Source organism: Cyrtonyx montezumae, unplaced genomic scaffold (genome assembly GCF_038088225.1).
Source record: "Cyrtonyx montezumae isolate F1298 unplaced genomic scaffold, pur_monq_1.0 scaffold_59, whole genome shotgun sequence".
Taxonomy (NCBI): Eukaryota; Metazoa; Chordata; class Aves; order Galliformes; family Odontophoridae; genus Cyrtonyx; species Cyrtonyx montezumae.
In genome coordinates this window covers 70199-140850 of record NW_027072066.1, presented here as the reverse complement: position 1 = coordinate 140850, position 70652 = coordinate 70199, and the positions used below count along the sequence as shown (strand labels likewise).

Here is a 70652-nt window from a genome sequence, read left to right as displayed (position 1 = left end):
GTGGAGCTGGCTTTCCTCAGAGAAAATAGACAGCAGCTCCTCTCAGAAATGAAGCAGAGCCAGCAGGAGGTGAGCATGGCCCAAGCCTTCCCACTAGGCTCCTGTGCCAAGCGTGCGTGTCTCTCATCACCCTTCTGTGCCACTGGCAGATCCGCTCCCTCCAGGAGAGGGTGCAACAGCTGAGCAGCCAAGCTGAGCACTGGGAGCAGTTGCAGTTTGACACACTGGAATCTCAGGCTGCACAAGAAAAGGAGCTGGCTTTGCTCAGACAAGATAAACAGCAGCTCCGCTCAGAAATGGAGCAGGGCCGGCAGGAGGTGAGCATGGCTCAAGCCTTTCCACTAGGCTCCTGTGCTAAGTGTGCCTGTCTCTCATCGCCTATCTATTCCACTCGCAGATCCAATCCCTCCAGAAGAGGGTGCAACAGCTGAGCAGCCAAGCTGAGCACTGGGAGCAGTTGCAGTTTGTCACACTGGAATCTCAGGCTGCACAAGAAAAGGAGCTGGCTTTGCTCAGACAAGATAAACAGCAGCTCCTCTCAGAAATGGAGCAGGGCCGGCAGGAGGTGAGCATGGCCCAAGCCTTCCCGCTAGGCTCCTGTGCTAAGTGTGCCTGTCTCTCATCGCCCCTCTATTCCACTCGCAGATCCAATCCCTCCAGGAGAGGGTGCAACAGCTGAGCAGCCAAGCTGAGCACTGGGAGCAGTTGCAGTCTGACCCACTGGAATCTCAGACTGCACAAGAAAAGGAGCTGGCTTTGCTCAGACAAGATAAACAGCAGCTCCGCTCAGAAATGGAGCAGGGCCGGCAGGAGGTGAGCATGGCCCAAGCCTTCCCACTAGGCTCCTGTGCTAAGTGTGCCTGTCTCTCATCGCCCCTCTATTCCACTCGCAGATCCACTCCCTCCAGGAGGAGCTGCTACAGCTGCGAGCCATGCTCAGCAGTGGCAGCAGTAGCACCGGGAGAGTGAGCAAACCATGGTTGCGTGTGAAGGGGAGCTGTCTGTTTTCACGGTGGAGCTGTCTTTCTTCATGCAAGTGCTCGGGAAGGTCAGCGAGCAGCAGCAGGACGCAAACAGAACGAGAACCAAAGACAGCCCAAGGGTAGAAGGAGCACAACCTGAGCCGCAGGCACCGCTGGAGGAGGTGATCTGACTGCCTGAAACTCACCTAGAGGATGAGAAGAGTGACAGAACACAGGAAGTGTTAAAGGCACTTGCAACTTTCCTTATAATAAAATCAAATTAAAAAAAAAAAACTAATAAAAATATTTAAAAATAAATAGAAATAAATAATAAAAGGAGCTTTTCTCATATCATTTCTCACCACTGCCACCCCAGTGCTCCTTCCCAATTTCTGAGACCCAGCTCTCCCGCTGTGGCTCTCCCCGTTCCCTATTCCCGGTGCTATCCTCTCTCACTCCAGATTCCTCCTTCTTCCTCTTTGCTGCCTCCCATCGCTCCTCTTCCCCACCCCATCCTCAGTTGCCCCCTCTCCCACCACAAACCTCCCCTCTTTCCATCCCGGCTCTCTCCATTCCCTACTCCCTGAGCTTGTTTCTGCCACATCCCGCTTTTCCCCTCTCCTCCACCCCATATCTCCTCTCTGTCTGTCCCAGACCTCTTTCTTTCTGCCTTCCCGACTCCTATTTATTGCTAAAGAAACTATCATGTGCATAAGGAGCACAACAGCACTATTTCACAAAGATCAGCAACAAAATGGAATGGAATACGATTGGGAAGGTTCACTGTTTACTGCCACACCACCGCCATCTGCTTTTGGAGCTGTGGGCCGACATCACAGAGTAGGAGGCATTACTTTCAGAGCAGCCCTCAAAATTTTAGCTGATGTTTCTTGTGTGAAAGATGATAGTAAACCAACCATTTGGACACAACCGAGCAAAGAATTAAATCAAATCCAGAAAGAAAAGCTTTTCTGTTATTTATTTTCTTATTTATTTATTTATTTAGGGAAGGTTTCTTTGTTTTGGTTTTTTTTTTTTATCGCAAAGGAGTGAAACAGATCAAGTCAAAATGGAGGAAGTGAAGATGCTTTGGTACAGCACTTCTGGCACTCTCCCACAGATCTCTGCATGCAGGAGAGTTTAACTCAGCTGGAAATAAGCCGGAGCATCACTCCCGCATTTTCCCACCTCTGCCCTTAACCCCCCACCTTCCCTGCACGTTCCCTCCTTCCCCTTTGCCCCGGATCCCGCATCGCAACGGCAGCGGCAACGATCCGAGGAGGAGAACTCACTTCTGAAATAAGACACCGAATGCCAAAGAATACGGTATAACACCATTTAATTGGAATCGAAGCCAATGAATCAAACACGAAGAGGGAGAGTGTGGGAGCTGGTGGACTCTTGAAGGAAGGAACCTTAAAGCCCGCCCAGCTACTACCTGGTTTTCTGTGGAACTGAGGCATCCACGCAGCCCGGGCCCTAGCACACAGGTCACGCACAGATACAGAATGAAGAGCAGAGCTCTTCCACGGAGCTGAAGCTGGAGAAACGTCCAGTGTTTCCCCCTATTAGGAACAGTCTTTGGTGAAACTCGCGTCCAAAGGGGGTTCCAGAACCTTCTGTGTGCCTCCACGTCGGCTTCGTGCCGCATCACAGTGGCATCTAGAGACTTCTCCGAGCTTTGAACTTCTCTGAGCCTCGACGAGATCCGAATCTCACAGGTCCAGCAGGGCATCCACCAGGGCACACTGGGAATCCCACGGCCAGGGTGGGGGAAAGGCAATGTGACATCACAGGGCAGGGCGTGACATCATAAAGCACAGGGCAGCTTCCCCCAGCACAGACGCTTGGGGCAGCCGCTCCATCGGGTGCTCACTGCTGGAGCTCTGCTCTGGGTGACAGCCACTCGCGTGTTGACAATCTTGGCAAGAGAACAGGGCGAAGATACACCTGCCTCTCTTAGAGCTCACCATCGTGGGCATATTTCTGTTTTCTCTAGAGGCCCCTGACTCAGTCAGGATGGATCTGGAGATGGTAATCAGAATCCTCCTCGAGGTCCTTATGTGCTGTGTCCTTTCCTCCCTGCTGAGGCCTGGTTGCATCCGCCTCTACGGAAGAGTATGCCGACTATGGGGTCAGGTGAGCGAGTGAGATGCATCGCGCAGGGAGCGTAGTGCAGGGTAGGGTGTGGAGCAGGCAACCACAAAGGCCTTGTCCGTAAAGTGTTGCAAGGCAAGCAGACTCGCAGAGCTCCATTAGCTCTCCCCAGGGAGGGGAGGAGAAGGCAGTGGAGGGGAGAAGACGGGAGAGGAGGATAGGGGAGGGGAGAGGAGGGAAGGTGAGGAGAGGGGATGGGAAGGATAGGGGAGGGGAGGGGATGGGAATGGAGGGGAGGATAGTGGAGGGGAGGGGAATGGTGGGGAGGATAGGGGAAGGCAGGGGAGGAGATGGGAGGGGAGGAGAGGGAAGGGGAGGGGAGGGGAGGGAAGGGGATGGGATGGGAGGGTAGGGGAGGGGAGGAGAGGGGAGGGGAGGGGACGGAAGGGGACGGGAGGGGAGGGGACGGGAAGGGAGAGGTGAGGGGATGGGAAAGGAGGGGAGGGGAGGGGATGGGAAAGGAGGGGAGGGGATGGGAAAGGAGGGGAGGGGAGGGGAGGGGAGGGCATCCAGCTCTGCTGCAGCAGTGCAGCTGCCACCGTTGTTCACAGCTGCTGCAACTGGCACCAGCACGCTGTGGAGCTGGGCAGCAGGAGTGCCTGAGACCCCCAGGAGGTGTCTGAGCACACGCCCGGGGAGAGCTTTGCACCCAGCAGTCCCGTGCTGCTTGCTGATCAGAACCTGGACCAGCAGCACGTCTGTCCAGCCCCAGGCTCTGTCAGGGGCTGCAGGGCGGGATGACACCGGGTACCACTCACAGACACGAGACAGACATGGCTGCTCAGTGCAGTGGGCACAGGCTTCACTGTGTGAGTTCAATGCCTGCAGCCACATGTGCCCTGCCCAGCCACTCCTGCTCACAGACCCCACTTTCTTCATGCAGGAGGAGAAGAGTGAATCCTATGAGGAAAAGCAGAAGGAGCTGTACAGGGCCCAGGAGCCGAGCCAGCAGGAGGTGAGCATGGCCCTAGCCTTCCCTCTAGGTATCTGTGCTAAGCATGCGTGTCTCTCATAACCCCTCTGTGTCACTGGCAGATCCGCTCCCTCCAGGAGAGGGTGCAACAGCTGATCAGCCAAGCTGAGCACTGGGAGCAGTTCCAGTTTGTCACACTGGAATCTCAGGCTGCACAAGAAAAGGAGCTGGCTTTGCTCAGACAAGATAAACAGCAGCTCCGCTCAGAAATGGAGCAGGGCCGGCAGGAGGTGAGCATGGCCCAAGCCTTCCCACTAGGCTCCTGTGCTAAGTGTGCCTGTCTCTCATCGCCCCTCTATTCCACTCGCAGATCCAATCCCTCCAGGAGAGGGTGCAACAGCTGAGCAGCCAAACTGAGCACTGGGAGCAGTTGCAGCAGGAGAGTGAGCAAACTCTGGCTACGTGCAGGCAGGAGCTGGATGTTTGCAATGTGGAGCTGGCTTTCCTCAGAGAAAATAGACAGCAGCTCCTCTCAGAAATGAAGCAGAGCCAGCAGGAGGTGAGCATGGCCCAAGCCTTCCCACTAGGCTCCTGTGCTAAGTGTGCCTGTCTCTCATCGCCTATCTATTCCACTCGCAGATCCAATCCCTCCAGAAGAGGGTGCAACAGCTGAGCAGCCAAGCTGAGCACTGGGAGCAGTTGCAGTTTGTCACACTGGAATCTCAGGCTGCACAAGAAAAGGAGCTGGCTTTGCTCAGACAAGATAAACAGCAGCTCCGCTCAGAAATGGAGCAGGGCCGGCAGGAGGTGAGCATGGCCCAAGCCTTCCCGCTAGGCTCCTGTGCTAAGTGTGCCTGTCTCTCATCGCCCCTCTATTCCACTCGCAGATCCAATCCCTCCAGGAGAGGGTGCAACAGCTGAGCAGCCAAGCTGAGCACTGGGAGCAGTTGCAGTCTGACCCACTGGAATCTCAGACTGCACAAGAAAAGGAGCTGGCTTTGCTCAGACAAGATAAACAGCAGCTCCGCTCAGAAATGGAGCAGGGCCGGCAGGAGGTGAGCATGGCCCAAGCCTTCCCACTAGGCTCCTGTGCTAAGTGTGCCTGTCTCTCATCGCCCCTCTATTCCACTCGCAGATCCACTCCCTCCAGGAGGAGCTGCTACAGCTGCGAGCCATGCTCAGCAGTGGCAGCAGTAGCACCGGGAGAGTGAGCAAACCATGGTTGCGTGTGAAGGGGAGCTGTCTGTTTTCACGGTGGAGCTGTCTTTCTTCATGCAAGTGCTCGGGAAGGTCAGCGAGCAGCAGCAGGACGCAAACAGAACGAGAACCAAAGACAGCCCAAGGGTAGAAGGAGCACAACCTGAGCCGCAGGCACCGCTGGAGGAGGTGATCTGACTGCCTGAAACTCACCTAGAGGATGAGAAGAGTGACAGAACACAGGAAGTGTTAAAGGCACTTGCAACTTTCCTTATAATAAAATCAAATTAAAAAAAAAAAACTAATAAAAATATTTAAAAATAAATAGAAATAAATAATAAAAGGAGCTTTTCTCATATCATTTCTCACCACTGCCACCCCAGTGCTCCTTCCCAATTTCTGAGACCCAGCTCTCCCGCTGTGGCTCTCCCCGTTCCCTATTCCCGGTGCTATCCTCTCTCACTCCAGATTCCTCCTTCTTCCTCTTTGCTGCCTCCCATCGCTCCTCTTCCCCACCCCATCCTCAGTTGCCCCCTCTCCCACCACAAACCTCCCCTCTTTCCATCCCGGCTCTCTCCATTCCCTACTCCCTGAGCTTGTTTCTGCCACATCCCGCTTTTCCCCTCTCCTCCACCCCATATTTCCTCTCTGTCTGTCCCAGACCTCTTTCTTTCTGCCTTCCCGACTCCTATTTATTGCTAAAGAAACTATCATGTGCATAAGGAGCACAACAGCACTATTCCACAAAGATCAGCAACAAAATGGAAAGGAATACGATTGGGAAGGTTCACTGTTTACTGCCACACCACCGCCATCTGCTTTTGGAGCTGTGGGCCGACATAATAGCAACAGCTGAGCAGCCAACCACAGCACTGGGAGAAATTGCACCAGGACAGTGAGCAAACTCTGACTATGTGGAGACAGGAGCTGGATTTTTGCAATGTGGAGCTGGCTTTGCTCATAGAATACATGGAACTTCCTCACATGGAAGTTGTTCTGTCACAGGACACATCTAACTTAACACATGGTCTAAAGAGCATGTGAGTTGATTCAATCGTAAGAAGTATGCTATCGAATTAAAAGAGCAGAACTTCATTACTTAAGATATAACTTATTTCCTTAAATATTTAATACTTAGACCTTCATTAACATGAGTACGGAATCTTAGAGTCATGGAGTCATAGAAGCAGAGAACCATAGAATCCTATAATCATTGAATCATAGAATGGCCTAGCTGTAAAAGGACCGTCATGATCATCTAATTTCAACCTCCCTGCCATGTGCAGGGCTGTCAACCACTAGGTCAAGGTTCCCAGCACCACATCCAGCCTGGCCTTGAATACCTCCAGGGATGAGGCACACACGACCTCCCTGTGCAACCTGTGAAAAACTTCCTCCTAATATCTAACCTAAATCTTCCATGTCTCAGTTTAAAACCATTCCCCCTCATCCTATCACTATCTGCCCTCGTAAACAGGCATTCCTCCTCCTGTTTATACACACCTTTCAAATACTGGAAGACCACAATGAGCTCTCCCCAGAACCTTCTCTTCTCCAAGCTGAACAAGCCTGGTTCCCTCAACCTTTCCTCACAGGAGAGGTGCTCCAGCCCTCTGATCATCTTCGTGGCCCTCCTCTGGACTCACTCCAAGAGCTCCACGTCCTTCCTGTGCTGGGGCCCCCAGGCCTGGATGCAGTACTGCAGATGGGGGCCTCACAAGAGCTGAGTAGAGGGGGACAATCCCCTCCCTATCCCTGCTGGCCACCCGTTTTTTAATGCAGCCCAGAACACAGTTGGCCTTCCGGGCTGCAGGCGCGCACTGCCGGCTCATGTCCAGCTTCTCGTCATCCAGGACCCCCAAGTCTTTCTCCTCCGGGCTGCTCTCCAGGAGATCTTCCCCCACTTTGTAGAAATACCTGGGGTTGCACCCTGCACTCGGCCTTATTGAACCTCATTAGGACCTACATAGTCCTGCTCCCTGCAGACCATAGAGGGAGATAAGGTGCCTGTGGTGCAAGTAAGGAGCATGTTGGGAAAAGTGGTTTGGGTCCTTCCGAACTCTGAAAAGGGCAAAGCCCTCCGTGGAACCATTTTTGCACAGGGACCTGGATCCACCTGGTGGGTGATGGAGGAAAATGAGGACATCCAGTGTGTACACCACAAGGGAATTTGATGCTGAGGGAGTGCAGTCTCAGATTCCATGTATATATATATATATATATATATATGTTTGTATGTAATGCATGTTAATTACTGTTATGTTTCTATGTAGATAGAAGTTACCGTTCCTCCTCAGATCGTGCCATTGCTTTTTGCAGACCCATCTATTACCTCTGTCTCATCCTCCCCCCACCCCCCATCCCAGAGCACACAGCCATGGATGGTGCAGTTTTTTTTCCTCCCTCTCTCCCTTCTCTGTTTTCCCTTGTTTCCTTGTCACGTATAACACCATGACACAAACAAAGGCTAACTAGTTGCTTTTACACCTATCTCAAGCACTCACGTAAGAGAAGTGATACAGGTTTTAATAACATAGCCTTTATTGAGGATGCTGGAAAGATGTTACAAAGCAATTGGTTTTCCAGAACAGCAAAGGAAAGTTTACTTGCTATGATGTAATTACATAAAATTGTCTAACTCTCTACTAGGAAATAAAGATTTGCATACTCGGTAACACGGTACCACACAGAATTCCTAAGGAACTGTATTTTTTGGTACAAAAGGGAAAAATACAACCAATTTTCATGGACAGAAGTCAATAGGATAAAACAATCCCAAGCACAACTGCAGTGAATTCTGACCATTTGAGAGCACAGTTCTTGAAGACACCTAAAGATATAGATCCTAGTAGGATCACATTGCATTTATTTAAACTCTGTGCAGTACTCTGGAGCAGTGTCATCTAAACAAATCAGAATTTGATGGATGGAAGTATTTTCATTCCCCTTCAAGTCTTTACTAGATTGATACCCATGCTTCAAATTCAGATGTACCTTGCCATTTCCTTGTTTCTTTCTCATCACTGGATTACCATCTCTTAAGATTCTTAGCTGTTGCTTCACAGTCTTCATGTGAAATACAGGAAACAAGCAGGAGTTCTCATCAGTTCTCCACACGCAGACACAAGTCCAAGTTTGTTAAGCCCTTCAGACTCACAAGCCTGGCCACGCATGCAAGACTTCCACATATGTTTGAAGAACTTTACACATCAGCAAGTAAGCTCCCAATTCTTATTTACGTACAGGTGCTTTATTACACTACTGACACTTCCTCTGCCTACATTTATGGCACAGCTTTCACCTTTTCAGAAAACAAGCACCTTGCCCTTTTTAGTTAAGAGTCCCACAGAGCAGATTCGGAAAGGGAGATGGAAGGTCGTTGGCCAAAAGAAAGATGACCGTTTTACCACTCTCAGTAATATCAGTGTCTGTTGGTTCTAGTCATACTAGCAACACCAGCTCCCCATTACCCACGTCACAAAGCTGAATTATTACTGTGGTCACTGGAAACACATTTGAAGCCTATGTATTTTTGAGCCATCCACCGGAAAAACAGTCACAGTTATAGAATGCGAGAACAGACAGAGTTACCAGCCGTGCTAAGAAGGAACAAGTTCTAACCTGCATACCCAACTACATCCTACCCTACCGCCCTTGAAATTCACATCTCAGGTCAGGATCAGGTCAGCATTTTTATAGTGGTATACTCATGTCCTTACACCAAATACACTACACTTCAGAGTTTGCATCTTGGAGATGCTAAGACTGTTAAACCATCTGGTTCAAAGACACTACGCCTTGATACAGAACAGCTTGTCTAAAAGAAGAAAAAAATAACCAACCAACCCCGAAAATGCCAAACACCGTGCACAAAAACCCAAAACACAAGCCTCTTGTGTTAATGTTATTTAACATTAATGTTACTTAACATTAATGTTACTTAACATTAATGTTATCATGCATTTCCATCGCTCCAAGTAACGTTTCTTTTAGGCACAGAACAGAGATTACAAGTTGGAATTTACCTTCAACCTGAAAGCAGCAGGATTCCCAGGGAAGAGCCTGGCAGCCTTCTCAACCCAGAACTTTGCTCTTCCATCAGTGATGTCCTTATGGCACAGTAACTCTGCAATCTTCAGTACAAGATCTTTCTGCATTGGATTCAGCTCCACGGAACGCTAGTTTTCCCCATGCACACACAGGAAGAAAAAAAGGTTACTAGAAACTTGATCTTGCAACCCATACATAACAGGAAAGAAAACGTGCCCCCCATTAAACAGACCCAGCAATATCAAATTAGAACTATCAGTACGTATTCCTGACTACTTTAAGAAAAGCCTCCCTTTGGAAAGGCTACCGTTACTTCATAGCACCCAGACAACTGCTGGAATTCCACAGGGGTAAGGGGACCCATGGGCAAAGGGGGAAAGGGAAAAGGGAGATGGGCCTAAAAATAAAACAGCGGCAACGATCTGAGGAGGAAAGCTAATTTGCTAAATAAGATACAGGAATGCAAGTTAACACAATACAATACAATCAGAACTGAGGCTAATCAATCAAATAAAAGGAGAGAGAGAGAAAGTCCAACAAAGGCCTTACACTGACACCGAAGGCAAGATGGTGAGGGTGCACCCGCTGCTGGGATGAGCCGAAAGGGAAAAGAGAGCGACCTCGTGACTTGCCAACAGTTTTATCATTCCCTCGGAACGGAAATTGGAAAAACGCAAAGTAACGCAGAGTCCTCCGCGGTGCGCAGCTCTGCTCTTCGGATACCCGCAACTCTCAGCCATCCACGGACTGCAGCATCAACTCTTTAACTCCCAACGCACTACGTGACGTTACGATGTGCAACACCGATAACAAAAATCATAAAACCATGACACAGGGTAAGAGAAATAACACCACAACCAGCTCCTCTGCCTCTACCACTGCCTACAGCTCTGCTCAGGCAGCTGCACTACCAGCATCTCCACTTTAACTTCACATGGAGACTTGTGAAAAATAGAATTAAGTCACAGAGAATGACAGAACTCAACTGTGCTGGCAACAAGACTTTCATGCACATCCTCTCCCTCCCCGAGGCCTGAATAACGAAACGCTGACTGTGAACTTCACATTTCTAGGCTTGCCTAATCAGAACTGTGTTTGCCTGGTTCCCCCTTCCTTCAAAGGAAGCACAGCTGCATACAATCAACTGAATCCATGGCACAGTCCAAAATCCCAACAGTGTTTCTATGCTTGGTATGTGTAGGGTGAATACCCTGAAAGAATAGAAACCCACACAAAATAATGAAGGTGGACAGTATAATTTTGTATGACTTATCTAGGTGGTATAAAGACAACCAGAAAATTAGGAAAGGCTCACGTCACTGACAACACTTGTTGAACAATTCCTGCAACAGCAAGGCAGACATGAGCTGCTTCAGCTGAGCAATCCAAGCTGCTACAACATCTATGGGAAACTTCTGTGATTATGTTGTTCAGCCTGCCTTCAGCAAAGAAGGCCTCACAGACTGCTGACAATTAACTATAGGTATTTTTAGAATAAGCTGTCCTTGGTAGTCTAGTCTGTTCAGCTAGCAGGTGTTCTTCCCTTTGGGCTCTGTGTTATGCACTGGCCACGCTGATACGGTGCTCAGGGGAAAGTACACTGTGTGAACCTTGAGAAAAGTAAAAGCAGGAGATGGTCTGTGGCAAGTGGAAGAGGAAAAAGTGCACTTTGACGCCCTGCCAGCACTGCCTTTCACATCCGCCGCTGACGCAATCCTGCTTGGGTTTTTTTTAGGATTAGGATGATATCAAGAGTTACCTCCCTCAGGATGGTTTCTCACTGCTGTTAATTGTTGGGAACTGCTTGAAGTTGTCTTTCTCTGAGGCTCTCAGCCAATGATTGTGTGCTATTCTCTGTACGCCCCTGTCTTGAACACTATAAGAATAAGGCTGTCCAGGTAATAAAGTGGAGCATGATTTAACCACATTAACCACAACCCAAGCCCATAGCATTGCATGGGGTTATTGTGGCCAAAGTGCAGGACCTGGCACTTGGCCTTATTGAACCTCATCCCACTGACCTCAGCCCAGCTATTCAGCCTATCCAGATCCCTCTGAAGGGCCTCCCTACCCTCAGGCAGTTTGACACATCCTCCCAACTTGGTGTCATCTGCAAACTTACTGAGGGTACACTCAATCCCCTCATCTAGGTCATCAATAAAGATATCAAACAAGATAGGCCCCAATACCGACCCTTGGGGAACATCACTCGTAACAGGACGCCAGCAGGACTCAACTCCATTCACCACTACCCTCTGGGCACGGCCCTCCAGCCAGTTCTCCACGCAGAGAAGAGTGAACCTGTCCATGCCACGGGCTGCCAATTTCCTCAGGAGAATACTGTGGGAGACCGTGTCAAAGGCCTTGCTGAAGTCCAGGTAGACTACATCAACAGCCTTTCCCTCATCTACCTGTCTGGTCACCCAGTCATAGAAGGAGATGAGGTTGGACAAGCACAACCTGCCCTTTGTGAACCCGTGCTGGCTGGGCCTGATCTCCTGGTTGCCATGCACGTGCCGTGTGATCTCCCTCAAGATCATCTGCTCCATAACTTTCCCTGATACCGAGGTCAGGCCGACAGGCCTGTAGTTCCCCGGGTCTTCCTTATGGCCTTTCTTGTAGATGGGAGTCACATTGGCAAGCCTCCAATCTTGTGGGACCTCTCCAGATAACCAGGAATGCTGACAGATGGTAGAAAGCGGCTTGGCAATCACCTCTGCCAGCTCCTTCAGCACCCTTGGGTGGATCCCATCTGGTCCCATGGACCTGTGGCAGTTCAGATGGAGAAGCAGGTCTCTGATCGTCTCTGCTTGGATCACAGGGGGTGCATTATGTCTGCAGTGCGGTCTGAAATAAAAAGATAACCAATGCTCAGAAACGCACGCCATTCTCCAGGCAGATTGCACTGTGTTCACTCCTTCACAACCATAACAGAGGCACACAGAACCAAACTGCATCCCCTGCCTCCATCGTGACAGTTGTAAGCGCAAGTGGGAGTCGGACTTCGTCCTAACTGCCTTCTGGGAGAGACAATGGCAGTTGTGCTCATTTTCCTACAACCTACTTCCTGCAGCTTTCCTGAGAAAACAGGAAAGCCACAGACTATCCCCCCTGGACTGAGGCATCTCCTGCTCTGAATGAAGCTGTGCAGATTCTCATGCAGCAAAGCACACAAAGGCCCAACAAATGCTGACATTTTGCACAGGGCAACAGGAAACACTGACCTGCACAGACTTGAATGTGGTAATGAAGGGCAACATGATGTGGTATCCTGGTCCACTGGGACTAGTTAACAACGCACCACCCCTAGAGAGAGAGATGAAGAAAACATTCAGGCAAATGGAAAATACTACATGCTGGCTTTGAGAAAGTACATTAGTAGTAGTTGGTTAGGGATAGTGATAGGAGGATGGTTGGACTAGATGATCTTGTAGGTCCTTTCCAACCTTATGAACCTATGAACCTATGAACATTCAAAATGCCAGAAGGCACAGCTGTCTTAGCATGAATTACACAGTTCACCTGCTCCAAATTTGCTGCATCAAAGAGTCACTTCACGTCTGTAACCTTATACAGTACAGTGCCAAGGAGCAATCTACCTGGTGAATGAAAACTGCATTGCCTCAATAGCTCAATTTCCCTATAAGATGGCTGGTCCTAAGTAAGACACTTGCCTGTTGCAACTTGACAGTACTGAGAAATTAACTTTCAGAGATGGAAGACATTGCTAAATTCTTCCATCGCGGCAACACTGCACAGTGCCTACAGAACACAGATTTTTCTCCTCTAAGCTGCTGACTAGCAGTCATGGAAAAAACCAACAGCTGGTGATTCTGCCAGTTTGGGATTCCATAGAGCATTCAGCACAGCCCTTACCTGAAGGACAATGATCTGCAGTCCCTTGTGTGGACAGACAGCTGGTTATAAGTTAGAGACAGAATAGCTCTGAGCACTCAGTGCTCAGCATCCTGAAAAGGCCCACGCTGTTCAACACGCTCGTAATTACAGGAAAAAGCAGCATAAAGGAATTGGCCCACAATGGGAAATGTGAAGGATGCTAAATGGCAGAAGTGACCTAAAGATTCAGAAAGGCTGGCAGAAAAAAAGCTTAGAAATACTGAATTTCTTCATTCCTTTACTAAAATTTGAAGAGGCATCCAGCAACCACCCCCTCTCTTTCTATAGGGGGTGTCCAAGGCAGCTGCAAACTCTGGATGCCACTGCGCCAGGCTGGTCTGAGAAAGGGCAACAGCACCCAGCACCTGCTGTCGTCAGGTCCAAGGGTATGGGCTTTGTGCTTTTAGATCCCAACCACAAGCAGAAGAGCTACCCTGTATAGAGGTAGGAAAAGCAGCTGAGAGATTAGAGAAAGATTAGAGAAAAACTGAGGACTGCAATGGCTCTGTGCAGAACTGTGCCGTATAGGTACAGGACAACAGAAATAACTCAGCCTGCCCACCACAGGGCAAAACCCTGAGGAAAAAGCAGCAGAGAGCAATCCCCTCCCAGGGAGCACTGTGAATTTCAGCAGAGAGAGAAAAGCCTGCTGAGGCCTTCCAGTAGGAACGCTACCTGTAGTACACGGCCACGTGCCCCTCCTCAACTCTGTGGATGGAGGCATAGAGGAAGAAGACGAGGATTCCCGTGGCAGCCGCCGCCACCACTGCAGTCTGGGCCGCGGCCATTCTCGCAGCACCTGTGACACAAACCGCTGAGAGAGGGCGGGAGGAGGCACCCTTCCCAAGGGGAGGGAAACCCCAGGCCTTGCACTGCAGCCCTTACGCATCCCAGCTCGGCGCCTCACAGGCCTGACCCGCCCACACCTCACGAGCCCCTCCTTCAGACAGAGAACCGCACTTCGGGACCCGCGCATCCCCACACCTGCTCTCACCTGGCGAGCCGGCCTCGGGAGACCCACGCCCGCCTCACCAGGCTCCGGACCGCCCGGCACAGCTCAGACACGCCGCGCCGCCCCGGCCACCCAGGCCCAACGGCCGCGACGCCCCACCCCTCCCGCCGCAGAGGCCCAGTGCGGGGCGGGGGTAGAGCCAGCGCCGCGCGGCGCACAACGATGGCGTCACAGACCACCGCCCGGCTGCCGGTTGACCGCGATAAGCAGGGCCGCAGCAGCCTTACGAACGGCGTTCATTAACAATAAACTCTGCTTAAAACACACGCGCGCACCCGTCTATACATTACAAGCCGCCTGCCGGGCCCAGCGCCCCGCCCGCCCCTTGCTCTCTGCTGCGTGGCCCGGTGGGGCCTCACAAAGCCCACACCCCCCCCACGCGGCTGTAGGCCCGGCCTCGGGGCAAGGTGCTGCCCTTGAGGGTGGCTGCTTCCTCAGAGCACTGCAGTGCGTGCCAAGTCCCTGCCGTGCAGAATGCTCGCTGTGTTGAAGGTACAAGGAGGCCACAGTCTGTAAAACACCACTGCTGCAAGTTCCACGTATCCACTGCTGGCCCTACAAGCCTGGGCAACCCATGTCCAAACCGCAAGGCAATGGGGCACACCGTATGGGGATGCAGGCAGCTGTCAGCACACATGCAGGAAGCAGCACAGCTCCTGGCCCTACTTCAGCCAGCTCCAGTCGAAGTTCTGAAAGAGGAAGCAAGGAAGAAACACTGACAAAATATTTATCCATCCAGAATCTCTCTATCCTCCACGTAATCGTTCTATCACAGCTGGAAAAACCCTCAGTGTTTCATGACATGGTTCCACCATGTACTCCCCACACCTACTACAGCACTTGGGCATGGCACAGGTTGTCTTGCTCTGAGAATGATACTGTGTCCATACACAACCTACTGCTACTAGCCCTAGTGATTGTACAGGCAGTACAAGAATACAAACAAAAGAAAAAAAGGCTCCCAGTCCTATTTACGCAAAATCAGAGAACAAAGATCTCACTGATTTCTTTATCTTGACTTCCTCTGAGTGACCTGAAGAGGACAAACCTCATTTTTCTGCTGCTTTCCTGTTTGCTAACTTCTGTGTCATGATACAAGGAGAATGGGAAAGGAAACAAGCATAACCAAATCAAGCATTGACTGGCAGAGCATGACTCCACAAGAAAGAACAATATTTCTGGGTTACAGTATGCCAGTCAGATGCTGCACCATGGGATGAGATGTGGGTGGTGACAGAGACTAACAGAGAGTCAGTAAGAATAACAGGTAGAATAACAGTAGTTACATTAAGAATAACAGGTAGGAAGCCAGTCAGAGGACTTCCTCCTCCTCAGCAATAGCAACTCCTGCTAATGAGTTTTCATTCACGAGTAAGTTTTCACTGAATTCATCCTGAGTAACTCAGCCACTCCAGTAAACTCTTAGTTCACTGTTTCCTGTGATTCATAAACAGCAGAACATTAAAACTAGGAATTAAAACGGTAAAAAGAAATTAAGAGCTCCACTTCATCAATCACCTTCATTCCTCCAACCCTTTTTTCCTTATTTCTGTATCTGTAACAGATAAATGGTTGTAACTTTTTATCCCATAAGGATGGATGCTAACCCTCAGGAGATACTGTAATTAGCTTCTGAAAATCCAAGTTAGAGCACATCAGTGGACATCACTTCCTCACAGATCCCTGACTTCCTTACAGGACTGCAATAACATGCACAACAAACTGAGGTATTCTCAAGCTGATAGAAGCTGTATTGACTTTCCCCCTTTAAAACGAAGGGGTCAGTCTGCTTGCCTAATTCTATCTGTATTGGTGTTTCTATGAAACAGACCTAAAATCATCTGAGAACCTTCTCTAGAAACCTTGTGTTCTGTGGCGCTCTTCATCCTGCTGGTGACCGGGCCCATTTGAGCAGAAACTTACCAGCCTCAATCAGTCGCTCAGGAGCTTAGTTTTAAGATTGCATCAACATTTCTGGGTGAGTATCATCTACTTCTGTCGCGTCTTGCTGTTTCAAAAAATAATTTCTCCAAAAAGCTTTCCTAGGACTCTCTAAAGCCACACTTTCACCATAATGAGAACTTAATTTAATAACCAGAAAAGGGCTTCATGCAGGCTGCTTTCCATGAGGGCCAGCATGTTAGCCGAGTCCAGGGGGCTGACAGACATCATATGCCAGTGACAGCAATTCACATAACCCCAAATAATAAGGGAGTGGTTAAGGAGTACTCCATACCCACAAAGAACCCTGTTGTGGCTGTGACAGTTGGGTCCTCAGAAACACACCAACAAACTTACCGTCAGGCTGTTCTGCTCTTCTCTCGCCTCCTGCAACATACTGCTAAAGCGATTAAGATAACTCAGGTTCTCCTCTATCACATCAACAAAGTTTTCTCTGTAGGGAAGGCATAACAAGACAGATTTAAAACAAGTTAGCGCTGACATCAGTAGGTTCCCCACTGAAGAAAAAAGAAAAAAAGCAAAACATGAACAGAACTAAGTTTTCTGCAATTATAGCAGGCGCCCTGTAGGATACAAAACATGCCTGGAGGCAGCATCCTGCAGATCCTCACCCTATATGCCTGGATTTGTTCTCCTTCCCTACTGAGGAAGTGCACAAACCACTCTGAAATTCAGCCTTATCAGAACACCGAGGATGAGCTGAGTACAAGGGGCCTGAAATCACTGCCCATTCACAACATGTCTAGCATCTTTCAGCTCTTTGTACAGTGAAGCCAGATTTCAAAGAGGTTCTGTGAAGACACACAAAAGCACCTCACTCAGGAAAGTGCCCATTAAAAGGTGATCACTCCATATCACCTGGAGGTGGAATACGCCTGTCAGCAGCAGAGAAAAGAGGAAGCAGGAAGCATTGCTTAAGGTTTCAGAAAACTGACACCCAGCAAAATCATGCTTATAAAACGTGTATCTTCAAAACTTACAATATTTCAGGCCCCAAAAGAAAGAGCCATTGGACAAACGGTTTGATAAATGAAATGTTTGTGCTTGTTAACCCTGGTATAGCCTCTACAATAACTGCACTGTGGCACACTGAGTGTTGAGCAGTCTCTGATGGGCGCCCTCCTTCTGTTAGGCTGACTGGAATTAAAGCTACAACTGAGAAAAGGTAGAAAAAACCAACCAAACAAACACCAAAACCCTCAGCTCCTGCCAACTCTCGTCTCAGCTAGGCTGAGATATGCAAGACATTAAGTGCACAGTGCTAACTGATGGAGATCACCAGCTTTACCTGAGAGGTATATGAAACTTGCTCAGGATTGGAGCATGGAGGTCTGTGAAAAAAGAGTTAACTAAACTCCTGAGGTTTTGGAGCGTTAGTAACATACAAGGTACTTAAACTGTTTTGGAAAGATGAAATAAAACAGACAGATTGTTTACTAATGACTCCAATTTCAGACCTACTTTTCAATTAGCACTTTTGAAACTGCTGCAAGAAGCACCAAACATGGCCTGATTTATCTGGCACCTGTGCCAGAACTTGGGCATGAAAAGAAACTGCATTTTGGCTCCAAGTCTGCCTTTTGGGGAACTGCTTTAACTCTAAGAAAGAAGTTATTGAAAACACCAGCCAAGAACTGAACAACATTCAGCTGTTCATACAGTTTAGTATTGCAAAATGCTCTCTCCTAACATATCCAAAACCCACCACGTGGGACGTAGTAAAGATGTGTAAATAGGTCAGGGCTCCTGAGCTCTGGAGACATCATCAGCAGAGGACAGGATTTCAGACTGTACGTGTACATAGTGGTTACAATGACCCGTCTCTGCAGCAGCATCCTTTCCTTGCGTCTCTTACCCATCTTCAGGTGTTGCCATAGATGAAAGAGGGTGAGGTGCATATTCTGAGGAGCTCTGGGGGGCCCACGTGGATGCTGGAGTTGAGGCTGTCCCTTCTAGGCTGGAGCTTACCAGTGATCGAGAAGAGCTCTGAGTCTAGATAAAAGAAATTCACTTCCTGTGATACATTTCCTGAACTGAACTTAAATGTTGGCATGTGGCAAACAGCAGATAGTTTTGGCTGCACAGTGACTAGAAATGATGCATAAAAATCAAGTGTATTCTTCAACCTACTTACACTATTTAAGAAAGCAACCATTTCACTTTTGCAGAAATGCCAACATACTATAGGTTTAAGAGAGCAGACTGAAATTTATCTATGCCAGTATACACACTCCAATACTGACGAACACTCAGGGAGCATAAGAACAAAGCTCATGTCATGCCATGTTACATGAACCATATTCCAGCCTCCAGCATTTTGGCATTTGATGGCTCCCTAGAACCAAGAACACCTTTGCTGGACTTCTCTTCCATGTATTTGTCTACTGCCTTTCTAAATCTCTGTTAACTTTCAGCATCTCAAACTTACCTTCTCTACAGTAAAGTAACTACTGTGTGGAAGCATCTCTTTTTTGTTTTGTTTCTTCACATCTTCATTTGATGTCCCCTGGTTCTTGTAGTGGAAGGAAGAGCAAACAACTCAACCAGAAGCTACTTACACAAGCAATTTTCAGCAAATGCCATATCTCCCTTTGTCTTTTGCCCTGCATCTGCATCACCGAGTTATCTGCTTCCTTGATGTTATTTAGAGCCACTTCAATCTCTGGAAGCAAGTCAATAATTTTCTGCTTACAGCCCAAGAGCTTGCTATAATAAAAACAAACACATAGTTAATTCCAGCTTGCGTGGCAATGAGCTTTTGGCAAGACTGAAGCGGCCTCATCTTGAGATTCAAGGAAAATTCAGCCAGAACACCCCTTCTCTGAGTACCACGCCATAGCAGCTGCACGTACAAAACCTGCAAGGCTGGGGGGACCCTGGATTTTTCTCTGTCCAGTTAAGACTCAAGACTACTACTTATACAGACAATATAAGCTCTTAATCTGAGGTATAAAAATTGATCCTGATGATGACAGACAGCTTAGAAACTCAACCATGGTATTTTAATTAGTCTGTGCAAGTCTCTGTAGACTAATGTACCTAAGATGGCAACATCCTCTGTGGGATCTATTAGCCATAAGCTACAGAAAGTAAGGATAGATAACATTCTGCTGACTACTGAGGCCTATGCAGTACTTTTTTATTTGTTTGAGCTGTTATTTTCTCAGCTGTTACACTGTTGTTTTTCTTTTTAAAGACTCAAATTCCAACTTAAGCACTAGCAGAACTGACTAATTTTAAGGCAAACTCTTGGCTGGTAATAGCACAAGCTACTGCATTTTCCTCTCACTTGCTACTAGCTTATGCATTAGCTATATGCCTTAGAAGAAAAAAGTGGAAATTTAACACAGACACAAAGAGAAGAATTAATACTGCTATGAGAAGTGCTTATCTGTGAACGGAACGTTTAGGTTCTGACCTAAAGATACAAATGCTGAAAGTTGGCTTTGTTTTTTTGAATAGTGTACCTGAGATGGCCAAAGAGCTCCTTTAGAACTCGGTCTTGGCTCTGAACTGTCTGCACAATAATCTTCACCATGTCTGTGCTGTCACTGTAGGCATGACCTGGAAGGAACATCAGTAAAATGCTCAGTGAGGAACCACTCGCTTCCCCTCACTCATACCCAGAGATAAGGAAAGTCACTTAAAAAGAGCAGGCAAACAAACTGAAACAGTTCAGAAAATCTTAAGTCAGCTATAATCTCTCATTAGGCACAGCTTTTCTTAACCATCTCTTCTTTCCACAGACATAGGCTTCAGTAAGGACCGTAGCTAGTTGCATAACGCACAAGGAACTAACTCTTCCTTGCTTACTAGGCTGCATGTTCAGAACATGTAATGCCCAAACATGAGGCTCCATCAAGAATAATTAGGATATTAAAAGAAAAAGGATTGCCTTTGGCTGGAGTGATGAGACAGGAACTGCAGTTCTTCCTGAGTCTGGGGGAGTAAAGGAGTAGTACTTAGAGAAAGAAACTGTTAGGAAATGTCAGGAGGCATACAGACTTGTTTACGGCAGATGTTCAAGTCTGAAAATCATAGGACAAACCCATAACTGAGTAACAGTACTACAGGAATTTGGGAGAAGTCCTGGCTCAGCAGAACAAGATAAAATTGGCTTGAGGTATGTTCTTGACAATGACTTGACTTCTCCGAAACAGTATTTTCAGGGTTGATGGAACTGAGTTGAGAAAAATTAGTGAAAGCTGGTTGTTGGGAACAAATCTAGAGCAGTCTTTGGACAACCTGCTTCCGTACCTGGAGGTCTTGTTTTTAATTGCTTGTACAGGTCTATGGCTCTCTGTTCCCTTCAAAAAGAAAGAAAAAAAAATAATCATACGCCTTCACATGGCTCAGCTGTGTTTTCCTTCTGCAGTATCCTTAACTGCAAAACCTCATTTTTGTGACTAAAGGTGCTTCTGCACAGCTGCCTCAAATTACTGTTCCCCTTCTGCTTATGTTGCCCAGTCAATTTAGAGACATTCTGCAAATGAAAAGAAACATCCACAGCACAAACAATAGGACAGTGTTTCTTTTCCTCCTGTTAAGTACACACCCTTTCTTTCAAATACTCCAAAAAGCAGCAGTTCAGACAGGTCTTTGGCCCACAACAGACTTCTTCCTTTAGCTGTCCCTAGATCACCCCTATACGATTTCAAGAAATCATGCAAGTTTCTCCTCCTTATGTATGTAAGCATTTCTAGCATACTTCATAGTTATCTGTCTCCAGAGTCCTGCATCAGCCTATGACAGGGTAGAAGTGCTCTCTTCTCCTGCAGCACATGGAAAAAGAAAGCATTAGCATCCAGTGCACATCCCATCTGGCACGCCACACAGGACCCACCTGTGTCTTGAGGCTGCATACATCAGATCTGAAGCAGCACACTTTGCTACAGCCTGAAAAACTGAAAAAAACAGGAGACTGTTCCCCACTCCTTGTTAAGAGCAACAGCGCAGAATTTTGTCTTTGTAGCACTCAACTATCCTGTATACTTTAAGCACCTCGAAAAATGCTGATGCAGCCTTGTGTTCTCAGTAGTGAAAGTGCTACAAACAATGTTTTACAAGGCAATTTCATCAGTAGTTTAAGCTGATGTGAATGTGGACCGCTGCTGCAAAAGGTAGTTTCTCTCCTTCATCACTTCCTTCCCCGGTCCCAGTCGTGCTTTATCAGTGACTATACGTGGACAAAAAGTAACTTAGTTGACTAGTAACTAGCTTTGAAGAGAGGGAAGAGTATACCAGGAAGACCTATGCTTCCTCTCAGAATACTCAAAGTTAGTCAGAATTCTGAGCTCTTACTATCAAGAAATTTAATCTTGTGGCTATTTTGTCCTTCCCAGCTACTTTCCCCTTGTTTCCACAGGTCCAGCCATCATGAGGCTGCAGGTTGGTTAGGTAAACTAGGTGAGCTTGCTCCTTTGACTGAAAAAGTTGTCAAAATCTGCTTTACAATGCTGCCAAATGATCACTTGATCTCCAAGAGGAATACACAGCCACAGAAGGTGGGACCTTCCTTCCTAACAGCAGAATAATCTTGAACTGATTGCAGGACTGCTCTGTACACTCAGCTTGCAAAAAAAAGTCAGAAACTCATTTTGAAAACACAGGCAGACAGAAGAGCCATTACAACAGATAAAACATCACTCGACACAAAATCCGTTAATGCACAATAAAAACAGTAAGTAAAGAACATACAAGCTTTCCATGACTTCTCCTTGGCGCCTTGCGTACGGACTCTTCTGAAGCTCCACAATCTCCGTGTGCAGAGCCATGATTTGTTCATCTAGATATCCAATATCTTCAGCCTACAGGGAAAAGTAGCTACAAATCAAACTGAAGGAGGACAGCAAGAATAAAGACAGAAATTTACAGAACACTTCTCTGGACAATGGACTGACTCCATGCAAACTTTAGGAGATAAAAGACTCTTCAACATGGCTGCTGTTATAACTAAGGTTACTCAGTGATATCACTCACATTCGCAACATGGGTGAGAAAAATCAGCTTCCTCATTCACAGCTCTTTAAAATGCACGTTGCACATACAGACTCTGGGTCTACAAACGTCACAGCAGTGGAGATGTTTCCTCCCGTTCTTATAGCATGAATAGGAGCTGCTCTCACATTTTACATTCCCATATGCATTCTGGCCTAACATTCCTCTAGTATTTCATATCCTCAAAGCAATACAGAAATACCAGCCTCACACCAATTGATGACGCAATGAACAATAAGCTTCCCAAGCACAAGGAGAAGCCAAGAGGTACCCGATATACACTGGAGATCTCTGGCATGGTTGAGAAAAAACAGATAACATCTTGGAACCATTGCCTGTGGATACTGATCTGGCACAACACAAACAAGCGGTGAAGAAACTGCCATTCTGGGATATTTCAGCTTTTCCCTTCTGACCTGGGTCTGAAGGATCTGCACATGGGATGTTTTCTGGAACACACCTGTTGCTGAAACTGCAGAAGTACTTGGTGTGAAGGCATGTAAAAGGAATGTGACACCAGAAAGGGATGACTGTAGATCTTGCAAGTAAAGATCAAAACAAGAAGTGAGAAGTCACGCAATCAAAAGAGAGAAGAAAAACGTGAGGTAAACCCTGCTGCTGGTGTCTCTACTTAGAGCACAGTAACTCACAGTAAGGACTGTAACTGTGTCTCACCGAAGTTATGCTGCCTGCTACATAATCCAAGATATCACTGTGTATAACAGAGCAGAGCATTTTACATTTCTGATAAATGTTCGTGGTGTGACTACAATCTGAACTGCAAAGGTTCAAGACAGATCACAGTTCTCAGGCTCTGCAAAGCTTGCTCGTACTCCGGATTTCCTAGAAGCAGCTGTTGACAGCTTTGAATCATTCTTCTAGAAGCAGCCACTATTATACTTCTTGTTTACTAAGAGGTGCCTACTGTGTTCATATGGCAAGGTTTTGGTAGCAGGGCTGCAGGGGTAGTCTCTGTGTGAAGAGACGAAGAACTTCACCATGTTCAAGATGACCCAGCACTCCACTGAAAGGACTGGGAAGATGGTTACTGGTGAGCCATCTCCCTGTATGTATTCTAACCAGGAAGCTTTTTTTTATTATATTAACTCACTCTGTCCTGCTGAGGACCAGAAGCGAGAGAAAAGTTTGATAGCTTTCAACAGATGAGACATAATAGAGACTACTTTCTGAGATATTTTAAAGACCTCTACTCGGAAAAATACATTACAAATGCTCTGCTTTCTCTTTGTGGCCCTTCTCAAAGGCTTCTGTCTCCCAGGCTTTGTTCAGTATACCCATGAGAAAGGAAGAAGAAACAGCTTTTGACAATAAACTTTTGTGATCGTTCTACTTCTTTTTCACAGCTTTTAAGCTTCCCTTTTCCCCTGTAGAGAGAAATCTGGACAGAACAACAGGCAGAACTGCTCCACATCACAAAGGCCTCCATCTCCTTATTACTTTTAGTGGAAGTAAAATTGAAATACTCCCAGTACTCATGAATCTAAGAAGTGGGTGTATTTCAGCTAGTCTTTTTCAAAGGACAAAGCCTTTGACACTGTCTCCCACAGCATTCTCCTGTAGAAGCTGGCTACCTGTGGCTCACACAGATACTCTCTTTGCTGGGTAAAGAACTGGCTGGAGGGCTGGACCGAGTGGTGGTGAATGGAGCTGAACGTAGCTGGTGACCGGTCGTGAGTGGTGTTCCCGAGGGGTTGGTATTGGGGCCTGTCCTGCTCAGTGTATCTACTGATGACCCAGACAAGTAGATTGAGTGCACCCTCAGTAAGTTTGCAGATGACACCAAGCTGGGAGGAAGCACTGATCTGCCTGGGGGTAGGAAGCCTCTACAGATGGATAAGGACAGGCTGGATTGCAGAGCTGAAGCCAGCAGGATGAGGTTCAACAAGACCTAGTGCTGGGTCCTGAACTTCGGCCACAACAGCCTCAGGCAACGTTACAGGCTTGGGGCAGAGGACAACCCTCAGTAAGAACTGGTTCTAGCTCCGTTCTGAATTTCTTAAGAATGACTCCAATTTCTTCTACCAAAACTTAATATGCCTGCTTACTTGCAAGAAATTTATGTCTGTATTCCTAAGTTAAGTACAATTTTCAGATCAGTGGCTAGTAAGTGATTAGTATTATTTTCAGTTTTAGTAGTACACATTTTTGTGTGCAAAAAAACAATGTACAAGACTCTTGGCTACAGCAACACCTACAGTGTATTCTCCTACACAGACAAACAGTCTAGTCTAGTCTTCTGCACTGGCTTTTTTCAAACCACTACATTCGAACAACTTGGTGCCTACCTGGGCACACTGAGAGGCCTTCTCTTCCATCTCTTTCCATGCTTTCAGCATCTTTTCTGAAGCTTAAGAGAAAAGATTTGTTACTTTATAAAAAGCTACAGATGGCAAAAATAAAGCGTGACACAAGCTTGTATGCATCAGTTGAATATAAAGACAAACAGAATTAGGTTGAATCTTCAAGCAGGAGCCATGACCCAAGCATGCTTAGGGGGAACAGTTGAGCTGTTAGCTACTGTGTCTGCAGTTATGGAGACATCTTATTAACCTCCTGCCTTTGCTTGTGCGAAACTCCTCTCCTTTCCCCAGAAAAACAAAACAAAACAAAACCACAAAAACAAATCAACAACATAAAAATGCTGAGAAAAACACCAGCAGCTCGTGCATGCACTTTCTTAAGTAAGTTTCCATCCACAGTGGTTCATAGTCAACCCAATCCTTTACAAGATCAGACAAGACACCCAGGAAAGTATTACACAAATATGTACATATGCCATAAGCCATCTGGTCACTGTATCTCTCCAGGTCAAGGCGAATGCTCTGGTGAAAGAATTCCAACTTTGCTTTCAGCTGCTGAGACGCTGATACCATATTGTTTTTCATTTTTATTAGGTTGGCGTTATACCGAAGGAGGCTCAGCCTAACAAATAAAAGAACATCACGTTAGCTGAAAAGCACATGTAGACTAACGTGGTCCATAACCAAAGAAGCTGACACATTGCCTGAAGGAAAAATGGACAGATGCGGTAACGAAAAAAACAGTCTGAGATGTGCAGAATAGGGAGTGTCAGTGGGGTCACAGACCGCATCTCACCCTCAGAAGCTGGAGGTCCTCAGCAAGCAAAAGAGAACTTACTTTCTCATTTCTTTTTTTTTTCCTCTTTGTGTGTGTGTGCATGCACAACAGGGACTATTTTTAGCACGTGGCCCCTGGTGAACGCTGTCATCATTTTACTGCCTGAGACATGTAATACTGCCCATTCTCTGCCACTTGGTCACACAGGATAAAACCCTATAAACACAGCAGTTTCTCTGACTGTGCCACCCATGAAACAAGTGCCCTGGGCTGTACTGCCAGTAGCTTGAGTGGATCGATCCCCTCAGATCAGCAGTGTTGAGGCCACTCCTGGAGGACACAATTCAGTTTTGGGCTTTCCAGTGCAAGAGAGACGTGGACATACTGAAGGGAGTCCAACAAAGGGCAACAAAGATGACTAAGGTTCTGGAAAAAATCTCTCATAGGAGGGTGAGCGAGTAGAGGAAGCTGAATGGGCATCACTATGTGAAAATATTTGAAGGGAAGTGTGAAGACAAAGGAGGCAGGCTATTTCAGTGGTTCTCAGTGACATGACAACAGGCAACGGGCCAAAACTGAAATGTTCAGATGAAACCTTGCACATCAGGAAATACTCTTTTTTTAAAATAACTGTTCAATGAGCAAAGGTACAGGCTGCCCAGAGAGGTCACAGAGTCTTCATCCTCCGACCCTCTGAGATATTCCAGAGACATCTGGACATGGTTCTGACAAGCTGTGTGAGAAGGGATTAAACCAGATGACCTCCAGAGGTTTCTGACAACTGACTCATCTGCAAGCCTGTGACTGCATTCAAGGTTTTTCAATTGCTATCAACATAAGGCACTATGAAATAGAATTAATGGAGTGATTTAAGTTCCCAGTCCAAATATACTTCATAATGTAGAAGTAAAAAAGAGCAGAGGGCTGTAAAACTTTTAGTAATCAGAAGTCCCCTGGTCTGGTCAGTCTCCATGTTTGCATAATACTGAATCTTCTGAACTAAAAGTAACAACTTACATGGCAGCTCTCTGGCCCTGGAAAAGTCTGCTGTAATCTTCTTTTAGCCCAATGACATAGTGAACTGCTTCTGCCCATACCTTGCGGAGCTGAGGAACTGGCAGTTGGATTTTACTATCCTGTACTGAATACAAGAAAAACAACTGTATCTAAATGGAAGAACAACTCTAGAAAAGGAGTCCAGTGTTTACAACATTCCATATTTCTGCTTTAGGTACCTAAACTAAGAGACAGAGACACATAAGAACTGCTCATTTGTTGCACCATCCTCTGATTCCTTTAAGCATTTCGGCTACTGGTGTTAAAAGATACAGTATAACACTGCGTGAAAGGTGAGAGCAGGCAGGACTTGTGGTTTGTTTTATCCATTAACTTCGCACCTAAAGAACTTGCTCAAGCTACCAAAGCCCTGCAGAAGAGTTCAAAAACAGCAGGCAATGGGCGGAAAAGAGAGAGAGAGAGCACTGCAGATAAAATTTTTCTTAAACAGTCACCTTTGAGTTAGAGGCTGCCCTTCAAGACACTCACATAAATTAGTAAGACAGACCTACTACCGTATTAGACAAGAAGCAATGCTTTCAGCTCCAAGGTGTCCTCCAGCATACTTACCAATGTAATTTACACACTCAGACAGACTCCGAGAAGCAAAGGGTCCATCATAGACAGTTTTGCTTTTATCGAACAAATAGACCATATAGCTATCCCAGCCCCTCTGCACAAACAAGAGAAAATCTGATTACAAAATAAACTCATCACTGTCATCAGAAACTCTTTTTATCTGACGCCTTAGAAAATTGATTTTGATAGATTCTACAGAAGCACAGGGCCCTCTGCTAGCAAGTTGCTTTAAAGATTTAGTTGGAATACAGCCACAGGAACCTATCTAAGTTACCCAAGAAAATAATGCTCCATAGAGTAAATTGTCTCAAGTGGGAGGAGAACAAGCCAATTAACTTTCCCTTCCCCTTCCTAGGGAATTTTCAAATTCCTTAAGAGTGCGAAAAACATTAAATGAACAGAATCATTCTTACTACGCCATCAATAACACATTGAGAAGCAGGTTTCCGAGGGTCCAGGCAAATTCCTGTTTCCAAGAGCAGTTCCTGATTTCCAGTGCTTATTCCAGTTTCAAACTCAATTCGAATCTGAAGGGAATGAAGACTTTCCTCAGGATGCAAGAGAAACGAAACAATCTTGGCAGAGGTCATATTTAGGATGTGTACTATCTGTAAAATAGAGTGCAAATTAATTAGAATTATATCGTAAGGTCTGGACCTGTAACTCTTAACTATGACCAAACTCACCAACAGCTCCAGAAGCCAGGCTGCAGCTTAATTACACCAGAAGAATGCCAACAAGCTAGCACAAAGGCCATCTCAAGACTGTCAGCTCTGAAGTAGCCAGCATTATTTAAGAATCACAGAATCACAAAATTGTAGGGGTTGGAAGAGACCTCTAGAAGTCTAGTCCAACCCCCATGCCAAGCCAGCTCCCAGCCCAGGTTGCACAGCTCGGTGTCCAGGTGGGTCCTGAACACCTCCACAGAAGGAGATCCCACCACCTCTGTGTGCACCGTCACTGTACTGGGAAGAAGTTCCCACACACATTGGTGCAGAACTTGCTATGCTTCAGTTTGTGGCCATTTTCCCTCATCCTATCGCCACACACTGCTGAGAAGAGCCCGGCCTCATCCCTTTGCCTCCTGCTCCTTAAATATTTATAGACGAGGATCAGATCCCCCAAATCTTCTTCTTTCAAGGCTGAACAGCCCCAGGTCTCTCAGCCTTTCCTCATAAGAGAGGTGTTCCACGCCTTTTATCATCTCTGTAGCCCTCTGCTGGACTCTTTCAAGGAGATCCCTGTCTTTTTTGTACCAGGAGCCCAGAACTGGACACAGTACTCCAAGTGAGGCCTCATCAGGGCAGAGCAGAGGGGAAGGATCAACTCCCACGACCTGCTGGCCACGCTCTTCTGAATGCACCCCACAGGTTACCACTGGCCTTCTTGGCCACCAGGGCACACTGCTGGCTCATGGCCAACCTGTCATCCACGACACCCAGGTCCCTCTCTACAGAGCTCCTCTCCAGCAGGTCACCCCCCAACCTGTATGGGTGCATGCAGCTATTCCTCCCTAGGTGCAAGACTCTACACTTGCTCATGTTGAACCTCATCTGGTTCCTTTCTGCCCAGCTCTCAGCCTGTCCAGATCTTGCTGAACAGCAGCACAGCCTTCCAGTGTGTCAGCCATTCCTTCCAGCTTTGTATCATCAGCAAACTTGCTGAGAGTGGACTCTTCCCTCATCAAGGTCATTGATGAAGATGCTGAACAGGACCAGACCCAGCACTGATCCCTGAGGAACACCATTAAGTACAGGCCTCCAGCTAGACTCTGCTCCATCAATCACAACCCTCTGAGCTCTGCCAGTCAGCCAGTTCTCAACCCACCTCACCATCCACTCATCTATTCCACACTTCCTCAACTTTGTTATAAGGATGCTGTGGGGGACAGTGTCAAAAGCCTTGCTGAAATCAAGGCAGACTGCAACCACTGCTCTCCCCATCCACCAAGCCAGTAATGACATCACAGAAGGCCACCAGATCGGTCGAGCACGACCTCCCCCTGGTGAACTCCTGATGACTCTCTTTTCTTCCAACTGCATGGAAACAACATCTGGAACAAACTGTTCCTACACCTTTCCAAGGACACAGGTGAAGCTGACTGGCCTGTGGTTACCCAGGTCTTCTTTTCTTACCCTTTCTGAAGGCCAGAGTGACACTGGCTATCCTCCAGTCTTCAGGCGCCTCTCCCATTTTTCAGGACTTCTCGAAGGTGATAGAGAGCAGTTCAGCAATCACCTCTGCCAAATCCCTCAGCACACATGGATGCATTCCATCAGGGCCCATGGATGTACACTCATGTTGCCTAGACACTCTTGGACCATCTCCTCCATCACCAAAGGGGAGCCTTCCTTTCCCCAGTCCTTCACACTTACCCCCACAGTCCAGGAGTCCTGAGGGGGAGTTCCCACAGTGAAGCCAGAAGCAAAGAAGGCGTTCAGTATCTCTGCCTTCTCTGCATCCTCCATTATCAGAACACCCCCCTCATTTAGTAGGGGACCCACGTTTTCCCTAGTCTTCCTTCTACTGTTGACATACTTAAGAAAAGAAGTCTTATTTTCATTCCTCCTTATTAAAAAAACAAACCAACCAACTGTGACATACCTCCGCCTGTCTTCTCACTGCTTTCATAGCTCTGATTTTACTGTACCTGGGAAACTATAGGTCTCAAACCACATCACAATATAGATTATGGTAAGTCCCAATTATTGCCACAACGTTTTGTGTTTCTGTCTCTGATTCCTTTGGAATTCTTTCAGATTATCCTCTGGCTTCCATGCACTTTTGCCTCAGCTAATCTCACTCCAGCAGAGCTCCAATACATTACTTGAAGGGGAGCAACCAAGAGAATACAATCTCTGCTCTACTACTAGTACGCAAACCTGGAGTCATAGTATCAGCAACAGAATTCAAAATTAATAGTCTCTACCAAATATTAAACAGCCTACTGAGCTCGCTGAGTCCTCACTAAGATGACAGGCAGGAATATAGAATCATTCTTCTGTTACAAGAAGAAAGCTAGAGAAAATAATATAGCATATGATATTCTATCTTCGGATATGTACCAGATAGGCCATATACACACCAACAAAGAGATTCCTCAAAATCCAGAATCTAGATGATACCAGGAATCTACCTTTGATGAGTTTCGTTCTGAGCACAATTCCTGTTCTCTGAAATGTTTCTACTGAGCCCAGTAAAACTACACTTACCTTCAAATTCAGTAAGTGATCCATCATTAGGAAGCACTTCGGACTATTGGTTTCAGGATCTAAATCTCCACCTCTCTGTTCTGGATCCCAATTCAGCATCAGCTGCAACCAACTTTCCATCGGTTCTACAATTAAACTAAACAAAAATAATAATGAATTTCCTAACAGAATAGCCATGAGAAAGCAAAGGCAGATGTTCTAATACACTAAGCCCACTTAGGAAACCAGAGTCTTATAAAGCAAAGTTCTGTCTTCAGAACAACTATCCTCACACTGCAGAGCTGCTTGGAAGAATCACAGAACTGTAGGGGTTGGAAGGGATCTTGGTCACCAGAGATCATGATGTGCAACATCCACGCCCGCAAAGCAGGCTCCCTACAGCAGGCTGCACAGGTAGGCATCCAGACAGGTCTTGAGTATCTCCACAGAAGGAGTCTTACAACCCCTCTGGGCAGCCTGTTCCAGTGCTCCATCACTCACACCGGAAAGAAATTCCTTCACATATTGGTGACGAACTTCCTATGCTCCAGTTTATGGCTATTTCCCCCTGTCCTGTCCCCACAGACCATTGAAAAGAGATTGGCCATGTCCCTTTGTCTTCCACAAGGCTCTCTTCCATGTTCGTCTACGTAAGAAGCACAAAAGTTTATTGTCTGTAACATGGTAAAAAGAAGTACAAAGTGCAAGACGCTCAAAGCACTGGCCCTAAACTAGTCATACTTGATTCTCAACTTTATTTGAAGGCCTCCAGTGCCAATGAGTTATGCTGCACCTGCTGGGCACATTTACTACTTGTGTCTTTAGGTAAGTGAAAGATGATCACTCTCATTTCTGACATAGTATAGACCAGAGACATTCCTGGAGGCCTCATAGTCTGAGCTCTTTCTCCCAACAGGTCCAACGCCACGGATCCAGTAGGCTGCTCAGAATCACCTCCAGGCAGTCCCTGAGGACTGAGAATCCCCACTGAGGGATGCATCACTTGCTTCAAGGAAGTTTTTTTTTTTTTTTTACCTATCTGCAAATATCATTTCCTTTCAAGCACCTGTGCTGTGACCCCTGGTCCTTTCACTCTGCCTCTCTGTGAAGAGTCTGGATCTGTTGTCTCTGTAGCACCCTACTAGACAGTGGGAGACAAAAATCTGATGCTTCCAGTTTGAGGAACTTCTTGTATGCCCTATTCAACAGGCTCTGACCATATCTGAGGCCTTGCCTGTACTTGCTGCAGTTTTTTCCAACACAATTGCTAGATGACGTTGCTTTCGTGAAGCAGCTAATTTAAGCTCCCATGGCTAAAGTTTATAAGAAGAGTTTAAGACTTGGTTTATGAGATTTGGTACCATCAATTTTTCAGGCAGATATCAATGAAGTCATCTCTCTCACTTGGGAGCCGAAAGTTTCCATGAAGAGCCACGTGACTACAAGCTATTCTATTAAAGCAAATAATAGCTTGCTTACAGGTTGAGACATCATTAGGAGAAAGAAGGACACCTCCACTTAAAAGATGAGCCAAAAATTATCATATGTAATCACACTGTCACACTTACCTACAGAGGCTGTGAGGCTGTGGCAAATGAGTACTAAAGCGAACCTCCCCATTCATCTCTTCAGAAGCAAATATGTGCTTTGGATCTTTCTTCTTGATTTTCTCATGCCTAGAAAATAAAACCCTTTGTTGATACAATGACAATATTTCTTTTGTAAAGGGCTAGCAAATCTGTCATCAGCAAAGTGCCAGCTTTAGGAAACTTTTTCAGAATGAAGAAGGTATTTCTAAACAATTCACCTAGCACAGCTATATCCAATTGGAAGAAGGAAGTCCTTGCAATTAACTCTGTCTCTGGAAACATTTTCACATCTGCTTGCAAGGACATCTGGAGAGCATCAAACAAAAGGATCACAGGCAACTATCATTTGTGGACCACAGAACAATCCTGCCCAATAAAATCAGTTTCCACACAGCTGTGAGACAGTTTGAACTTGAAGGAGTCAATTGGCAAAGCCACTGCACTTACCTTAACCCCAGAGAAGCATTTAAGATAGAAGCATTGGAAACACTGCATATTACTGGAGCCAGCACTAGGAAAACCACCACTGGCAACTCTGTTTCCTCATCCTAGCTCACTTAGCACTGGTTTGCATCCTGCCTAGAACTCAGCTGCTTGCACAGCAGCAGGATTTCCCAGTGCAAGTCCCACGCAAGCATGGCCTGTGCCTTAGCCATCAGCCAGGGGTAAGGCAAATGAACACCTCTTGCCCCTGGAGACCAGCTTGCTCATTTAACCAGCCCCCATTGGAACTGAAGCTGCGTGCAGGGGGCTCACACTGTTCTCTTCCCGTTTTTATGGGTACAGATGCTTGGAAGAGTTGTTTCTCTCCTTCAGTCATTCGTTTTTCAGTACATTTTTATTAAGAAACCAAGTTTCTCCAATGTTGGAAAAAATGAGACAAACATTTGAACTACTATAATAAAATCTCAAGAGTTAGGCGTTTAAGGAGAAACTATTGCACTATATTTTTACATTTGTTGTTGTTGTTGTTAAAGCAATTTAATTTTCAAATTTACTTCCTCCCCCTCCCATTATTTTAATGCTATCGGAAGAGCAAGTTTCGTACTTCTTCTGTTGCAGAATCACTCTTTAAAAAAACCTATCTTTACATGTGCAGTCCACATATCACAAGCTAAGGAGTGGAAATATATCAATCAGCATTTCTGCTCTTTGTTCTAGCCCTTACAGAGCACAGAGAAATTTCCACATGCAAGTTGAAGTCCTTCAGTTTTTGTAGTTATTTGGAAGCACATCCCACTTGTCTACACTGCAACAGAAGGTCTGTCGTGCTGTGTGTTATTTGTTGCTAAAAAAAATAAGTAACCTCACAGCCTGGGTGGACAAAGGACTGTATCACTCCTTTCCATGCATTAAATCGTTCTGACATTATTTCCTTGTTTAACAGCGTGATTTATAATAAAGTTTTTTGATTTAAACTTCAGATTTTTGCATTAACTCCTATGCTCAATAGCTGTCACATAACGTAATCACCACCCATGATAATACATATAAATTGACAATCAAGGTGTCATTAATGCAATGAAAGTACCACTAGCTTCTTCAAGACTTAACAGACCAAGAAGTCTCATCATCCAACACCACTAAATTTGACATTGCAGTTCACACTGTCACTTCACTGTATGCGAAAGCTGTCAGTACTTTTGCTGAACATCTTACCAGGTAAACGGCTGGAGATTGTGTAGGAAAGGTCGAAATCCTGCAATGCATTCGAACACCATTGTTCCAAAGCTCCAGTAATCAACAGTGACAGAGTAGGATTTATTCTCAAAGAGTTCAGGAGCCTGAAAAGAACCGTACAAGGACACTTTGAAAGTGGCAATTCAAACAATCCAGCATCTCTGCAGGGACAAATCTGTGTCTAGGAGTGGCTCATGGCTCCAGAGGTGATACCAGCAGGAGGATGACAAGGGACTTGTGTAGGTTCTGACACACACTTCTACAATGGTATAAAACATGGTAATACCACATCACTTGTACACATAATAGAAGTCTTACCAAGTATTGCAATGTTCCAACAAATGAAGTGCACAAACTTCCTTGATCCAAATCTTTTGCATAACCCAGGTCTATTATTTTGTGAATGATCTGTAAACAGTTCAAACAGATCAGAAGAGCACATTCAGAGGAAAAAAAAAACAAACAACAGCCAAACAAAACCAAACCTACGCAGTGATATGCATCCAAGAAGGGGAAAGCCAGAACAGGAATTCTGAAAAAAGTCCATGGTGAAGCTTTGAAGTGTGACAACGCACTGAAATTTGCTGTTTCACCACATAGGCTGGCCTCATCCACCTACCCCATCTTAGACACAACTTCCTTTAAAGCAACTCATCAGTTCTAGATCGGCATTCTATGTTATCTTGGAATTTTGAGCTATTTGTTCGATAAGTAACAATAAAGAAAACCATTTTATTTGGTTTTATGTTCAAACAAGCTTAATTGTATACACAACACTCACAGCCACAAACATAAGGTTACCATACACTACAATTTTGTATCATTCCTACTTGTTTGTATGTAAGGTTCTTGAATAGAAGCAAAAGTTGTTTGCTTCTAATGACAAAGTAGTAGAATCTGTTCCCCTAAGAAGACATCAACAGTTCATAAATTCATAGTTGACTTATCAGTCTAGTTCAATGATAGAAGCTACCCTTTCATTCCCTCTCAGGTAAAGCTGCTGACAACTTGCAGAAATGTGACTTACCTTCCCACCTTCATCCTGAAGAACAATATTTTCAGGTTTTAAATCTCTGTGAATAATTCTGTTTTCATGCAAATACTGGATACCAGACCCTGAAAGACAATTGTGATTTAATAGAAAAAAAACACACTTATTAGAGACATAGCTGAAAAACAACTCTGATTTATCTGATTTTGAATGCAGAATGTTTCCATTTAGAAAAACTGCTAAGAACTTGACTTAAAATATTTGTTGGGTTTGTACACATGACTTCAGGACTGAACAAGTTCCTTCTCTGCTCAGAACAGGGAGGCTGCTGCGAGCTCAGACCAGGTGGCACAACTGCTGATCAGAACTCTTGCCTTTAAGGTGAGAGAGAAGGGAGCTGATTCCCTGATCCAGCTGGGAACTAAACAGGAAAAAAAAAAAAAAAGAAAAAAAATCAACCAGGTTTTAGCCAGGCTGGTTTCCAGAACTTAACCCTAACAAGGTGGTGGAAGCAGCTGAAGGGAACAGAGCATGGAAGAAAAAGCAAAGGGCAGGACTTTGCCATCCAGTAAGTAGCCCTGTGAAGCCACTAACAACAACAGGAGAAAAACTGCCTGTGGAAAGGGGGGAAATCACTACTCCACCCAGATAACACCACACGTTGCTAAATAAAAGGTTATTTTGCAACTATGTGCTACATGTCACTGCCACACACAGAACAGCAAAAGCAATTTTCAAACTGTGAACTTCTTTAAGCGATGATTTTTCAACCTTAGAAACATGGTATCTCTCACCAGAGAGAAGTCAGCACCTTCACTGATCTGTCACTCATTTATACACTCCACAGCTTCCAACTTGCATTTCTCCATGGAACTTCCAAATCTTTACCAAAGACATCACAGGAGGAGATTGCATTACCAGCAACATACAAATGCTTTATGCAGTAAGGCACTTCTTGTTTCACGTAAAGCTGTCAAGACACAAGACTGGCAAACAGCCTGCGTGGAAGAATACAGAGCATGGCCTGAAGAGGCAATCAGCCCATGAGGAAGGGCTCACATTAGCTTGTGAACACAAGTCAACTGCCTCTAGCTTCTGGATACAGTTGGAATAAACTTGTTTGTAAGAAACTGCCCTGTAGCTATAACTCAGTCTCCTCACTTTCTTGGAGTGACCTTGCTTATCCTGATATGCAGTATTTTATTGTCTCCTGCTGTTCTATATACGGTCATGGTACTAAGGGATTGTACGGATATCCTGACAGTTATCTGGGGATTCCTCACCTAATTAATCCTCAGTTGAAAGCAAATCACTACCCAGAAGACTGCTGGACAAGCCATGGCATGGTTAGCTTGTATGTTCTCTTCTGCTATGCTCTTTCCCTGTCTTGCTCTCTGCTCTGGTTTACTGGCTCTCCTGTTCTGTCATCCTGAACAAAATTTTCCTGCTACTAAGCACAACCTACAGAGAGAAGCCACACAGAAACTTGGGCACACTCCTTCAGACTGGCATGCTGTTTGGCATCTCCAGACCACTGAACAGAACAGTTAACTTGTGACCTTAATGCCACAGTTAACCAAAGCTGATGGCTACCTAGCTTCTTCAGTCCCTTTCTGTGGACATGTCATTACTGCAAGCTTCTTGTCTCTGTGACCACCAAGGACATAAGATCCCTGCACAGGAACAGAAGCCCCATTTGTTTTTTCACCTTGTTTTTGTTAGTTCCCTTCTCAGGGTGAGCTGAAAGAGGAAAATGCCATTACACATAAATATAAATATACATGAAACAGACAATGAAGTCCACTGACTACATACCAATGTCACTAAGCAGAGAAAGTATCTGGCTTTCCTTAAGTCCACAGCAGTTTTCTGGTTTGTTGAGCAGCTAAAAGAAAAAAAAAAAGTGTTTATACTTGCAACGCATCAATTAGTAGTCAGGAACAATATCTTCCATCCCCTGCCAACACCACATAGAAAATGGCACAGCACACATGTAACTCTTGTTGAATAGAGTGAAATAAAAAGGGGAGGGAAAGAAAGAAAACAAAAATTCACAGCACCAAGACAAAGTTGAAGAGATCTGGACTGCTAGAATAAAACCACCGAAACCTGAAAGCCATAGGAAAGCAAGTGGGCGAGAGACTTGGGCAGGGCCAGATGGCTGGAAGCAGCAGGGATCTCCAGGCTCCCAGAACCTTGTGTTCCCCACCTTCTGAGGAAATTGCCCTGAGAGTACAAGCATAATATATGTGCACGGCCCACAGATACAGATGCTTTTCCAGACTTTATAAAAGATTACAGATGTGGAATGGGAAACGGACAGCACTGAAAAGCAACGTCCCAACAACTGTAAGAGAAAGACTCTATAAGAACAGTGGGATCAGAAAATGTCATGGTTTTGTGTTTTTTGTTGTGCTGTTGATATTCCACATCATGACATCATGTGGTGTGTTGAGAGTTGAAGAGGGTCTCCTGCATGGCAGGCGAGAATTCTGCCACTGAACCAGAAACAGTCTTTTTTATTTTTTAAAGAACAAAGCATTACATGCAATTTTTATGGTTCTAAGATTTTTGTTGTATTATTGATATTTCACGTAAAACCGTAACAGCAATCAAGTGAAATAAAGGACAGTATTTCTCAGGCTGCTCTAGCATCTGTGCATTAAATGCTAAATAATCAAATACTGCACTGAATGTAGAGCTAATATAACCCCAAATTTCTTGGCTGAGGTCTCAAATTTGCCTTTAAGTGTTCTCAAAACTCTTACTGCATAAATACAACACCCAAGCATCACAAGGTATGTGGACAGCTATGTTTCTTTGCAGTATGCTACTTCCACATATAGCCCCTTCCTTTAATTGACAACCTTTCAGCCTCTTAATATTGTCCCAATTGTTTTAAACAGTACTAAAACATAAGATAAGGCCAAATGAGTTACACATTAACTGTTCTCACAGATATGCATTATGGCACTTAACGTCTGCTCAGATTTCTCTAGTCTTGTTTGCTGCATATCAATGATAAGAAAAAAATAACAAAATCTGAGCAGAAAAAAAGTTTCCTGATCACTTTGATAACATGATTTCTAAGCAGAACTTAAGTGGAAGAAAATTACTTCTCCACCCCTAAACAAGTGACTGCTTCCTGCATACAGCTACAATGGAGCAGAGGATGAGGTCCAATCTGACCATGCTGCCAGTTTCCCTTTCTTGTGAATGCTGCAGCTTTGCACAGAAGCAGTTCTCAGCCTGATAAGAGTGAGCCAGCTGAAGTCTGTGACGCTCCAGCAACACTGGACCACATGGGAATTAATGACATCAGGCTCTAAACCCTGACACACAGAGTGCCTGCAATCCAGGCTTAGGTTGGAAGGAACCTTAAAGCCCTTTCAGTTCTATCCCTTGCCGTGGGCTGGGCACTCCCCTCAGATCAGACTGCTCAGGGCTCCATCCAGCCTGGCCTTGAGCACCTTCAGAAACTGGGCACCCACAGCTTCTCTGGGCAGTCTACACCAGAGCCTCACTGCCCTCTGAGTAAAGAATTTCTTTCCAGCATTGAAATGAAACTCCCCTCTTTATTTTAAAGCCATTTTCCTTACCTATATCACTATGACCATGTAAAAAGTTAGTTTCCCTGCTTACAAGCTCTTGAAGCAGTCACTGCCTATTTCCTTCCCTGTAAGATACTAGGAAAAAAAAAAAAAAAGCAGCCCCAGCAGAACACATACGCTTCATAGATGACCACAGCTACAGACATGGCATCACATCCCCCTGTTTTGCTGTGCTGTGCAAAGCAGACATTACCTTCCGAAGGTCACCCCCTGCGCAATACTCCATTGCCAGAAGAGGAACATCGTTCACAAGGAAGTTCATTTCCTCAGGAACTTCACAGGCTCTCACTACGTTGGGATGGTTCAACCTAGGTAGATTGAAAGCCTGTGAAAACAGTCTACTCCCTCATAGAGCAGGAGGAAGGATGGTTGGCCACCAATGTTTAACAACTTGGGTCTGAGCTACGCTCCCCAGGTGCACCCTTGCTGAGAAGCGCACCCTATCAGCACCCAGCATGGGAACATCAAAACCAAGGACGCAAAGAGACACCTCAGAGCCCAGACGCAGTACTTCGATGGAGAGCTGGGCTCCCGGCTCACGCTCTGGGTGACGACATTTCACGTGTGTCTCTTATTCTCGAGTGCAGGGAAACCTTCCTTCTGGCCCAGAGATTTGTTAAGCCGTAACGCGCTGCTCCTGAGACTGCAAGGCGCATCCAGGAGGCCCTGACGACAAGCCGCACACCCTCAAACCCCGCGCAAACCACCGCAGCTGACAACGCGCCCCAGCGCTGCGGGTGAGGACGTGAGCAAGGTGGCGCGCAGCCCGCGCTACGCCGCCGCCCCGCGGGACCGCTGCCGCCCGTGAGGGCGGCCCACGGGAGCCCGGCGACCGCGCACAGGCGGCGCAGAGGGCCCCGCGTGGACGGGCCCTCCGGATGGGCACGGCAGGACGAGATCCCACAGTGCCAGGACAGCCCCCGTCCGCGCAGGGGCCAAATAGGGAAGCGGCGGAGCCCGTTCCCTGGCTGAAGGCCCGAGGCCGGCACTCACTTCTTCATAATGTCGATCTCGTGGCACCAGCGGTCCTTGTTCTTGACGCTCAGCTCCAGCCGGCACGACTTGACGGCCACCCGGGCGCCCGTGTCCTGTGGCACACGGCCCCGTCACGGCAGGCCCACTCCCCCCGCCGCCGCCGCCCACCCCGCCGCCGCCCCACCTGGTGCTGGTACAGGCAGACGTTACCGAAGCCGCCGGTGCCCAGGCGGTCGCGCATCTCCCAGGGCCCGCAGCTGCCCGCCGGCTGTCCCCGCAGCGCCACGCCGCTGGGGACAGGGGGCGGCCCACGCTCCACAGCCCGATCCATGGCGCCGGACACAGCTCCGCGACCGTAGCTCCGCCTTTATTGCCGCGTTTATCGCCGCGTCAGCGCACCGCCCACCCCGAAGTCAGTCCCGCAAAGCGAAGTCGAAGGGCTGGAAGTCGCGGCGGAAGGCGCTGGCCTGCGCCGCCTCCTCGGGCCGGGCCGCCGTGCAGCTGCGCCAATCGGAGCGCTGAGGGAGAGCCAGCAAGGCATCGCTGGCCAGCACTGCCCTGCCGGACAGACGGTATCAGCACCCGGCACAGCGCCTTGTGCCGAGAACATCTGGGAGAAGGGAGGAAAAGGGGGGGGAAGGAGGGAGGAAGAGGGGAAAAGTGAAGCACCTACCTGCCAAACTGCAGCGGGAAGCTGCCCCGGATGCGATGGAAGAGCTTCTCACCTGTGTCAAGCTCCACGTAGAAGTACGGCGTGCCTGGCCGCACCACCTGTGTAGGAAGGAGGGAAGCTGAGGCCTGTTGGTGCCAAAGGGAGGCAGGTTTCCCCCAGGCGTTTTCCCAGGACCTGAACGCTGCAAGGGTGCCATGCATGCACGTCCTGCCCGCATCAGGAAGCCACACAAGCGGGCTTTAGATTCACACCAGGCTTTTTCACTAATGAAACACTGAAAGAGGCTTCTCACTCTCCTACCCATCTGAAGGCCACTCAGAGTGAGAGAGGTTCCAGCTGCATTTATTTGGATGGGAAACTCAGCAAAACAAGCCAACCCAGACTGCAGCACAGATTCCAAACCACGTACGTGGTACGTCTCATAATCTCCAAAGGATGAGGAAGTGATGGATTGCTTTCTGCTGGAACAGTGTGCGTTCACGATGCAAGGCAGCAGACAGTTCACTGCTTTAATATTTTTTCTCATTTAACTCTGCAGATTGCGCTACAGGAACAGTAAATAACAAAGCCTGGATCAGAACTGCCTGGGCTAATATGGTATATTGTAGAGGAAAAAGAGTAAAACAATGTGAAGAGAGTCCATCTGCACTTCTCAGATTAGAGAACTCTTATCTGCAGGAAATTAAAACTACCTGATGCACAGTGATGCTGGAAGGGGGCTGGTGTTTGGCAGGAGTGAGTTTAGCAGGCTTTACACAAGGCTAGAGTAAAGTGACCAGGGTTATTTCTTACACCCCTGCCATTCAAGTCACACACAAAGATGATGCACAAACCTTAGTTATATTCTGAATTTCAACACTAGGCAGAGGAAACCAGGGGACATCTTAGCAATCTGCATTGCGACGGAAGTGCTGAACAAACCTAGCAGCACATACTTCCATCAAATGAAAAGAAGATATATGCTTGAGGCCCACTGAGGGCAGTTAACAAATGCTACAGACAAAGGACTTGTTAAACTTCAGATAAGCAACATGTCTTATGACATTGTCAGGAACTTCATGAAGAGCTGAACACAACTGGCATGTGGGCTCCAAATCAAGTCTACCACAGTCTGCTTCCAAACAGCTTAATCTTACCCCACGAGGGTGTAAGAGCAGAGGGAAAGAGCAGCCCCGATGGGACAGAGGTGAAGGAAGATTGAAGTATCTCGTACTTGCGTGATATCCGAGTGCTCTGGGATTTCTAACAGTTCAATCTGTTGCTCCTGTGCCTGTGTAATAAAGCACTCCTTAATGTCTTCAGAAGTATAGTCCAATGGGACAGGAATCACCTGGAGAGACAAATGTTTCTGAAGAAGTATAGATGAGGGAAACCACTGCCTTGCAGAAAGCAATCACAGTCCATCACTGAAGCTGGTATGCTCCTCAGTTCTGTTCAATGTCATCAAACAGGATGGGTGAGCACCTGCCTGTACAGATTTAAACTTATGAGAACTTTCCTGTAGGAGTTGAATAAAAAGCTGAGAACTAAGAGCCTGAAAAAGTTCTCAGCACAGCCTCCCTCCTTTCTGATCTCTGTGGTAGTTCCAGGCCGCTCTGATACCATTACAGATCTGCCAAACAAAGAAACCACCACAATAAACCACTAACTGACCCATGCACAAGGAAAAAAAAAATCAAACTAAGGGCTGATATTGGTAAATAATGACTAGCATTTTGCACATATCCTTACATTTTCAGCCTACTCCAATTGCAAGGTGAGCACACAGCAGCTTGTGTGCCCATGGGAGCAGATTAGAGTAAGAAACCAGTTCTAAAACCTTGCCTGGAATCCCTGTGGGGTTTTTAAATCATATTTATGCAGGGAGGAGTTTCCCTTGCCCACTCAACACAGTTGATGCTGTGCTGCTATAATATGAATAATTTAAGGATTGTGGCAGAACCATCACACACATCGGTTTTGGTTTTGTTCTGCCTCTGTCTGTGGGCAAAATGCTTCCGCATACTCTGACAAAGCTGAAAGTGAGCTTTCTCTTTCAGTTCAGTCATGGAGAAGAGCACAGTTGCATCCTCGTAGGAGTACAATGAAACCATACCTGTAACTGCAGATGCTGACTCTTATAGTTCCTTTCAAATAAGACATATCTCTTTCCCTTGCTTCTGAAAAATTCTTTCAGGGCAGATTTGTACTTGGCCACTTCTTCCATCACCTCTGAAGATAAGTCAATCACCGACTGATAGTGCCCAATAGGCAAAATCAACACATGATCAGGTAATAAGCCACCCTTGGCCAGGGCAAGGTAGCACTAGAGTGAAACAATACACATAGTTATTCACTATAAGCAACATTTACCATATTGTGGAAATTCACTTGTGCTCTGGCTGCACTCTTAACTATTCCCCAGTCTAGCAATTCTGCCTCAGAAACAGTAGTTTTCTCCTCTGCATCACTTATTATGAACTACTTATTAGCTAGTCATTAATTACTAGAGGATTGAGAGAGTGAAAAAGGTTAAAAATAACTTCTAACAACTTTTTTTTCAAGTGCCAGAGAATGTCTGGCCTGCAGGAAGGCACCTGAGTGAACTCAGTGAAACTGAGTGAATTCCATTGCTGCCAGAATTTCTTACATTGACGAGAAAAATCCCTATCTACCTACTTTCAAACTGAAAACAGATACAGTTGCCACTGCAGCATCTTCAAGTAGAATATGCCATACAAAGGCAAGGACAAAGCAAAGGTACCAGTGATTTAATTAACCTCTAAGATGTACTTTGAGATCTTGATGTAAAAGCTGCCTTCTCTTCTGTTTAATCTGCATGTGAAAAAAACAGAACTAGTCATTCCAGATGCTTTTGCTGTAACTCCAGCCAGTGCATCCTATTGCAGGCACAGAAATCTCAGTTTACACTGAGTTCTGGCAGATTATAAGGTTGCCACACCAAAAAGTCTTCTGTCTCTGTAATTCATCTGCTCAAGCAAAACAGAGTCATGCTTTATTTTTCAAAAGATTTGTGACTATCTATTTATGTCTTTTGTATGGGTGAATGCAAAGAAACTGAAAAGAAAACCGAGTCAGCTGCAAATAAAGACTGTTTGCTTTTTTTTCATTTTTTAAATAAATATTGCTACATCTTAGCATGATTTTGCTGGCATGTAGGAAAGAATGTACTTACGTGTGTGCCAATGCTAACAACCAAGTGCTTCTCCACTTCTGGGCTAGCAAGACAAAACCAGCAGGGCCCTGTGGGCTGTGCTTTATGGGATAGGAAAGAGAAACAAGTGTTTGCATAAAGCTTGCTGGTTAGAACAAGGAATGGAACAAGACCTGGAAGAGATGCGTTTTCCAGCTCCCCTTTCCAGCTGATGCAGAGCTGAAGGGCAGAGCTCTGGGAAGCAAGACCTGACCAAAGAACTGATGCCCCCTAGGAAGTTCCTTTAAGAGAGAAGCAGGTGGCAGTCTCACAGACTTGCTGATTGACACTGTCACTGAGTGCTCCAATTTACTGGAAGAACATTGTTTTCAGGAACATAGTGCTTACAGCTCAGTAGTAAAAAAGCACCAGTTAATTTAAACAAACACATCAGCATGAGGTGAAACTACCACGTATGTATAAACAAGGACTGATGCTGTCAAATACACATGCTAGTTCTGGCCTATTTATCACATTGAAAACATGTGATTCCACACCTAAATTGCAATACCTGATCTGACCCTTAATATAAACTGACGGCATTGATAAGCTAGGCCTTTTATTAGGGTCAAACACCACATTCACAGCTGCAGGCTTTGCACAAGAACAGAAAAGCAGCTTTACAAATGCAGTATGAGATAAGGCTCTGCCAAGGACCACAGGAAACCAAAGGTCCAAGTCTGGGGTTTGTATCTGAGCAAAACAGTGTGAGGACAGGACAGGAAAGGATGAGAAGGAATGGCCACAAGTTGCGCCGGGGAAGATTGAGATTAGACCTGAGGAAACATTTTTTTTCTGAAAGAGTGGTCAGGCACTGGGATGGCCTGCCTAGGGAGGTGGGTGAGGCACCATCCCTAGCGCTGTTCAAGAAGTGTTTAGATGAGGTGCTGAGGGATTTGATTTAGTAGTTCAGTGGGTAGGGATGGTGATAGGAGGATGGTTGAACTAGATGATCTCATAGGTCCTTTCCAACCCAATGTATCTTTGAGTCTAAGAGTCTCCCATAGTCTTCTGAAGTTTCTTACCAACAGAAGGAAATCATACTAGTGTATTCAAGAGTACACGTTAGTCCGCAGAACTACCCATTGTCAAGTTTAGAGGCCAGCCTGCTTCACAAGGTAAACAGCACTAGCTCAACCTCCTCAGATCTAGTTTATAAACTGTAACTTTGACTTTTAATTAACTACTTACTGTCAAGTCTCTAGGAAACGTGCCTGTTCATTCCTCTGCATTCCCACACCACCTAGCACATTTTGAACGTGACATGAAGAGCTCAACAGCCTGAGATAAAATGGGATGGACCTCTAGTAAAGCTCTTTGGGTAAAAAAGCCTCCACATACTTACGAGGTTTTTTGGCTTGCTTAGGCTGGGAGCTCCCTTTATCCTTCCCATCTGAGGGACGTTTCTTCCCTTGATGCTTGTTCAAATCAAAGAAAAACTGACGTGCTGTTTCTTCCTTGTTAGAAAACAAAAGCCAAAACCTTTTGTACCTGCATCCCAGAGAGTCACAGAGCATACCCATGCAGCAGACTGCAGCAGTACCTCCGCACACCCAAGTACTTTAGTCTTCTGTGCCCCCTTCTGCAACTTTTGGTATGGATTTTCAGTAACATCCTGGGGCTGTTTTACCAGCTCTGTAGGGTCCATCAAGCTCATGGGAACAATGCTGAATGCATAGAGATACTGGAAGGAAAACAGATGGCTCAAACACAGAAAGCTTTTGCAATGACTGCAGCTCTGAAGAAATCAGCTGTAAACTACCAACATTCTTTTCAGCAGTGTGTGGAGACAGGACAAGGGGGAACGGACAGAAACTGCAGCGCAGGAGGTTCCACACGAATGTGCGCAAGAACTTCTTTACGGTGAGGGTGAGGAGCACTGGCACAGGCTGCACAGGGGGGATGTAGGGTCTCCTTCTCTGGAGATATTCAAGACCCACCTGGACGCCTACCAGTGTGACCTGGTGTAGGGAACTGCTTTGGCAGGGGGGTTGGACTCGATGATCTCCAGAGGTCCCTTCCAACCCCTATGATTCTATGATTCCATGAACATCCTTCTGTATCAATACTCTCTAACTTTTTTTAAAGGTTAAAAAAATAAGCAACCTACGCCACCCCAAAAGTTATGTTAAGTGATTTGTGAGAGTTCCCCTGTCAACTGTTTCCTTCCTAAAGGAAGCCATGGGAAGAGAAAATTATCTAAAGCAGCTGAAGAAGAGGGAAGGATGGCAGCTTTCTGGCCATTTTCCTTTGCAGCTGTCTTCCAGCTAAATGCCATTAGACCTGTACCCATCTGACATGATGGGCAAATGTTACTCAGCAGAGTCAGATCCCTCCACTTTGGCACGATCCATACTGACTAGCTAAATCTGGGCTTACTGCCACGTTATTTGTACTTAAGGAAAGAAGATTCAAGTGTATAAATACCTTTTTCTTGCTTGTATTGCCGACTTCGGCAAGAGCAATAAACCTGGTCACATGCTGTGGGGTCTCCTGCAGCACTGAGTGATTTCTGTATGGAAGCAAAACTTGACTGTACTGGCGTATACTTGAAGGATAGTGGAAAAAGCACATGACTTCCACAAAGGAACTCAAGACACTACATCAGTTACATGTAGACTTTCATCAGAACAATAAGGTGGAACAAAAAGACTTCAGAGATCTACCAACCAATAACCACGCAGACCAAAATGAGATCTCACAGCAAGCCAAACACACAGCTGAGAGGATATTTAACTAGACTGAAAACAACTTCCATTTTAATGTGTTTTTGCTATGATAAGAGTAATAATCTTTGGCAGCATTCACAGGACAGCCTTAGTTCTCTTCAAAGGTTGTTCTGACACCTACATCATGTCAACAGTCACATTTTGTATACAAAGTTTTAACTGAAGACACAAAATTCTTCACTGTACAAGAGCTTTTCCACAATACACGTTCAGAGGTATCCCTGAAATTAGGCTGAACACTTCTGAAATGGAACTCTGAACAAGTGATTTGCCATCAGCTTCACTTGGACATTCTAGGGTAAGTGTTATCAGGGACTGCACAGTTTTTGAGGCAGCAGGAATTGTGATCAGAAGCGACATCTGAGAAACAATCTCAACTCTATTGGAAAAAGAGAGATTTAAAGGGGCCAGAAGACTTCATAAAATTACATTGAAGTTTTCCTCCTGCGTTCTCTAAAAATTGAACTCGTTGTTTCAAAATAAATGAGATTTCACAATGTCTTACAAACCTGTAAGGAAGTCTTTCATAATAGGCCTTCTCCAGCGCAGCAAAGTGATACCTTGGCTTGACACTTGAAGCTAAATCAGATATTAATGCGGAACCACATTTCATGGTATCTATTTCTCTCTACAAAACATAAAACAAGTTTTATTTTGAAAACTCTGTCAGATTACAGTGAAAAAAATTTGCTTATACTGACCTGCTTGCTGGAAAAGTAGAGTTTATAACTATGGCTGTTGCCATTCCTCAAAGTACGTTAGTGAATACGGTTTGATTTCTTACCTCCAACCTAAGTCTACTCATTTGCATCATTTTCAGTACTCAAGGTTTGCATCCACTCATTTCACCAATACAAATTTGCCCTATTTTCCTTTTCTTGATCTTGTGAAGCTAGTACAGCATAAAGTGAGTTCTGGCAAAAAGCAATATAAGTCAAAATAATTAAGACACATTTTAACCTCATTCCCATATTGCCAGAGCTTTAGTGGGTGAGTCAAGTGAACAGGAAAACACTAAAGTTTACCAGGCAAGCAAAATGTTTTCTCCCATCCGTGAGAAATCAAAGCAAAATAAGACACAACCAAAAAGCAGGCTTAAAACTACTTTTATGCTGTCTGTTCCCCATTAGCCTTAGACTGAGAAGTAAAGTAAGGACAGAAAAGAAGAGGGGAAAAGAGATGTTCAGAAACTGACAATACCTGTTACCTACAAAGTATTACTTTTGGTAATTTTTTAAAATAACTACTTCCAGGCACAAGAAAGAATAGAAAATCATTGTGAATAGTCAGCATCACTTTACCAAAGAGAAGTCAGGCCTGACCAATCTGATGAGCTTCTGTAATGAAACAACCAGCCTGCTGAATAAGTAGGGAGCCATGGGTATTGCCTTTGACAGCGTCCCCTAGCAGATCCTCATAGAGAAACTGCTGAGGTATAGGCTGGATGTGCAGTGAACTGGGATGAAAACTACCTGAACAGTAGGACCCAGAGGGCAGAAGTCCACGGTGCAAATTTTCATTAGAGACCAGTACCCCAGGAGACACTACTGGGTCCAGTCCTTTTTAACATCTTCAATAACGACCTGGATGATAGAGTAGGGTACAGCTTCAATAAATTCACAGATGACATAAACATGGGGTGAGTGGCTGACTCATCAAAGGGCTGTGTAGCCATCCACATGGACCTGGAGAGGCTGGAGAAATGGGCTGACAGGAACCTCACGGAGTTCAACAAGAAATGTAATTGTACAGGCATCTACCTACTCCCAAGAAAGCAGATTTCCTCTCTGTACTTCTTTCTGCTGCCCCTGCAGTTGGCATAGCAGAGGATAACAGCAGGACCTTTGCTGAAGTCTTGCCGGTTCCAGTCCCACTGAAAATGGTCAGAGCTAAGAACCATCTCGGGAAAAGGTAACTCACAAACTTCTCCAAGGTGTTCATTCTCATTCACACAATTTAGCTTCTCACACCATTTTTACTGAACAAGAAGCTTCAGGTAGGAAAAAGCAGAACTTACTGTTCAATCCTTAAATTTGCTGTTATTGGACTGATGGGATTTCAGTGTCTTAGCATACAAAGGAATCTGAGACTTGATACTGAAATCTTCAGGTTCTGAAGCACACATTTCAGCAAGATGGCTATTTGTGTATTATATTTACTAATATTTTCATCTGTCAATCCAAACAGCACATCTGCAGATAAGCAAGCTGAGGGAAACCAAGAGTGGAACAATATGCTACTACAGAGCATCTCAACACGAAGATCTAGACACAATTTATCTCTTTTCAATGGATTAAGAAGTAGCTGGCTGGTTGCAGTCAAAGGGTTGTGATCAACGACTCTATGTCTGGGCAGAGGCCGGTCACAAGTGGTGCCCCACAAGGGTCGGTCTTGGAACCGGTGCTCTTCAACATCTTTATCAATGACAGACAGTGGAATCGAGTGCACCCTCAGCAACTTTACAGACAATACTAAGCTGAGTGGTGCAGTCGATATACTGGATGGAAGGGAAGCCATCCAGAGGGACTTGGACAGGCTGGAGAAATGGGCCCATGGGAACCTAATGAGGTTCAACAAGGTCAAATGCAAGGTACTGCACTGGGCCGGGGCAATGCCACTTATTTATACAGACCAGAGTAAGAACTCCATGAGGGCAGCCCTTCAGAGAAGGACTCGTCCTGGTGAACAAGAAGCTGGACATGAGCCAGCAGTGCATGCTTGGAGCCCAGAAGGCCAACTATATGCTTTCAGAGACAGGACCCTGTATTTTTTTTTAGGAGTCAAAAGACATGAAGGAAGCGAAAACTGTTACACATAGCATTTCACTCCATTTTAGCAAGCTCTTGGAGGTGCCCCAGTGAATGGGATTCAACTTTGATGTAAATGACATCACTCACATTTACTCTGGTAAAGCTGAAGTTCGCAAGTATCAGAAAGGCTGGTTAGAGGGATCAAGAAATACTGAAGAAACACCTGTGGCACTCTCACAGCAACATCAACTCAAGGTGGAAGTTGGATCAGAAGACCGCAGAGCTCCTTTAAAACCAACACTTCTACATCTCTGGACTCTTCCAGTGCCAAAGTGAAAGCTGTTCTTGAGGGACCTGAGATGTAATTTTTCCTTTTTCCTTTCACATGCCATATAAAGGCACAAACTAGCATCCATGCCTGATGTAAATTTTAAGTAGTAGCCTGTGTTTGGCAAGGGTATCTGGCAAGAGGCACTGGCATGTAAGTACTGAGAAAGTCTGACACAAGTTTCCACTACTGATTAAACAACTGAAGAGAAAAAAAGGCTAAAAAAATCTGAGTGATCATTTTGACCACCTTCTAAGTTTGGACTGAAGTAAGCTGTGAAAGCAGAGAAAGCAGTCAGTGCTGCTGAAGAAATCACTAAGGAAGTCTCCTTTAGTATACTGCTCTGAGGTCAAGGTGGTCACGTAGATCAGACTAAAACTGCTGAGAGACCAGAACAGTGCCACAATGAAGATATTACAGAAAACAATATTTGTAACAAGAAAAAAACTTTTCAAAATTTAAAGGAATAAAAACCTAATATTTCTATAACCTCCTTCAATCAAACAAGCTAGTGAAGAAAGAAACCCATTTAAATCTAAGGCAAAGCACAACCAGTTGAAGAATGATCAAGGAATCCTCGAGTACAGAGGCAAAAAGGCATTCTAGAATTAGGATGAATTGTACCTCTGATGAAACAACATGAGCATCCTGGCAGCACGAAGACTTGCAGAAAAGTAAGGAGACAACTGCAGCCTCATGCTTCTTATGCATCATAACTGTGCAACTGTTTTTGCCTTTGCAGAGTCAGAATCCTCTTTATGCTCTTTCATATCTTCATCAATGACATTCACAGTGGGATTGAGCACATCTTCAGGAAGCTTGCAGGGGATACCAAGTGGTGTGTTGCAATTAACCTGCTTGAGGGAGGGGATGCCATCCAGTGAGACCTTGAGCAGTGGGCCCAGGTGAACACACAGGTTCAAAAAAGCAAGGCTGTACCAAGCCCCACTGTCAATACAAGCTAGGGGAGGAAAGGACAAAGCACAGCCCTGCCAAAAAGAACTTGGAAGCACTGATGGATAGCAGCTGGACATGAGCCAGCAGTGTGCCCTCACAGCCCAGAAAGCCAACAGTATCCTGGGCTGCATCAAAAGCAGGGTGAGGGAGGTGATCCTAGCCCTCTGCTCAGTGCTGTGAGACTTCACGTGGAGTAGTGCATCCAGATGGGGAGATCTCAGTACAGGACAGATGTGGACGTGTTGGAGTGCAACCAGAGGAGGGTCGCAAAAATCACCCAAGGGATGGAACACCTTTCATGCGAGGACAGGCTGAGAGAGCTGGGGCTGTTCAGCCTGGAGAAGAAAAAGCTCTGGGGAGACTGACAGTGGCCTTTCAGTCTCTAAAGTGGTGCTGTAAGAAAGAAAGGGACAGACTCTTTTAAGCAGACTCTGTTGTGATAGGACAAGATGAAATGGTTTCAAACTAAAAGAGGGGATTTTTAAACTGGATATAAGGTTTTTGGTTTTTTTTAAGTAAGAGTGGTGAAGCACTGGAACAGGTTGCTCAGTGAGGCAGAGGATGCCTTGTCCCTGGGGCAGGCTAGATAGGGAGCTGAGTACCCAGATATAGCTATAGATGTCTCTGTTTACTGGAGGGGAGATGCACTAGATGACCTCTAGAGGTCTGTTTCAACTCAATTCGGTGATCCCAGTGGGGCCCAGTCTGTAGGACAAGGACTTCACTGAAACAGAAACAACTCCAAATGAACAGTATCTCCAGGAGATACTCAGGCTTCATGGCCTGAGCTTAGCATGCTAGAACCTTCAGTTATTAAACATCAACTTTTCTACACAAATTGTTGTCACGTCCATGGAAAGAAAGCTCTTTTAGGAAACTATCCTACAAAGCCCTTACATGAGTAAATTAAAAAACAAACTGACAAAAAAAAACAGACAAAAACAGACAAAAAGAACAAACAAAAGCAATCAGGAGGGTTCTTCTGCAAGCAGAAATGCCACTGTAGGATATATCTGGAAATACATTTCTCCAGAAAACAGAAGACTTACTGTGCTGTTGGCATAAATCCCAACATCTTTGGGCCAAGGGGAAGTCAGCAATATATCTACACCCTTGAAGTCTGGGGTTGATAACAAAGACGTTTTTAATTCTGTCACATCCTTCGAGCTAAAGCTGTAAGCAGGAGTTGGCTCATCCTGAGACTCGGTGCCACTCAGGTATGCGATCTGTAGTCCTGAAGTACCACTGAAAAGACCTCGACGGCCTGCATGAACACAAAAGCACACACCTGAGATTTAAAAGCTGCAAGTGATCTCATTTGTATCAGAAGCAGAGAGATAGATTTAGAAGTCCTGCCTTACTTTGACTGAAACCCTTCTTACAGGCAGCTCATTTTCTATGTTCATAAACTCTGGGAAAGACATTTTAATGCAATGGCTCGGACCCTGTTGTTTTATCTCGAGTTTTCTCTCCTCACCACTACCTTGCTTCCCTACAGTCAATTGACAACAAAAGCTTGGTATGAAGACAAAGTAAAAAAGCCAATTGCAAGTTTCTTAGCAACTATTTTTGTCAGACAGCACTCTATAAAGAAATTAACCTTTCCTTTTAGTTTTGCTGCAGCTTTGCCACTTTTAACGATTATACTTCTTGTCTTTGCTACTCCAGTACAACCTCACAGCTCAGCACAGTTAGGCTTCATATAGGAAATCTTCACTGCACAAACAGAGGCACGGGACAGGAATATGTTCTCAATCAAAAGACACTTTCAACCGCTTTTTATTTTGGGTAGCAACATTTGGAGTGTGTTAGACAATGATGACAACAAAAAGGAACACTTGTATTTCACAGAGCAGATATATCAGCCCTTCAATGTGAAGTTAAATTCCAGTCTCAGTGCCAGAGTAAGAGATGCCACCTTAAAACTTCATGAAAAAAAAAAAGGAGGGGTGAGTCAAAGCACAAAGATGACAAAATGTTCTTGAAAGCAGCAGCATACAAGTACACTACCTAAGTAAGTGATGTTCTCAGCTAATTCGCAGCCAGTGACATCTGGAAAACAGTGCACGGTCTCTTGGTTGTTAGCGCCAAGCACGAAGGTCGGAATTGGAGCTGAAGAAGAAACAACAGGTGATCAGCCCGGTATACGGTACATGAAGTGAAATTCATCTACACATAATAGGAATCAGAGCCATCCCAACACTGCTCCTCAGTGTGCCAAGGAGCCTTAAACACAGAATAAGAAAATTTCCTTCAGAAAAAGGCCTCCAAACCTGCTGTTTGAACAAAATGCTTTTCTCCTCACCAGTGCTTTAAGGAGCATCCTCTAGATGGTACCCCTAAATGATCCATGGCCTACATTGTCTCTAGAGTGACACAAGATTTAGTTCCACTTCCCACAGTCCAGCTATATGAGATTGCTTAGGTTCCCTGTGTCGAGACCTCACTCATAACCAGCAAATGGGGCAGCTTCATGTGGACAGCTTGCACAGCCAAGCAGGACATGGGTAAGCGGTCCTTCTGACAGCACAGCCCCCAGCACCCCAATACATTTGATATGGGGAGCGACAGCTCCTTCCTTACCTTTCTTGGCCCCCGAACGATACTCTGCCCATTCGGCATCAGAAGTGGAGCCAAAGAAATTCCCAACGCACAAAAGCATCTGCAAACACCACATCAAGAAAGAGTCGCACAGCACCGAAGTCAAGGCAGAGCGCTTCTGCGGTGGAACGCTTCACTCTGAGGTACCGTGCATCTCCCCCTCCCCACGGCGAAAGGAAAAGGCTCTGCACTCGGTGGTACTGTTACACTCGTTAAAAGAGGAGCAGCACTCCCGTCCCACAGGTTCCTGCTTCCCAAGCCCTCAGCGCAGCACAAAGAAACCTGAGGGCACATCAAGCTTCGGCAGGGGCACCCTGGCCCCGCGGGCACCCACACGCAGGGAGCAGTCGGAGAGGGGGTGAGCGAGACCCGCCACCTGCCCGACCCGAAGGCTCCCGGCCCCGCTCACCGACCCCGCCGCAGCCTTACATCGAAGCGGCCGCTCTTGCCCTGGATGGCCCGGACCCGCCCGAAGAGAGTCTCCAGCCTCCCCTCCACGTCGCCGCACGCCAGCCTGAAGGAGACGGAGCCTCAGGAACCGCCACAGCACGGCACGACCCAACCTCGTCCCCCGCGCCCCGCGCCGCCCCGCTCACACTCGCAGCGGCAGCGCCTCCATGGCGGAACTCCGAGTCCGACCCGGCCCGGCCGTCGCTTCCGGGTGCACCGCGCATAGCGCTCCGCCGCCGCCCCGCCCCACCGAGGCCCCGGGTGCTGAAGCGTGCGCGCTGTGCTGGCGTGTGCCAGCGGTGTAGTTTTTGGTTGTCGGCGAAACTTTCAGCGCTGTTTTTTACAGTGTTCGTCTGGACAAAATGTGAGCTAGGTAAAGACGTAGTGGTGGGGGTGAGCAATTGGCTGGCAAGGCAGTCTCGAAGGCTCCCGAGTTAGTGGCTGGAAAAACAGACTGTCAGGGAATGGTGCCAATAATGTGAGTGAGCAATAAAGTGCCAAATCAAACAGATCCAAGTTCTTTTAGAAGATGTAATATTGTTCACTGACACACTTGAAAAGACATCAAAGTAGGAAGGAGGTCCTAAGTTTCTGTTAACATCCTTGTGCTGCATTAACTATCTCAGCAAATACCAGCAAAGTCTGCTGATCTGATCCAAGTCTGATGCTGTCCCTGATTACTTTGTAAGGAAATCCTTTAGCTAAGAGGACATTAATTCAAGCCAAATCTTACGCATCCCAAAAACTCAATTTCTGGAGGCAGGAAGAAACTCTGTGCATTTACCCTTCCCCTTTTGAAGGCAGAATTTGACAAAGAAAGAAGTGTTCAAGACTAGTGAAGGAGCTTTTGCAGAGGGGAAAAGTTCTCTCTTGTGGGTGGATCTGAAGAGTATCATGATCTACAACAATTTAGTTTGAGGCCTGTAGCTAGAGGTGTTTCTTAGGGGTCAGTAGTGGTTCCCATCTAGTTTCAACTCCCCATATATAATCAGGGATGCTTCCCACTAGACCAGGTTGCTCAGAGCCCCATCCATAGAATCATAGAATCACCAAGGTTGGAAAAGGCCACCCAGATCATACAGTCCAATCATTCACCTCTCAACAGCATTTCCCCACTATACCATGTTCCTAGAACTGGATGCAGCACTCCGGATGGGATGTTACGTGAGCAGTGGGGGTGGTCAAATCCCAAGGAATCCCAAGGCTTCCGGCTGTTTTCTTTATTTGGGTAAGGTCAGAGTGCTTTCTCTGGGATAATTATGGCACATGGGTCACAGTCATGGATAACCTGTGCAATAGCATCCATAGTTAAGTTCACCCCTCGGTCTCTAGCCCACTTATATGTTGCATCTCTTCCTTGATGACCTTGTGATAAAAATGAGTGCCGTATTTGTTAATCAAACCCTTCCACCCCTATGCACGCCGCCGGCACCCGATTGGCTGGGCTCTGCACGTGACTGCCAGGAGCCCGCCCCTGCCGCGCGCACGCGCAGTACTCAGTACGCGGCAGTGCTCAGTGCTGCCGCCGTGTGGGAATAACCCGGTACTGCAGGTACTGCCCAGAAAAAAAAAGTGCACAGCGCATGCGCGCGGAAACGCAGAAGCTGCGTACGCGAACTGCGGCCGCTCTGCGCAGCGACTAGACCAGTCTCGATGGTAGCCGGTCCTCCGAGCGATAGCACGCATGCGCGCGGCAACGACATACGTGAATTGCGGCCGCTCTCTGCAGCGATGCCGGCCGTCTCGATGGTAGCCGGGCTTTAGAACCGTTGCGCGCATGCGCAAGGATGAGGTGCGGCCGAGCGGACAAGTCTCGGGCCGCCGGCTCAGCGACGTTCCCCCTTGTCCCGTTCGAGCTCCGTCCGCGTTCGCATCCCGGGATCGCACCGAACAGGCTCACAGCCGTGCTGACGCCCCTCCGCCGAGCTACGAGGTGCGGGACGGTGGCGACGAGGATGAAGAACGAGTGAGTGAGTGCCCACCATCTGCCCTCCCAGCCCCGGAACGCCCGCCGCCTCGCAGCCCCACAACCGACCTTTTCCCCCAGATCCCTCCCCGCGCCCCCCACGCCTCCCTGCAGCTGCCCCCAAACCCTGCAACTCCACCCCCGTTCACGCTATTCCCCCCAGCCCCTGCCTGCAGGAGGCACGCACTCAGCCAGCGTCCCGTGATCCCCGTGCCGCACCGCAATGGAAGGCGAAGCCCGAGAGCGACCCGAGGCGCTGCACCCACGGACTGCCTGCTTCTCCCGCGCTGTCAGCCACACTCCGCTGCTGCAGGTACGGCCCCACATCTGCACCTTTCTGCCCCTGAAATGGGCGCTTCCCCCTCCCCAGCACCTCCCGCTCCTCTCCTTTGCCCCCAGTCTCTCCTTCCCCCCTGAATCTTCTGTCACCACCCCAGCTCCGGCTCACAACCGTCGCCATTTCATCCCGCAATCCGGCCCCTAACCCTAATGCTTTCACCTCCAACTCAGTCTCATGCTTACAGCGCTTCACTTCGGTCCTTCGTCCCTAACTCTCAGTAGTTCACACCCAAACTCCAGCCCCAAATACTCGCCATGCCATACCAGACTCGAGCCCCAAACCCCAGCTCTAAATCCTTGCTATTACCCCCCAAAGTCTAGCCCATAGTCCTTGCTATTGCACCCTGCTTCCTCCCCCAAGCCCTCGCAATTTCCTGCCACACAGTGGTCCCAAACCCTCACTATTTTCTCCCATACTGTAGTCCCAAATCCTTACTATTACCCTCAAACTCTGGCCCTAAACTCTGCAATTTCACCCCAGACTCAAGTGCCAAATCCAGGCTATGTCACCCCGAGCTCCAGTCCGGAATCCTGGCTACTTGCCCCCAGGCTCCAGTCCCGAATCCTGGTTATTTCGCCCCAAGCTCCAGTCCCACATCCTCGCTAATTCATCCCAAACTCCTGTCCCACATCCTCGCTAATTCATCCCAAACTCCTGTCCCACATCCTCGCTGTTTCCCCCCAAACCCTTACAATTTCACACCAAACTACAACACCAAATTCTCAGTGCTTTACTCCGAATGTTTGCCCCTTCTGCTTGCTATTCCTGCCCAAATTCCTGCCCCAAAGCGTCACAATTTCCTCCCAAACCGTAGTCCCCAGTCCTCATTGTTACCCTCAAACTCTGGCCCTAAACCCTGCAATTTCACCCCATTCTGAAGGGCCAAATCCTGGCTATTTCACGCCGGGCTCCAGTCCGGAATCCTGGCTATTTCACCCCAAACTCCAGCCTCTACCCCTCGCTATTTCATTCCAAACTGCTGACCTAAACCCTCAGTATCTTGTCACAAAAATCAGCTCCCATATCCTTGCTGCCTCAACCCAATCTCTTGCTCCATATCCTCACACTTTCACAATTAATTCCAGCCCCAAATCACTGGTATTACACATCAGACTCCAGGCCCAATCCCTCTGCATTTCACCTCAAACTCCAGCCCTAAATAGTCGCTCTTTCACCCCAAAGTCTAGCCCCTGTCCTTCCTGTTCCATCCCAGATTCCTGTCCCAAACCCTCACTCTTTGCCTCTTACACAGCAGTCCCTTACCCTCACTATCACCCGCAAACCCAAACCCAAAATCCTTGCTCTTTCACCACAATCTCCAGCCCCAAGTCCTCACTGTTTCAGCCCAAGCTCCAGTCCCAGAATCCCTGCTATTTCACTCCATTAGTTGGTCGCAAATTCTCGCTATTTAACTCCCCCCCCGCCCCAATAAAAAAACCAACAAAACCGTAAAAACCCAGGCCTGAACACTCGCTGCCTCACGCTGATCTCAAGCCCCAAGTCCTCGCACTTTCACAGTCAATTCAAGCACCGAATCCTTGGTATTTCCCCCCAGACTTTAGTCCCAATCCCTGCTATTCCACCCCAAAATCCTGCCCCAAACCCTCACTATTTCCCTCCCATGCAGTATTTCCTAATCCTCACTATTACCCTCAGGCTCTGTCCCTAAATCCTTGGAATTTCACCCCATTCTGAAGGGCCAAATCCTGGCTATTTGACCCCAGGCTCCAGACTGAAATCCTGAAAAAAAATAAAGTAATAAAAAAAAAAAAAAAAAAAAAAAGAGAGCTTCGTGCATGCGCAACGCCGCTGTGGTGCTCAGTGCTGCCGCCGTGTGGGGAAACCTCGGTACTGCAGGTACTGCTCGGAAAGAAAGAGCAGCACTGCGCATGGGCGCGGAAACGGCGATACTGCGCATGCGCTCACGTTCCGGTAAAATACTCCCGCTGATGCGGTCCCCGGAGGTGCCGCCGAGAAGCCCGTTTTCGGACCGTCAGCACAACAATATTTCCAGACTCCCCGTTCAGGATTCCGCCACTTTTTCTTTCCGCCGCTTATGTGCTGATAGCGATTCTGATCCGGGAAGCGGCCATTGTCGCTTGTTTCCACCCCTATGCACGACGCCGGCACCAGATTGGCTGGGCTCCTGCGCATGCTCGGAACGGCGGCGGAGCTCAGTGCTGCCACCCTATGGAGAAAGTTCGGTCCTGCAGGCGCTGCACAGAAAAATTACCAGCAACACGCATGCGCACCGAATCGGCGATACTGCGCATGCTCGGAACGGCGGCGGAGCTCAGTGCTGCCGCCGTGTGCTGGAATCCTGGTACTGCAGGCGCTGCACAGAAAAATTACCAGCTCCGCGCATGCGCACCGAATCGGCGATACTGCGCATGCTCGGAACGGCGGCGGAGCTCAGTGCTGCCACCCTGTGGGGAGACCTCGGTCCTGCAGGCGCTGCACAGAAAAATAATCAGCACCGCGCATGCGCACCGAATCGGCGATACTGCGCATGCTCTGAACGGCGGCGGAGCTCAGTGCTGCCTCCGTGTGGAGACAGCCCGGTCCTGCAGGCGCTGCACAGAAAAATAATCAGCACCGCGCATGCGCACCGAATCGGCGATACTGCGCATGCTCTGAACGGCGGCGGAGCTCAGTGCTGCCGCCGTGTGGAGGAAACCCAATACTGCAGGCGCTGGTCAGGGGAATTACCAGCACCGCGCATGCGCACCGAATCGGCGATACTGCGCATGCTCGGAACGGCGGCGGCTCTCAGTGCTGCCGCCGTGTGGACGAAACCCGGTACTGCAGGCGCTGCACAGAAAAATTACCAGCACCGCGCATGCGCACCGAATCGGCGATAATGCGCATGCTCGGAACGGCGGCGGAGCTCAGTGCTGCCGCCGTGTGGTGGAATCCCGGTACTGCATACGCTGCACAGAAAAATTACTATCACCGCGCATGTGCATGCTCGGAACAGCGGCGGAGCTCAGTGCTGCCGCCGTGTGGTGGAGTCCCGGTACTGCATGCGCTGCCAAGAAAAATTACTAGCACCGCGCATGCGCACCGAATCGGCGATACTGCGCATGCTCTGAACGGCGGCGGCGCTCAGTTCTGCCACCCTGTGGGGAGACCTCGGTCCTGCAGGCGCTGCACAGAAAAATAATCAGCACCGCGCATGCGCACCGAATCGGCGATACTGCGCATGCTCGGAACGGCGGCGGAGCTCAGTGCTGCCGCCGTGTGGTGGAATCCCGGTCCTGCAGGCGCTGCACAAAAAAATAACCAGCACCGCGCATGCGCACCGAATCGGCGATACTGCGCATGCTCGGAACGGCGGATGGGCTCAGTGCTGCCGCCGTCTTGTGGAAACCCGGTACTGCAGGCGCTGCACAGAAAACTATCCAGCACGGCGCATGCGCACCGAATCGGCGATACTGCGCATGCTCGGAACGGCGGCGGGGCTCAGTGCTGCCGCCGTGTGGTGGAAACCCGGTACTGCAGGCGCTGGTCAGGGGAATTACCAGCACCGCGCATGCGCACCGAATCGTCGGTACTGCGCATGCTCGGAACGGCGGCGGGGCTCAGTGCTGCCGCCGTGTGGTGGAAACCCGGTACTGCAGGCGCTGCACAGAAAAATAACCAGCACCGCGCATGCGCACCGAATCGGCGATACTGCGCATGCTCGGAACGGCGGCGGGGCTCAGTGCTGCCGCCGTGTGGTGGAAACCCGGTACTGCAGGCGCTGCACAGAAAAAATAACCAGCACCGCGCATGCGCACCGAATCGTCGGTACTGCGCATGCACGGAACGGCGGCGGGGCTCAGTGCTGCCGCCGTGTGGTGGGATCCCAATACTGCAGGCGCTGCACAGAAAAATAGACAGCACCGCGCATGCGCACCGATTCGGCGATACTGCGCATGCTCAGAACGGCGGCGGCTCTCAGTGCTGCCGCCGTGTGGAGGAAACCCGGTACTGCAGGCGCTGGTCAGGGGAATTACCAGCACCGCGCATGCGCACCGAATCGGCGATACTGCGCATGCTCGGAACGGCGGCGGCTCTCAGTGCTGCCGCCGTGTGGAGGAAACCCGGTAGTGCAGGCGCTGGTCAGGGGAATTACCAGCACCGCGCATGCGCACCGAACCGGCGATACTGCGCATGCTCGGAACGGCGGCGGCTCTCAGTGCTGCCGCCGTGTGGTGGAAACCCGGTACTGCAGGCGCTGCACAAAAAAATAACCAGCACCGCGCATGCGCACCGAATCGGCGATACTGCGCATGCTCGGAACGGCGGATGGGCTCAGTGCTGCCGCCGTGTGGTGGAAACCCGGTACTGCAGGCGCTGCACAGAAAAATAACCAGCACCGCGCATGCGCACCGAATCGGCGATACTGCGCATGCTCGGAACGGCGTCGGCTCTCAGTGCTGCCGCCGTGTAATGGAAACCCGGTACTGCAGGCGCTGGTCAGGGGAATTACCAGCACCGCGCATGCGCACCGATTCGGCGATACTGCGCATGCTCAGAACGGCGGCGGCTCTCAGTGCTGCCGCCGTGTGGAGGAAACCCGGTACTGCAGGCGCTGGTCAGGGGAATTACCAGCACCGCGCATGCGCACCGAATCGGCGATACTGCGCATGCTCGGAACGGCGGCGGCTCTCAGTGCTGCCGCCGTGTGGTGGAAACCCGGTACTGCAGGCGCTGCACAGAAAAATAACCAGCACCGCGCATGCGCACCGAATCGGCGATACTGCGCATGCTCGGAACGGCGGATGGGCTCAGTGCTGCCGCCGTCTTGTGGAAACCCGGTACTGCAGGCGCTGCACAGAAAACTATCCAGCACGGCGCATGCGCACCGAATCGGCGATACTGCGCATGCTCGGAACGGCGGCGGGGCTCAGTGCTGCCGCCGTGTGGTGGAAACCCGGTACTGCAGGCGCTGCACAGAGAAATAACCAGCACCGCGCATGCGCACCGAATCGGCGATACTGCGCATGCTCGGAACGGCGGCGGCGCTCAGTGCTGCCACCCTATGGGGAGACCTCGGTTCTGCAGGCGCTGCACAGAAAAATAATCAGCACCGCGCATGCGCACCGAATCGTCGGTACTGCGCATGCACGGAACGGCGGCGGGGCTCAGTGCTGCCGCCGTGTGGTGGGATCCCAATACTGCAGGCGCTGCACAGAAAAATAGACAGCACCGCGCATGCGCACCGATTCGGCGATACTGCGCATGCTCAGAACGGCGGCGGCTCTCAGTGCTGCCGCCGTGTGGAGGAAACCCGGTACTGCAGGCGCTGGTCAGGGGAATTACCAGCACCGCGCATGCGCACCGAATCGGCGATACTGCGCATGCTCGGAACGGCGGCGTCTCTCAGTGCTGCCGCCGTGTGGACGAAACCCGGTACTGCAGGCGCTGCACAGAAAAATAACCAGCACCGCGCATGCGCACCGAATCGTCGATACTGCGCATGCTCGGAACGGCGGCGGCTCTCAGTGCTGCCGCCGTGTGGTGGAAACCCGGTACTGCAGGCGCTGCACAGAAAACTATCCAGCACGGCGCATGCGCACCGAATCGTCGGTACTGCGCATGCTCGGAACGGCGGGGCTCAGTGCTGCCGCCGTGTGGTGGAAACCCGGTACTGCAGGCGCTGCACAGAAAAATAACCAGCACCGCGCATGCGCACCGAATCGGCGATACTGCGCATGCTCGGAACGGCGTCGGCTCTCAGTGCTGCCGCCGTGTAATGGAAACCCGGTACTGCAGGCGCTGGTCAGGGGAATTACCAGCACCGCGCATGCGCACCGATTCGGCGATACTGCGCATGCTCAGAACGGCGGCGGCTCTCAGTGCTGCCGCCGTGTGGAGGAAACCCGGTACTGCAGGCGCTGGTCAGGGGAATTACCAGCACCGCGCATGCGCACCGAATCGGCGATACTGCGCATGCTCGGAACGGCGGCGGCTCTCAGTGCTGCCGCCGTCTTGTGGAAACCCGGTACTGCAGGCGCTGCACAGAAAAATAACCAGCACCGCGCATGCGCACCGAATCGGCGATACTGCGCATGCTCGGAACGGCGTCGGCTCTCAGTGCTGCCGCCGTGTGGAGGAAACCCGGTACTGCAGGCGCTGGTCAGGGGAATTACCAGCACCGCGCATGCGCACCCAATCGGCGATACTGCGCATGCTCGGAACGGCGGCGGGGCTCAGTGCTGTCGCCGTGTGGTGGAAACCCGGTACTGCAGGCGCTGGTCAAGGGAATTACCAGCAACGCGCATGCGCACCGAATCGGCGATACTGCGCATGCTCGGAACGGCGGCGGCTCTCAGTGCTGCCGCCGTGTGGAGGAAACCCGGTAGTGCAGGCGCTGGTCAGGGGAATTACCAGCACCGCGCATGCGCACCGAACCGGCGATACTGCGCATGCTCGGAACGGCGGCGGCTCTCAGTGCTGCCGTTGTGTGGAGGAAACCCGCGGCGAGGAACTGCGGCGGCGCTCAGTGCTGCCGCCCTGTGGGGAGACCTCGGTCCTGCAGGCGCTGCACAGAAAAATAATCAGCACCTCGCATGTGCACCGAATCGGCGATACTGCGCATGCTCGGAACGGCGGCGGAGCTCAGTGCTGCCGCCGTGTGCTGGAATCCTGGTACAGCAGGCGCTGCACAGAAAAATTACCAGCACCGCGCATGCGCACCGAATCGGCGATACTGCGCATGCTCGGAACGGCGGCGGCTCTCAGTGCTGCCGCCGTGTGGTGGAAACCCGGTACTGCAGGCGCTGCACAGAAAAATAACCAGCACCGCGCATGCGCACCGAATCGGCGATACTGCGCATGCTCGGAACGGCGGCGGCTCTCAGTGCTGCCGCCGTGTGGAGGAAACCCGGTAGTGCAGGCGCTGGTCAGGGGAATTACCAGCACCGCGCATGCGCACCGAATCGGCGATACTGCGCATGCTCGGAACGGCGTCGGCTCTCAGTGCTGCCGCCGTGTAATGGAAACCCGGTACTGCAGGCGCTGGTCAGGGGAATTACCAGCACCGCGCATGCGCACCGATTCGGCGATACTGCGCATGCTCAGAACGGCGGCGGCTCTCAGTGCTGCCGCCGTGTGGAGGAAACCCGGTACTGCAGGCGCTGGTCAGGGGAATTACCAGCACCGCGCATGCGCACCGAATCGGCGATACTGCGCATGCTCGGAACGGCGTCGGCTCTCAGTGCTGCCGCCGTGTGGAGGAAACCCGGTACTGCAGGCGCTGGTCAGGGGAATTACCAGCACCGCGCATGCGCACCCAATCGGCGATACTGCGCATGCTCGGAACGGCGGCGGGGCTCAGTGCTGTCGCCGTGTGGTGGAAACCCGGTACTGCAGGCGCTGCACAGAAAACTATCCAGCACGGCGCATGCGCACCGAATCGTCGGTACTGCGCATGCTCGGAACGGCGGGGCTCAGTGCTGCCGCCGTGTGGTGGAAACCCGGTACTGCAGGCGCTGCACAGAAAAATAACCAGCACCGCGCATGCGCACCGAATCGGCGATACTGCGCATGCTCGGAACGGCGTCGGCTCTCAGTGCTGCCGCCGTGTAATGGAAACCCGGTACTGCAGGCGCTGGTCAGGGGAATTACCAGCACCGCGCATGCGCACCGATTCGGCGATACTGCGCATGCTCAGAACGGCGGCGGCTCTCAGTGCTGCCGCCGTGTGGAGGAAACCCGGTACTGCAGGCGCTGGTCAGGGGAATTACCAGCACCGCGCATGCGCACCGAATCGGCGATACTGCGCATGCTCGGAACGGCGGCGGCTCTCAGTGCTGCCGCCGTCTTGTGGAAACCCGGTACTGCAGGCGCTGCACAGAAAAATAACCAGCACCGCGCATGCGCACCGAATCGGCGATACTGCGCATGCTCGGAACGGCGTCGGCTCTCAGTGCTGCCGCCGTGTGGAGGAAACCCGGTACTGCAGGCGCTGGTCAGGGGAATTACCAGCACCGCGCATGCGCACCCAATCGGCGATACTGCGCATGCTCGGAACGGCGGCGGGGCTCAGTGCTGTCGCCGTGTGGTGGAAACCCGGTACTGCAGGCGCTGGTCAAGGGAATTACCAGCAACGCGCATGCGCACCGAATCGGCGATACTGCGCATGCTCGGAACGGCGGCGGCTCTCAGTGCTGCCGCCATGTGGAGGAAACCCGGTAGTGCAGGCGCTGGTCAGGGGAATTACCAGCACCGCGCATGCGCACCGAACCGGCGATACTGCGCATGCTCGGAACGGCGGCGGCTCTCAGTGCTGCCGTTGTGTGGAGGAAACCCGCGGCGAGGAACTGCGGCGGCGCTCAGTGCTGCCGCCCTGTGGGGAGACCTCGGTCCTGCAGGCGCTGCACAGAAAAATAATCAGCACCTCGCATGTGCACCGAATCGGCGATACTGCGCATGCTCGGAACGGCGGCGGAGCTCAGTGCTGCCGCCGTGTGCTGGAATCCTGGTACAGCAGGCGCTGCACAGAAAAATTACCAGCACCGCGCATGCGCACCGAATCGGCGATACTGCGCATGCTCGGAACGGCGGCGGCTCTCAGTGCTGCCGCCGTGTGGTGGAAACCCGGTACTGCAGGCGCTGCACAGAAAAATAACCAGCACCGCGCATGCGCACCGAATCGGCGATACTGCGCATGCTCGGAACGGCGGCGGCTCTCAGTGCTGCCGCCGTGTGGAGGAAACCCGGTAGTGCAGGCGCTGGTCAGGGGAATTACCAGCACCGCGCATGCGCACCGAATCGGCGATACTGCGCATGCTCGGAACGGCGTCGGCTCTCAGTGCTGCCGCCGTGTAATGGAAACCCGGTACTGCAGGCGCTGGTCAGGGGAATTACCAGCACCGCGCATGCGCACCGATTCGGCGATACTGCGCATGCTCAGAACGGCGGCGGCTCTCAGTGCTGCCGCCGTGTGGAGGAAACCCGGTACTGCAGGCGCTGGTCAGGGGAATTACCAGCACCGCGCATGCGCACCGAATCGGCGATACTGCGCATGCTCGGAACGGCGTCGGCTCTCAGTGCTGCCGCCGTGTGGAGGAAACCCGGTACTGCAGGCGCTGGTCAGGGGAATTACCAGCACCGCGCATGCGCACCCAATCGGCGATACTGCGCATGCTCGGAACGGCGGCGGGGCTCAGTGCTGTCTCCGTGTGGTGGAAACCCGGTACTGCAGGCGCTGCACAGAAAAATAACCAGCACCGCGCATGCGCACCGAATCGTCGGTACTGCGCATGCTCGGAACGGCGGCGGGGCTCAGTGCTGCCGCCGTGTGGTGGAAACCCGATACTGCAGGCGCTGCACAGAAAAAATAACCAGCACCGCGCATGCGCACCGAATCGGCGATACTGCGCATGCTCGGAACGGCGGCGGCTCTCAGTGCTGCCGCCGTGTGGAGGAAACCCGGTAGTGCAGGCGCTGGTCAGGGGAATTACCAGCACCGCGCATGCGCACCGAACCGGCGATACTGCGCATGCTCGGAACGGCGGCGTCTCTCAGTGCTGCCGTTGTGTGGAGGAAACCCGCGGCGAGGAACTGCGGCGGCGCTCAGTGCTGCCGCCCTGTGGGGAGACCTCGGTCCTGCAGGCGCTGCACAGAAAAATAATCAGCACCTCGCATGCGCACCGAATCGGCGATACTGCGCATGCTCGGAACGGCGGATGGGCTCAGTGCTGCCGCCGTCTTGTGGAAACCCGGTACTGCAGGCGCTGCACAGAAAACTATCCAGCACGGCGCATGCCCACCGAATCGGCGATCCTGCGCATGCTCGGAACGGCGGCGGGGCTCAGTGCTGCCGCCGTGTGGTGGAAACCCGGTACTGCAGGCGCTGGTCAGGGGAATTACCAGCACCGCGCATGCGCACCGAATCGTCGGTACTGCGCATGCTCGGAACGGCGGCGGGGCTCAGTGCTGCCGCCGTGTGGTGGAAACCCGGTACTGCAGGCGCTGCACAGAAAAAATAACCAGCACCGCGCATGCGCACCGAATCGTCGGTACTGCGCATGCACGGAACGGCGGCGGGGCTCAGTGCTGCCGCCGTGTGGTGGGATCCCAATACTGCAGGCGCTGCACAGAAAAATAGACAGCACCGCGCATGCGCACCGATTCGGCGATACTGCGCATGCTCAGAACGGCGGCGGCTCTCAGTGCTGCCGCCGTGTGGACGAAACCCGGTACTGCAGGCGCTGCACAGAAAAATAACCAGCACCGCGCATGCGCACCGAATCGTCGATACTGCGCATGCTCGGAACGGCGGCGGCTCTCAGTGCTGCCGCCGTGTGGTGGAAACCCGGTACTGCAGGCGCTGCACAGAAAACTATCCAGCACGGCGCATGCGCACCGAATCGTCGGTACTGCGCATGCTCGGAACGGCGGGGCTCAGTGCTGCCGCCGTGTGGTGGAAACCCGGTACTGCAGGCGCTGCACAGAAAAATAACCAGCACCGCGCATGCGCACCGAATCGGCGATACTGCGCATGCTCGGAACGGCGGCGGCTCTCAGTGCTGCCGCCGTGTAATGGAAACCCGGTACTGCAGGCGCTGGTCAGGGGAATTACCAGCACCGCGCATGCGCACCGATTCGGCGATACTGCGCATGCTCAGAACGGCGGCGGCTCTCAGTGCTGCCGCCGTGTGGAGGAAACCCGGTACTGCAGGCGCTGGTCAGGGGAATTACCAGCACCGCGCATGCGCACCGAATCGGCGATACTGCGCATGCTCGGAACGGCGGCGGCTCTCAGTGCTGCCGCCGTGTGGTGGAAACCCGGTACTGCAGGCGCTGCACAGAAAAATAACCAGCACCGCGCATGCGCACCGAATCGGCGATACTGCGCATGCTCGGAACGGCGGATGGGCTCAGTGCTGCCGCCGTCTTGTGGAAACCCGGTACTGCAGGCGCTGCACAGAAAAATAACCAGCACCGCGCATGCGCACCGAATCGGCGATACTGCGCATGCTCGGAACGGCGGCGGCTCTCAGTGCTGCCGCCGTGTGGTGGAAACCCGGTACTGCAGGCGCTGCACAGAAAACTATCCAGCACGGCGCATGCGCACCGAATCGGCGATACTGCGCATGCTCGGAACGGCGGCGGCTCTCAGTGCTGCCGCCGTGTGGAGGAAACCCGGTACTGCAGGCGCTGGTCAGGGGAATTACCAGCACCGCGCATGCGCACCGAATCGGCGATACTGCGCATGCTCGGAACGGCGGCGGCTCTCAGTGCTGCCGCCGTGTGGTGGAAACCCGGTACTGCAGGCGCTGCACAGAAAAATAACCAGCACCGCGCATGCGCACCGAATCGGCGATACTGCGCATGCTCGGAACGGCGGATGGGCTCAGTGCTGCCGCCGTCTTGTGGAAACCCGGTACTGCAGGCGCTGCACAGAAAAATAACCAGCACCGCGCATGCGCACCGAATCGGCGATACTGCGCATGCTCGGAACGGCGGCGGCTCTCAGTGCTGCCGCCGTGTAATGGAAACCCGGTACTGCAGGCGCTGGTCAGGGGAATTACCAGCACCGCGCATGCGCACCGATTCGGCGATACTGCGCATGCTCAGAACGGCGGCGGCTCTCAGTGCTGCCGCCGTGTGGAGGAAACCCGGTACTGCAGGCGCTGGTCAGGGGAATTACCAGCACCGCGCATGCGCACCGAATCGGCGATACTGCGCATGCTCGGAACGGCGGCGGCTCTCAGTGCTGCCGCCGTGTGGTGGAAACCCGGTACTGCAGGCGCTGCACAGAAAAATAACCAGCACCGCGCATGCGCACCGAATCGGCGATACTGCGCATGCTCGGAACGGCGGATGGGCTCAGTGCTGCCGCCGTCTTGTGGAAACCCGGTACTGCAGGCGCTGCACAGAAAAATAACCAGCACCGCGCATGCGCACCGAATCGGCGATACTGCGCATGCTCGGAACGGCGGCGGCTCTCAGTGCTGCCGCCGTGTGGTGGAAACCCGGTACTGCAGGCGCTGCACAGAAAACTATCCAGCACGGCGCATGCGCACCGAATCGGCGATACTGCGCATGCTCGGAACGGCGGCGGCTCTCAGTGCTGCCGCCGTGTGGAGGAAACCCGGTACTGCAGGCGCTGGTCAGGGGAATTACCAGCACCGCGCATGCGCACCGAATCGGCGATACTGCGCATGCTCGGAACGGCGGCGGCTCTCAGTGCTGCCGCCGTGTGGTGGAAACCCGGTACTGCAGGCGCTGCACAGAAAAATAACCAGCACCGCGCATGCGCACCGAATCGGCGATACTGCGCATGCTCGGAACGGCGGCGGCTCTCAGTGCTGCCGCCGTGTGGAGGAAACCCGGTATTGCAGGCGCTGGTCAGGGGAATTACCAGCACCGCGCATGCGCACCGAATCGGCGATACTGCGCATGCTCGGAACGGCGTCGGCTCTCAGTGCTGCCGCCGTGTAATGGAAACCCGGTACTGCAGGCGCTGGTCAGGGGAATTACCAGCACCGCGCATGCGCACCGATTCGGCGATACTGCGCATGCTCAGAACGGCGGCGGCTCTCAGTGCTGCCGCCGTGTGGAGGAAACCCGGTACTGCAGGCGCTGGTCAGGGGAATTACCAGCACCGCGCATGCGCACCGAATCGGCGATACTGCGCATGCTCGGAACGGCGGCGGCTCTCAGTGCTGCCGCCGTGTGGTGGAAACCCGGTACTGCAGGCGCTGCACAGAAAAATAACCAGCACCGCGCATGCGCACCGAATCGGCGATACTGCGCATGCTCGGAACGGCGTCGGCTCTCAGTGCTGCCGCCGTGTGGAGGAAACCCGGTACTGCAGGCGCTGGTCAGGGGAATTACCAGCACCGCGCATGCGCACCCAATCGGCGATACTGCGCATGCTCGGAACGGCGGCGGGGCTCAGTGCTGCCGCCGTGTGGTGGAAACCCGGTACTGCAGGCGCTGCACAGAAAAATAACCAGCACCGCGCATGCGCACCGAATCGTCGGTACTGCGCATGCTCGGAACGGCGGCGGGGCTCAGTGCTGCCGCCGTGTGGTGGAAACCCGATACTGCAGGCGCTGCACAGAAAAAATAACCAGCACCGCGCATGCGCACCGAATCGGCGATACTGCGCATGCTCGGAACGGCGGCGGCTCTCAGTGCTGCCGCCGTGTGGAGGAAACCCGGTAGTGCAGGCGCTGGTCAGGGGAATTACCAGCACCGCGCATGCGCACCGAACCGGCGATACTGCGCATGCTCGGAACGGCGGCGGCTCTCAGTGCTGCCGTTGTGTGGAGGAAACCCGCGGCGAGGAACTGCGGCGGCGCTCAGTGCTGCCGCCCTGTGGGGAGACCTCGGTCCTGCAGGCGCTGCACAGAAAAATAATCAGCACCTCGCATGTGCACCGAATCGGCGATACTGCGCATGCTCGGAACGGCGGCGGAGCTCAGTGCTGCCGCCGTGTGCTGGAATCCTGGTACAGCAGGCGCTGCACAGAAAAATTACCAGCACCGCGCATGCGCACCGAATCGGCGATACTGCGCATGCTCGGAACGGCGGCGGCTCTCAGTGCTGCCGCCGTGTGGTGGAAACCCGGTACTGCAGGCGCTGCACAGAAAAATAACCAGCACCGCGCATGCGCACCGAATCGGCGATACTGCGCATGCTCGGAACGGCGGCGGCTCTCAGTGCTGCCGCCGTGTGGAGGAAACCCGGTATTGCAGGCGCTGGTCAGGGGAATTACCAGCACCGCGCATGCGCACCGAATCGGCGATACTGCGCATGCTCGGAACGGCGGCGGCTCTCAGTGCTGCCGCCGTGTGGTGGAAACCCGGTACTGCAGGCGCTGCACAGAAAAATAACCAGCACCGCGCATGCGCACCGAATCGGCGATACTGCGCATGCTCGGAACGGCGGATGGGCTCAGTGCTGCCGCCGTCTTGTGGAAACCCGGTACTGCAGGCGCTGCACAGAAAAATAACCAGCACCGCGCATGCGCACCGAATCGGCGATACTGCGCATGCTCGGAACGGCGGCGGCTCTCAGTGCTGCCGCCGTGTGGTGGAAACCCGGTACTGCAGGCGCTGCACAGAAAACTATCCAGCACGGCGCATGCGCACCGAATCGGCGATACTGCGCATGCTCGGAACGGCGGCGGCTCTCAGTGCTGCCGCCGTGTGGAGGAAACCCGGTACTGCAGGCGCTGGTCAGGGGAATTACCAGCACCGCGCATGCGCACCGAATCGGCGATACTGCGCATGCTCGGAACGGCGGCGGCTCTCAGTGCTGCCGCCGTGTGGAGGAAACCCGGTACTGCAGGCGCTGGTCAGGGGAATTACCAGCACCGCGCATGCGCACCCAATCGGCGATACTGCGCATGCTCGGAACGGCGGCGGGGCTCAGTGCTGCCGCCGTGTGGTGGAAACCCGGTACTGCAGGCGCTGCACAGAAAAATAACCAGCACCGCGCATGCGCACCGAATCGTCGGTACTGCGCATGCTCGGAACGGCGGCGGGGCTCAGTGCTGCCGCCGTGTGGTGGAAACCCGATACTGCAGGCGCTGCACAGAAAAAATAACCAGCACCGCGCATGCGCACCGAATCGGCGATACTGCGCATGCTCGGAACGGCGGCGGCTCTCAGTGCTGCCGCCGTGTGGAGGAAACCCGGTAGTGCAGGCGCTGGTCAGGGGAATTACCAGCACCGCGCATGCGCACCGAACCGGCGATACTGCGCATGCTCGGAACGGCGGCGGCTCTCAGTGCTGCCGTTGTGTGGAGGAAACCCGCGGCGAGGAACTGCGGCGGCGCTCAGTGCTGCCGCCCTGTGGGGAGACCTCGGTCCTGCAGGCGCTGCACAGAAAAATAATCAGCACCTCGCATGTGCACCGAATCGGCGATACTGCGCATGCTCGGAACGGCGGCGGCTCTCAGTGCTGCCGCCGTGTAATGGAAACCCGGTACTGCAGGCGCTGGTCAGGGGAATTACCAGCACCGCGCATGCGCACCGATTCGGCGATACTGCGCATGCTCAGAACGGCGGCGGCTCTCAGTGCTGCCGCCGTGTGGAGGAAACCCGGTACTGCAGGCGCTGGTCAGGGGAATTACCAGCACCGCGCATGCGCACCGAATCGGCGATACTGCGCATGCTCGGAACGGCGGCGGCTCTCAGTGCTGCCGCCGTGTGGTGGAAACCCGGTACTGCAGGCGCTGCACAGAAAAATAACCAGCACCGCGCATGCGCACCGAATCGGCGATACTGCGCATGCTCGGAACGGCGGATGGGCTCAGTGCTGCCGCCGTCTTGTGGAAACCCGGTACTGCAGGCGCTGCACAGAAAAATAACCAGCACCGCGCATGCGCACCGAATCGGCGATACTGCGCATGCTCGGAACGGCGGCGGCTCTCAGTGCTGCCGCCGTGTAATGGAAACCCGGTACTGCAGGCGCTGGTCAGGGGAATTACCAGCACCGCGCATGCGCACCGATTCGGCGATACTGCGCATGCTCAGAACGGCGGCGGCTCTCAGTGCTGCCGCCGTGTGGAGGAAACCCGGTACTGCAGGCGCTGGTCAGGGGAATTACCAGCACCGCGCATGCGCACCGAATCGGCGATACTGCGCATGCTCGGAACGGCGGCGGCTCTCAGTGCTGCCGCCGTGTGGTGGAAACCCGGTACTGCAGGCGCTGCACAGAAAAATAACCAGCACCGCGCATGCGCACCGAATCGGCGATACTGCGCATGCTCGGAACGGCGGATGGGCTCAGTGCTGC

The 70652-nt window shown here is 50.0% G+C and overlaps 2 protein-coding genes, 1 long non-coding RNA gene and 1 other non-coding gene across 5 annotated transcripts; all 4 read right to left on the bottom strand.

The window, feature by feature from the left end:
• Positions 1-12509: 12509 nt before the first annotated feature.
• Positions 12510-14191, bottom strand: LOC136056852 (uncharacterized). The gene is made up of 3 exons (XR_010622974.1): positions 14171-14191; positions 13852-13975; positions 12510-12585 (listed from the first exon to the last, which is right to left on the bottom strand). It is a non-coding gene; the product is annotated as an uncharacterized LOC136056852 (long non-coding RNA).
• Positions 14192-14477: 286 nt separating this feature from the next.
• On the bottom strand, positions 14478-39288 carry LOC136056853 (inhibitor of nuclear factor kappa-B kinase subunit alpha). Its single transcript, XM_065749219.1, has 21 exons — positions 39103-39288; positions 38937-39031; positions 38137-38251; positions 36148-36217; positions 34369-34457; positions 33660-33749; positions 33321-33445; positions 31641-31748; positions 30094-30229; positions 27295-27489; positions 26873-26975; positions 26264-26387; positions 24939-25090; positions 24454-24515; positions 21848-21957; positions 20408-20457; positions 19618-19714; positions 18709-18856; positions 18006-18142; positions 16487-16583; positions 14478-14877 (listed from the first exon to the last, which is right to left on the bottom strand). The coding sequence occupies exons 1-21, from the start codon at positions 39247-39249 to the stop codon at positions 14851-14853; spliced, it is 2277 nt and encodes a 758-aa protein (XP_065605291.1). The 5' UTR covers positions 39250-39288; the 3' UTR covers positions 14478-14850.
• A 43-nt stretch (positions 39289-39331) lies between these two features.
• CWF19L1 (CWF19 like cell cycle control factor 1) lies at positions 39332-52804 on the bottom strand. 2 transcript variants are annotated; one of them, XM_065749198.1, is made up of 14 exons: positions 52746-52804; positions 52579-52663; positions 52132-52210; positions 51559-51660; positions 50598-50812; positions 46023-46141; positions 45212-45296; positions 44328-44468; positions 44130-44241; positions 42767-42846; positions 41687-41896; positions 40805-40921; positions 39592-39689; positions 39332-39476 (listed from the first exon to the last, which is right to left on the bottom strand). In XM_065749198.1, the coding sequence occupies exons 1-14, from the start codon at positions 52766-52768 to the stop codon at positions 39332-39334; spliced, it is 1611 nt and encodes a 536-aa protein (XP_065605270.1). In that variant the 5' UTR covers positions 52769-52804. The 2 variants fall into 2 exon arrangements, with proteins under 2 accessions (XP_065605270.1, XP_065605271.1); XM_065749199.1 differs by lacking the exons at positions 50598-50812; positions 51559-51660; positions 52132-52210; positions 52579-52663; positions 52746-52804 and adding an exon at positions 46298-46419.
• On the bottom strand, positions 41088-41230 carry LOC136056863 (small nucleolar RNA SNORA12). The gene has a single exon (XR_010622981.1). It is a non-coding gene; the product is annotated as a small nucleolar RNA SNORA12 (small nucleolar RNA).
• Positions 52805-70652: the final 17848 nt, after the last annotated feature.

Bases quoted from the DNA above. Each gene is read 5' to 3' on its own strand.
- LOC136056853 (XM_065749219.1), bottom strand. From the start codon at position 39,249: ATGGATCGGGCTGTGGAGCGTGGGCCGCCCCCTGTCCCCAGCGGCGTG. The intron at 33,446-33,659 runs GTAAGACTTCTA...GGTTCTTTTCAG, and splicing joins TTGGAACATTGCAATACTTG to GCTCCTGAACTCTTTGAGAA. The intron at 27,490-30,093 runs GTAAGTGTAGTT...TCTATTTTACAG, and splicing joins ATCACTTACTGAATTTGAAG to ATAGTACACATCCTAAATAT.
- CWF19L1 (XM_065749198.1), bottom strand. From the start codon at position 52,768: ATGGAGGCGCTGCCGCTGCGAGT. The intron at 51,661-52,131 runs GTAAGGAAGGAG...TTTCTTCTTCAG, and splicing joins TCGTTCGGGGGCCAAGAAAG to CTCCAATTCCGACCTTCGTG. The intron at 39,477-39,591 runs GTAGGTGCTTCA...TCTGTCCGGCAG, and splicing joins TTCCCGCTGCAGTTTGGCAG to GGCAGTGCTGGCCAGCGATG.